Below are 68,909 nucleotides of genomic sequence, written 5' to 3' on the forward strand. Positions count from 1 at the left end.
GTGGCCCCGGAAGCCGGCTGGGCAGCAGCGCTGGGAGGCCAGAGAAGCAGAGGGAGGGTGTGGTGTTGGAGCTGACTCTGCTGTTGCAGGTGTTCGGAGGACTCAGGCCCACAGGGGCCAGGGCAGAGAGTCGGGAAGCAGAATACTCACAGAGCTACAAAGAAATGGATGCGCCTGTACTGCCAGGAGAAGAGGCCGGCTCTGCTGAGGTAGGCCACGACCATGGCCAGCAGGTACTGAGGGAGAGAGGGGAGCCCGACATGAGTCCTGAGTTGACGAGAATCAGGACCGGGTGTTGGGGATTGGGGCTGTGGGCTGTTGCCACCCAGTGTAGCCTTGCAACTGCCAGGGGTCTGAGTGAGGGCAGCTGGGGTTCCCACGGCTCTGGAGGAGCAGGAAGCAGGGGACGTGGACCCAGATCATCAGGGACGCCCACCAGAGTTGCAACATCCGGGCTGGCCTGACCTGGGGCCTGGCACAGAGGCAGCAGTCTCGGTGGGGAGCAGAGCTGCCACAGGCTCTGTCACACATGCAGGTCCCGTCAGGAAAGGGCAGGCACTGTGTGTGCGTGCTGGGTGGAGGCACGTGCAGGGGCAGATGACTGCAGGGGTGCTATGCCGTGTGTCCCCAACCCAATCTATCCGCGTGTGTTGGGCCCACTCACCTTGTCAGATAGTCTCAGCTGCTTGTCCCAGGCCAGGAACCGCTTGACCACGGGATCCTCTGGGAAAAAGGGCCAGTGTGTTAGGCTGAGAAGCAGGCGGGCCCTGGCCTCTTCTGGGGAAGTCTCAGGCAGGCACATGGCAGTGGCTGCCCATGTGCCATTGAGCCCTACTTGAGTCTCCATGGGGTGATCAGTGGGAGACACCCCGGCATAACAGTGACCCTGGCATCTCCCCAGCCCCACTGGTGGGCATGGGCAGCAAGAGCTGACGTGTGTCAGAGAGCATGGCAGACCCAAGGCTCTCCCTAGGCCCCAGAAAGGTGAGTCTCTCACCTACACACTCTCTCACTACACACTCAAGGCTCCTTCCTGGTCCTCCAGGACCCACCCAAAGACCCCCACCCACCACCCCATCTCATCCCCTACCGAGCAGCCTGTTGAAGACCTTGTGGTGCTCAGGCAGCACCGTGGACACACGCTGCTTCTTCAGCCTCATCTTCGACCCGATGAGCCACTCCACAGCCCAGCTCTCCATGGGGCTTGTGCGCTTGTTTATCAGCACCTTTGGGTTGGGCTCCATACCCAGCTCGCCCTGCAGCCCTGAGGCCAGGTGCCCTTGCAGCACAGGTGTCACCTCCGTCTCTGAGTCCGACCCTGTTGACACATGCTGCTTCTTCAGCCTCATCTTCAGCCCGAGAAGCCACTCCACAGCCCAGCTCTTCATGGGCTCTGTGCTTTGTCTGCGCCTCTGGCTGGAGTTCTGGGGCGAGCTCGCCCTGCAACCCTGAGGGCAGGGGCCCTGCATCTCAGTTGCCGCCTCCATCTCTGAGTCCGACCCCGAGTTTGGGAAGGCTGTGGACCAAGGCCTCTTTCTGCTGCAGGCAGAACTCTGGGGTTCGGAGCTGGTGTCCATGCGTGGGGCTGTGGGAAGGAATTGGCTGTGTTGTGATGGGCCATCTCTAGTTTTGGTCCCCACAGAGTAACTGAAGCCGGCCATGCTCCCCAGCCCCAGCCTGGGGCCTGCTCCTGAGGCCGCCTGCTCCTTGACACATGGCACACTTGCCACCTCCCCCAACACCCAACAACGCCCAGCCTGTCTCCTACTCTTCCTCAGGAAGCCAGGACCACCACTGGTTTCTCGGTCCCCGCACTGCCATGCCTAGCTCCCTGGGGTTGTGTCCTGGTGGGCATCCTGGTCCCCTCCTCCAGGCCTCTCCTCCAATCCCGGACCCCGAGGCCTGCTTTGCCATCACACTTGTCCTCAGCTCCCTAGGACTGCTGCCACCCTCCTCCTCCCCATCAACCTTCTCAGTTCCCACTCCCTCGGGGCCCCTCACCTGATGGTCCTGGGACTTCATCAGCCACCAGCGCCTCTTGGGGACAGTCCTCGATCTGGGAGTCCGCTTCGCAGCTGGCCATGGTCTTCCTCAAAGCCCTGGCTCCCTGTCGCGGACCCACACCCTGATCTCTCACAGTCCTTCCCGATCAAGCCTGTCTGGCTCAAGCGCACACCGTGTCTTCCTCAGCCTGGGAGTCAACACTGAAGCCCAGCTCAGAGAAGATGCAGTTAGCCAGTGCTGGCAGGTGCCACCGAGTGTGGCTCCTCCAATCAGGAGGGGCAGAATCCTCTGATGTCATCTGTTATTCCAACCTGGCAACCAGCTCTAATCATCGCAAGAGCAACTGCCATACCTGCCTGACACTTGACCCTGTGTGGACCATTCGTTTGGTTGACCCAGGACCCCATCTCTGACCACACTGTCCACAACCACACTCCAGGCCTCTGGCCTCCCTGCTCATTTGCAATGATTTTTATAAAATGATTTTATTTTGATGTTGATTGTGTAGTTGAGATGGATCCATGTCCATGTGTACCACTCTATCCCATGGGAAGGGTCGAGGAATAGGCTCACATGCATGACACCATCGTTTCTGATGTTCATTTTCTTCTCTGTGTTCTTGGGGAAAGGGAAGAAGAAGAGGTGAAGCCATACCCAGCATCCTAAGCGCATGAGTGGCTGGGGATGGAGGACAGCCACCCCACATGATCCCAGGTCCCAAATGTGGATGAGAGTCTGAGGGGACTGCTTAAGTGGTTTTGATAGTTCTGAAATGGTGTTGGTTTTGTTGCTGCAAGAATGAGGAAATTCTTCTTCTAAGGTCCACTGACTGACATTGTCCACCTTAGAGTGTCTGTTTGCCCAGATGCTTGATGCTAAATCCTGGTTTGTAGAGTTGTCCGAGTTGTTCTGTCTCCCATCGTCTACATGGTACTAAATGTCGTCTGCAGACCTCGGTGAGCTGCCCTATGGCCCAAGTGCATCTGGGCATGCTGTCCACTGCTCAGGCTTAGCAAGTGAGGAGACCCAGTTCTCCAAAATCCATGAGGTAGAGTTTCCGCTGGTTATATTCATATGGTTTGTTGGTGAGGTGTGTTTCCTGTTGGCAAGAGACAGATGTGTGTTTCAGTTTTTATTTGTTTGTTTTCGTTTTCTTTTCTTTAGTTCTAGTCTGCTAATCTGTGATGTTTGCTTGATGAGTTTCAGCCATTTGTATTGAGGGTTACTAGGAATGGGTGGTATTTTGGTTGTGTCCTTTTAGCAACGGGTTGTTCATTGATTTAGTCTTGTGTTGTTCTTTTCCTGGGATGTTGTTGGTTTTGGTGGGTGCTATTCCTTTACTCTGTCAAGAGATGCTTATAAACAGACAGGAAACGGTCAGTGGGGATGCACTTATAACTCACTGGTGGGACACAAAGTTTAGTTACTCCTCACTGGGGTATGGAAGATTTCTCTGCACACCCCTCCTATACATGCTCACCTAAACTGTTGACATATATCCTGTTAGAATTATAGAGTTAGACCACCTGAAAAACAGCCAGGTTCAGCGAAAACGTGCTTCAATGCTATAAACTGCTAAATACTAAAATTAAAATAGGCATGAGACAGCTGAATAGCAATCTAAGCCATTTTAAGGTGTATAGAACATGGTTGAATATAAAGTAAAATTGAAATTCTATGAAGAAGTCACAGGTTGTGGTTGAGAACCTGCATTTTCCTATTAACATATTGGTTAATCAATACCATGTCAATTAATACCACAATGTTGTAAATGGTTGGAAATATTATGTCGGGGCTTTTAATTGATTGGGATGATACTCTGCCGGCTCTACCTTCAGACTAGAGATGGTCTCACCAAGAAACCATTGAACTTACGAGGACAATAAGATGCTGGCCTTTATGCTTGGTAAATACCTCCAATGAAAGAATGTCAACTGAATTTGAACTTTGGAAATGTAACAAGGTGGAGCAATCCACCGTGGAGGGAGGATTTTGGGAAGGGAGGGGGGAATCCCAATGCATAAAAAATGTATCACATAATGCAATGTAATTAATTAAAAAAATGAAATGCAATAAAAAAAAGAGAACATCTTGAAGTATCCTGTGTTGTGCAGGATACACAAGAGGCAAATTCTTTTAACTTTTGTTAACTGTGGAAGAATTTTATGTCATTTTCTAAGACAAAGGGAAATTTTGCTGGGTACGACATTGTGGGCAGACAATGTTTTGGTTTGGGACTCTGGGACTGTGTTGCTGCATTGTCTTCTGGCCTGTGGAGTTTCCTGTGTGAGGTCTCCTGTGAGTTTAATTGGCATTGTTTTATTTGTCCATTCATTTTTTTCACGTAGAATTTAAGGATGTTTTATTGATGTTCAATTGAGGAGAGCTTGCTTATCATGTGTCTTGGTGATGACCACTCTTGGTTAAGTCTGTTGGGAGTTGTGTGCTCTTCCTGGATGTTGTTTCCTAGTTCTTTCACTGGATTAGGGAAACTTTGCCTATGATTTCACTGAAGACACCTTGAATCCCAGCTTCCCTTTCTGCTCCTCCTGGGACACCCATGACTTTTGTTTTCTGTATTTTTGATAATCTTCACTTGGTTGATTAGGGCACAAAGTGTCAAGGGCTACAGGACAGCGGATAAGGCTATTATTTGCACAAATGTTTTACGCATAATTCGTTTTTTTAATTAATTTTGTTGCATTTTGTGAGACAGTTTCATAGGCTCTGGGATTCCCCCAACTCCTACCCGTGTCCTCCCCCCATGGTGAATTCCTCCACCTTGGTGCAGTATTACAGTTCAAATTCAGTCAAGATTCTTTCATCGCAAGCATATAGCAAGCCTAGAGTGCAGCATCTTTTTGTCCAGATAAATTCAGCAGTTTCTTGGGGAGACCATCTGTGGTCTGAAGGTAGAGCTGGCAGAATATCATCCCGATCAATTGAAAGCCCCAGCACAACATCAACAACAATTTCCAACATGATGGAATTGATTGACATGGTATTGAGTAATCAATATGCTAAAACAATGCAAGTCCTTAACCACATCCTGTGACTACTTCATTGACATTTCCATTTGTGTTTATGCACAGAACCGGTTGCTATACACCTTTAAGTGGCCATCGGGTACTATTCAGCTGTCTCGTGTCTATTTTCATTTGAGTATTTAGCAGTTTATAGTGTTGAAGCATAATTTTGCTGAAGTTGGCAGATTTTAGGATAGTGTAAACGGGCTTATAACTCTAACAAGGCCTCTGTCAACAGTTGAGGTGCAGAACAGTTTTAGGAGGGGTGTGCTGAGAAATCTGCAATACCCTAGTGAGGAGTAACTAATCATTTGTGTCCTACCTAGTAAGGTCCATGTGTATCCACGGTGACCGTTTCCTGTCTGGTTCTAAGCTTTCCTTGTACTTCTGTGTCTATCTATTCTAGTTTTCTTTTGTGGGGGTGGTGGTGGGATATCTGGAGCGACCCTGATGGTCCTTGCAAGAGAGGGTGGGGATCCAAGCTGGAACTAAGTAAGGACCAGAAAACACTCCTCTGCCTAGTCCCGAAGGCAGTTTAGTGTTCTTCTGTTTCTGCAGACCACTCAGGGGTCCTGGCTGTTGTTGCGAGGACCTTGGATCCTGCAAGGAAGGAAGGATTTGTGCATCTTCGATCCCATGTAGTAGATCCCAACGGGGCTGGGTGACCTCGGAGTTCTCAGCCTCCAAAGGCACTCCAATTCCCCGTGTTCTCCTTGGCTGTTGGGATGAGGGCCACATGTACCTATTTTAACGCGTGCAATGCCAAAGTCGGTATTCTTTCCCTGTGGGACCAGTGCAATGCACTGAGCTCAGTGAGTTCACCCCAGTTCAGCACATGCACAGCTCACTCTTGTCCCTACAGTCTTAAAGTCTTTCCACACTGGACAAAGTAGCACCTGATGTGCCACGTTCTTGATCTGCTGGCTATCAGGTTGAGGATTACCTGTACCTATCTTTTGATGGCACTTTGTTACAGTTCACTCAACAAATGAGCCAGAAATGAGTTCACTCCCAGCTCAGTGCATGCACAGTCCTGTCCCATAGCCTTTGCCTCCCTATATAAAATGACACCTGACTCGGCTTTATGGGGCAAACTGGGCTGTTAAATCCACCCTGTTCCCTCACTGTCCATCTGGACGTACTGCTCTGTCTCTGCTCCTGGTCAAACGAAAGAGGCCAAACAGGCCAGCAGAACGGGCAGTTGTTTGTGTGGGTTCACCTTCTGAGCTCCTGGTGAAAGTCCCTCCCACCTTGTTGCTGATGGGGTCTGCCAGTGGTGTTCTGAAAGCAGCTGGGATATCGGTCTCTGCAACACCACACCGTTGTGTCTGCTGCTTTCCTGTGTGTGACAGTCTCTGGGTGCCCCTCTGCTGTGATTCAGTCCTCTCCCATTTGCTGGAATGTGCCCTCTCTGCTTCACACTGGCTAATGTTTCTCCATCTGTTTCAACGTGTCCTTATCCTATTGCACCATCATTCCCCCCTTTAATGTAAATATAGCATCTGCCTTTTATGTTTGCTTCGCTTAACAGTATGACCTAGAGATTCTTCTACAGATGTTTGTTTTTCATTGCTTTTTTGTGAGCTTTGAGTTTTCCACTGTATGCATGTACCATGATCCATTGATAGGTTACATGGCAATGTCACGTGTAAGAAAGAGAGCTTTTGAGAGTCACGTGGCACACAGACTCCCTTGAATTGTGTGAATGGCTATATATTCACTCTTCAGTGACCACACAGCCAGAGCCAAGCCAATCAGAAGCCAGGAGCTAGAAGCTTTGTCCAGGTCACCCACAGAGGTGCAGGGTCCCCAGGCTTTCGGCCATTCTCTTTGTCCTCCAAGGCCACAAGTAGAGAGCTAGTTGGGAAATGGAGAAGCAGAAGACAAAGCAGCACCCATATAGAATCTTGGTGCTTGCAAGGTTAGGATTATCCAATTGAGCCATCACACCAGGAGCAGCATTGATTGATTATTATTATTAGTATTAGTATTAGTATTAAAAATGTATTTTTATTGCACAGCCAGATATTCAGAGAGTAGGAGAGTCAGTGAGGAAAATGTTACATCCAATGATTCACTCCCCAAGTGAGCGCAATGGCCGGTGCTGTGCCAATCCGAAGCTAGGAGAGAGGAATTTCCATGAGGTCTCCCATGCAGGTCGGGGTCCCCAGGCTTTGGGCCATCCTTGACTGCTTTCCCAGGCCACAAACAGGGAGGTGGATGGGAAGAGGAGCTGCCGGGATTAGAACAAGCGCCCATATGGGATCCCAGCACATTCAAGGCGAGATCTTTAGCCACTAGGCCAAATCGCTGTGCCTACATTGATATATATTAAGCAAAAGGAATCATAAAACAAGCTAGGCAACTGCTTTGTGGGGAAATGCTTTGTTCTGAAAGATATTTCATATATGCATGTATTTCTCTTCATCACAGGATCATTGACGTCACAGGATTCATTGATCTGATGAACCGTACTCTTGGTGTCTATGTGGTTTATTTCCTCCCTCGTTTTGATGATTTCTTTTCGTGTAGTGATCTTGGGATTGCTTGCTGTTGTTGGTCTAGTTTCTCACCTGTAAGGATAGTGGATTTACTTGATGCTTTTCTAGTTTCTGAATGTAAGCATGGATTGAGATGAGTTTTCCTCTTCACACTGGCTTGATTGTGTCTCCTAAGTTTTGATCTGTTGTGTGGATGCCTTCATTGGTTTCAAGCAATGTTTAAATCTCCCCTTTGATTTCCTCTCTAATCCAGTGCTCATGTAGTAATGGATTATTCAGAATGCATGTGTTTGCAAGTCTTCTTGGCTGTTTTGATTGCTTGGTCTCTAGCTCACTCCATGATGCATGGTACAATTTTGATTTTTGAACATTTTTGCTGAGGCTTGTTTTGTGGCCTAAACATGGTCAGTGTCTGAGAACGTTCCATTCACTGATGAAAACCAAAAGTGTATTCTGTATCTGTAGGATGAAAAGTTGGGTAGTGAACCAGTACACATCACCCACTTGCGAATCTGAGCAGCAGAACAGAGTGTGGATCAGGCCAGGTTCGGTCACAACACATAGCAGTTCTCCTCCTAGGCTTCTGGTGAACGCCCCTTGCCACCTTGTTGCTGGTGGGGTTCTGACTGCCAGTGCCATGCAGATCGCCACTTGCTGAATGCCGCTGGGGTACTGGTCCCTGCAGCACCACAGCGTTTTGTCTGCTGCTTTCCTGTGTCTGTCAGTCTCCAGGTGCCCCTCTGCTGTCATTCTGTCCTCTCCTAGTTCCTGGAATGTGGCCTTGGTGCTTCACATGGGCTAACATTCTTCTGTGTGCTGAAATGTGTCCCTCAAGGAGTTATTCCACCAGATCTTATTTCTCCCAAGGCTTCCACTTTCTGAAGCTAAGTGCTACACCCGCCCCCATCGGGAGATGCCACCAGTGATTCTGTTCATCACACAGGGACTGTGGAGTTGTTGCCACAGTTTAGCTCAAAGTACAGGTTGTCCTGCACCCAGTGTGTGCTTTGAACTGACCTAGAATGTCCTGCTCCCAGAGAGAGCTCTTGTGTGTTTCAGCGAGTGCAGAGACCTAAGTCAGTGTGTCATATGCCTACCCTGGTTGTTTTTTTTTTAATTTTGATACATTTTCTTAGTTGTTTAGGGCACATACGGTCAGGGGCTACAAGAAATTGGGTAAGACCATTGTTTCCGTATTTTTTTTTTCTGTATCTGTTTTAAGAAGGGAAATAAAGGGAGAAGCCCCACCCAGCCTCCCACCCCATCCCAAGTCCCCGACTCGGGGCATGCTCTGAGGCTCCTGTTCAAGACGTTCTGGTAGCTCAACTGTTTAGAATTCCTGCCACTCTCAGCATTACAAGCATGATGGAATCTCTCCAGAATCCACTGGTTGACTTAGTCCACCTTAGAGTCTCCATTTGCCTAGGTTTTCATTGGCAACACATGGTGGGATTGTTGAATGCTTTGTTCTGTCTTCTGTCCTCTGTTGTGGTACCAAGTGTCCTCTGCAGTTTCTGATGGACTGCCATATCTTCCACGTGCACCTGGAAATGCTGTCCACTGCTCCGTCTGAGCCTCTGAGGAGGCTCAGCTTTGACACTTTGACTCCTTGAACAGAGCTTGGAACCTACACTTCTCTTCATGGTTGGGCTTTTGAGATCAGCAGTTCAGTTGGAGGGATCCCCAGTGGAACTTCATGTGAAGTGATCCCAGAACAGATTCTTGTGTGTGCGTGCCAGTGCAGGGTCTGGCACAGTTCGTCACCCCAGTCAGCTTGAGCATATGCTGGTGGTTGCAATTGCTGGGTCAGTTCTATTTGCATTTCCAGCCCTGTCTTCCACATGAACCAAAGGGTGTTGCAGTGCATCCTGATTCTGCCCACCACACACTCGGCCCTCAGGCAAAAAAACCATTGGGAGCTGCATCCTAGTCATAGCAACCCGCAGTAACCCCCACCAGGCCCATCCCCTGCCCTGGTGCCCATGCTTGCCTGTATGTACAGCAAACTGGTCCAGCCTGTCCCACATCCCATTCAACTCTCATGCATGTTGGTGGGCATTGAAGCGTCGTTCAAGCCAACCAGCCCCACTGTCCAGCCCACACCCATCCTGGGAGGTGATGTTCTGTCCCGCCAGGTCTGCCCCAGTCCTGGTTTTCAGGACTGGTTTTCTAGTGGGAGTGGTAACCCAAGAGGGAGGTGCCCACTATTTCCCTCCTGGGCCCACTCCTGGATCATGCACTTTCCAGGTGGTTCTGCAGTTGAGCCTGACAGAATTAGCCCCCAGTGCCAGCATCTGCCATCTGAAGCTGTGGCAAAGCCCAAGCAACCCTGAGCCATTCTGCTTCATGCGTGCACCAGTAGGGACAGTCAGCCCAGCCTGGCTCTTCCCTGATCTGGCTTCCATGAGGCGCACAGGTGTTGTAGCCTTGCCTGGTTTGGTGTGCCTCCATCCTAACTCATGCTCTTCCAATGGGAAATGGCCGTCCAGCAGGGGAGCCATCCACTTTCCCTGACACAGCTTTGCCCCCACCTCCCCCGGTTCTCACGTGTGCTGATTGGGTATTGCAGTCTAGTGTGGCATAGCCCACCTTGCCTTGGCATTTCCAGTGTGTGCTGTAGCCGGGCCCAGCCGGGCCCAGCCGGGCCCAGCTCCCATTCCAGCTGGTGAGGGAGGGTTCCAGTCTAGCCCAGCCAGGTAGGCACCCAATCCCAGCAGTAATGTGTACTGGTATGTGTTGTGACCAAATCTGGCCTGACCCACACTCTGTCCTGGTACTCAGATTCACCAGTGGGTGATGTGTACTGGTTCAGTACACTAATCTGCCACCAACCTGTGGCAAATAGATGTTGCTGGGTACCTTTGCCTGGTCTGGTCTGGAATGCAACTTATTGTGGTTCTTGCGCTCACCTGCCCGGACTGTGTCCTGACAGACTAGTATCCCAAACTCCTCCATCAGAATCTCTCCCAAAGCAAATTTCTCGCATACTGGTGGGTCAGTGGGCTAACACTACTTAGTCCACCTCCTTAGTCCTGCCAGGAGCAGTGGCCTTTCCTGGCTGCCCTACAAACCATTCCAGCTGTTCTTATATTTTCAAAAGATGTCTTTGTTTTTATTTCAAAGTCAGATGTACAGAGAGGAGGAGAGACAGAGGGAAATATCTTCCATCCGATGATTCACTCCCCAAGTGACCACAACGGCCAGAGCTGCGCTGATCCCAATCAGGAGCCCAGATCCTCTTCCAGGTCTACCATGTGAGTGCAGGTCCCAAGGCTTTGTGCTGTCCTTGACTGCTTTACCAGACCATAAACAGGGAGCTGGATGAGAAGCAGGGCTGTCTGAATCAGACCCTTCGCACTATGGGATCCTGGCACGTTCAAGGCGAGGGTTTTAGCTGTTAGGCCATGGTGCTGGGCCCTCCAGTTTTTATTGCTGCATGTTTCAGCACAGCCAAGACTCATTCATACCCAGACTCGGCTCACAGAAGACCCAGTTGGGGCTACTCCATGCGACATCTACCCTGGTCCTGCAGAGTACCAGTTCCTACCCTGGCTCTTGAGGGCGCTAGTTGGTGTTAAAGCCCAACCTAGTTTGGCATACTCCAGACCTGTCGACAGGCATGCTGAGGGAGACTGCAGTCCTGTCCAGTGCAGTTTGCCACCCCCATTCTGACTCTTGCACTCACCAGTGGGAACCATACCCTACCCGGGGCATCCTCTTAGCTTCCTGAGAAGACCTGCTCTCAGCCACAGAGCTTGCATGTGCCAGTGCATGCTCTGACACAGCCTGGCATAGCCCATCACCCATCTTGGCCTTTACCATCAGCTGCTGCAGCCTAGCCCAATTTGCCAGCCCAAGGCTTAGTCCTCAAGTAGAGTGGGGTTTAGGTGCCACCTAGAATTGCCAAATTTTCTGCCATCCCCGCCTTTCATGCTAGCAGATGCTATGATGGGCAACCCTAATGGCACACATTCCATCTGGGATCCTGCATAAGCTAGTGTGCCCAGATTTTCTCAGGCCCTGCCACATCCATCAGCTGCTTCTCCACCAGAAATACTTGACAACAAGGGGATCAGTCATGCCCGGACTGACCACTAGCCAGGCTAGTTCCCCTCATTCCCCCAACAGGCCCACTCTCACACCCAGATCTCACTTCTTCCAGAGGTTTCTAGCTCCTAACCCTGCAGTCTGCACCCTCTGTCTAGTCTTTCGTGTGAGCTGATGCATGTTGTTGCCCTTGCCACTACATATCATTTTGTGTGTGTGTTCCTACAGGGGCTGCATCCTGGATGAGCTGGGTCTGTTCGCAACCCGAGTTTCCATGAGTGCCAGCAGGTTCCTTGGTCATGCTCAGCTCAACCCATGGACACCATAACTCTTGAGCAATCCAGTGAGTATTGCAATTGCACGGGGGTGAGTCCACATATGCCCCACACAATCTTCCTCAGACATGGTTCTCTAGCGTAGTATTGCGTAGTGTCATAACACAGCCAAACATCACCAGTCCCTCTTCCTATCCTCAGAGGCAGCGGTGCCAGGTTGGGGCCATGGTATTTGTGCCTCAGCTAGTGGCTAGGACGCAGAATGGATGGCCACGCTGCTGGGAGCTGAATCGAGGCTCTTGTGCCATCTGGTCCTCCTCAGGCTGCATCCCACCACTCCCGATTAGGGCAGCATGCAAAAAACCAACCTACACCCAAAACAGTGCATCCAAAGGCTGCCGTGCGGGAAATGGAAAGCAATGGCTCTCTGCCTGCTGAGCCTGCGCCTCTAAGCCAGCCCCTCCTCAGCCCATTCACCAGGAACAGAGAGAAGACCTCAGAGAGATGTCAGTTCGTGTCCCGGCTGCTCTGTGAATACAAGCTGGGAAGCTGCAGCAGGAGATAACGGAATAGTCACCTGATGAAGTCCTGGAATGTGGGCTTCTACCTGGGACAGTCCTGGCTGTTGCAGCCCTCAGGGAAGGAAGGAAGGCAGCAGATGGAAGCTTTCTGTCTCTCCCTCTCTGTCTCTGTAGCTCTGTCTCTCTGATAAAGAAGTGCATGTTTGGAAGCTCTGGAGTTGGCAGGAGCTCCCCTTTGTCCTTCACCACAGTCTGGCAGGCTCCCTGGCCCTGTCGCCTTAGAGAGTGTCTGGTGCATGCTATCAAACACTGTGGCTTCGACATATGTGCACCCGTACCCTGACTGGGTCAACAGAGAGAGGAAGTCTGCTGAGCCTAGGGGACAGGTGGGGACTGTCACCAAAGAGACTGCAGGCTGCCTGGCCTCCAGCAGGAAGTCTTGAGTGCTGGAGAGACCAGACCTAGCAGGCAAGGAGCAGAACCAACCAGCCAGGGTGTCACGGCCCCTCGGAGTGGCCAGCAGAGTCTTCCTCCAGTTCCCTGCTGATAGGAGGGGAGAGCGCATTGGCCTCAGGAGCCCAGGAGGAAGAGGTGCAGCCCCAGGTGTGGGAGCCTGTCCCTGAGGGAGGGGTGGCCGTGTCTTCCCTGAGCACAGGTGAGTGTCCCCACTGCCCGGTGCTGCCTACAGAGGTGTCAGCCTCCCGCATGTGCCTGTGGCCCAGCCCTGGTGCCTGTGGAGCTTTGGGCACTAAACCAGGTGCTGACTTTTCTTGTCCCTATCATGTAACCTACAGGCACCTGCCAGGTTTGCATCCTGGGTCTTTCTGCACTCCAGTGCAGGCCACACCTCCCGCTCCAAGGCCCTTTACAGGTGAAGACTCAGTCACCATTAGTGCTCAGAGTCCAGCAAGGGAGTCAAGGGACCACCACCCCATGGTGCACCAAGACCACGTGACAGCACGCCAGATGGGACAGAAAATCCAGCATGTATGGTGGAGGTAAGAAGACTGTTTTATTACATGTCCCCAAGAGGTATAATTCACATTCTCCCTTCACATAGAGACAGACCACGGTCCTCATGCAAATTCAAGGTGTCAAGGCCAGATGAACCTGACAATGGAATCTTGGCAAAAGTCACTAACAAGCACCCATATCTCCACAAACACTCAATCAGGAAATTGCAGGATTTACTATCTCGTAGATTATATAAGCATTAGAGTTTTTAAAAATTTCTAAACTGGAACAAAATTATATGTATGTATCATGTATGTAAGAATTAAAATGCTGGGCCCAGCGGCTGTGTGGCCTAGTGGCTAAAGTCCTCGCCTTGAACACGCCCCAGGATCCCATATGGGCGCTGGTTCTAATCCCAGCAGCTCCACTTCCCATCCAGCTCCCTGCTTGTGGCCTGGGAAAGCAGTCGAGGATGGCCCAATGCTTTGGGACACTGCACCCACGTGGGAGACCCGGAAGAGGTTCCAGGTTCCCGGCTTCAGATCGGTGCGCATCTGCCCGTTGTGGCTCACATGGGGAGTGAAACATTGGACAGATGATCTTCCTCTCTGTCTCTCCTCCTCTGTGTATATCTGGCTGTAATAAAATGAATAAATCTTTAAAAATTATTTAAAAGAATTAAAATGCTAACAGAAAGCTATAGAAAAAACATTTTTAACAACAGTGGCTATTTTTTTTTTTTGCTAGTAACACTTTTATTACATCATCAAGAAGACAGAAACACAAAACACTTAATCTAAGGAACTAAGAAAACATGAGGCAATTGCTAGAGCACTACTACAAATACAACCTTGAGCTACAGTCAAAATGAGGCCATTCAATCATTTTGGTCATCATCCCAGTCTTTCTTCCCCCCAGGAGGCTTGGGTCCACCGGCTGGTTTTGCCATGATGATCTGATGCACTCTAAGCACAGTGAGTGCAGCATTTGTGGCCAGTTTGATAGCCCAGTACTTTCCTAGGTAAGTATCTAGAACACCAGCTTCCAACATGTCCTTTACAGCAGGAACTGCTGCCTCAATGTCCAATCCAACATTCTTATTTCCTTCTTGATGTACTGCATAAAGTTTAGAGATTACTTCATTGGCCTTAACACCGGTGTTTTCTGCCAGTGCCCGGGGAATAGCTTCGAATGCCTCAGCAAACTTCTTCATAGCATACTGTTCCAGGCCAGGACATGTCTCTCCATACGATGTGATCTGTTTGGCCAATTCAATTTCTGTTGCTCCACCTCCAGGTACAAGACGTTTATCCCTTGTCAGAACTTTGAAAGTATTAACACCACCATCTACTGCTCTTTCTATATCGTCCATCAAGTTGTCCGTGGAGCCTCGAAGTACTATGGTGGAAATAGCAACATCTTCCTTTTCATGACACACAACCACCACTTGTGTGTCTCCAACTGCTGAGAGGTAAACACTATCACACTGCCCCATTTCTTCAAGGCCAGGAGGAGTCAATCTGGGAAGAGCCGTAGCACCAATGTTTTACAAAGTCTTCTGAAATCCCATTTAGAGTTCAGCCTTACCAACATAATATTGTATTTCTTTGCATAATGAAGAGCCATGTCTGCCACTTTGCCACCAGTCACTATTACATTTGCACCAGCAGCAGCAATAGCTTTGACTTGTGTATCCGAGAGATTTTCTTCTCCCTTACTGAAATGCATCAATTCCTCAGCAGTCTTTATCAATACAGTTCCCTTGGTTTCTGTTATCAGGCCATCAAAAGGACAAGAGTATACTGCTATTTTTGAGTCTTGGACAGATGTTACATCACCTTCGGTTTCTTTCTTAAAAACCATGCCATGTAAAACTGAGGAGGAATAGATCCCAGGGCCCGGGGTTTTACAAACTCTGATGTTATCCACATTGAAATGGCCAGAATCAGGATAAAAGCACATGCCTGAGCAATGAGCTTGGCCAGAAACCCTTCATTGCCGTACTGTTTACTCATGATGGAGGTACGAAGTAAAGATGACACTTCATCGACATTGCGAAGGTTTTTAGCACAACAACACACCAAATCAGGAAGGATCTCATGAGCTTTTTTGCAAGCTATCTCGTAACCTTCTATGACCTCTGAAACCGATAGCCCGTTCCTCAGAAGCTCTTCAGCTAGCTCCAGAAGAGCTCCAGCAAATATAAGAACGAAGTTTGTGCCATCTCCCACCTCTTGCTCTTGCATGTGAGAGGCCATCACAGTCATTTTTGCAGCAGGATGCTGTACTTCTAGTTCTTTTAAAATAGTTGCCGCATCATTTGTCACAAACAATTTCTCTAGATGGTTGATAACCATTTTGTTCTTTCCATCCGGTCCATATGTAGTGCGTGGAGTGTGGGCAAGCTCTTTGCAAGCTTGTATGTTGCTGTACACAACCTCTTCTAATCCTGAGAAATGTTTGGCTCCTTCCTTGAGCATCTGGGCAAAGCGCAGAGCTGTGGGGACGTGATGCGCCATGACCAGGCTGCAGCAAACTGTTCAGGCACTCGGTCAACAGTGGCTATTTCAAGACTCTGTGCAATAAACTTAATTATCTCTAAAAATAGATTTTATAAATATTTTCTTCATAAAATAGATCATAAATGTATACATTATATAAGAGCTAACTACAGAATATGCACTCCATTAGAAATGCAATTGGAGTGCAATTCATCCCCATGATGAGTTCAAATGCTGGTCCCTTCTGATGGTTTTCGACCGTGGGGACCAGACAGATGAAAACGAACTCATGAAATAAATAAATGGGTAGGGCTGCAGCTGCTGTCTCAGGGGAGGAGATCAATTGTGCCAATTTGTTGGAGTCTCAGGCCAGATGGAACTGGATAGGATGCCTGTCCCACCGCACAGCCCTGGGAGTGCCCACAGCTACCAGGAGTTCATGGTGGGGATGCTGATGTAAAAGAGTCTGGGTTGTCACCCAGCAGGCCTCTCCGCCATCTCGCAGTGGCCCTTGGTGTCTTGGCTGTTGCTGCTGCTGCTGCTGCTGCTGAAGAACGTGTCCCCTGGGCTCACCGACCTGGAAGCAGGAGAGACCCAGTCAGACGTGACTCGCAGCCAGTTGTGTCCCCATGCACGGGTGGGCTGGGGGACAGGCTCCCTGGTGCCCTGGCCCTTGGTCCTGAACTCTGGTCCTCAGCCATCCTGGGCCTGTCCGTGGGAGTCCCTGGCTCTGGGCCTGAGGTGGGGCCACTCGCCAGCAGGAGAGTCCATGCCCAATCCCGGACCCTCACCACTCAGCTCACGGCTCAAGGTGCGTCCTTGCCCAGCCCACATCCCTGACGTGGTGGGATGTTCCAGTGCTTACCCTTCCAGCGTTCTGGCAAATTCCATGAGCATAGCAACACTTGGAAAGTAGATAGAGATGTTTAGCTGGTGCCCTCCCCACCCACAAGGAGACTCATGCATGCATGTCCCACATGTGCACTTGCCACAAAAGTGTGCAGATCCAGTGGCCATGCTGGAGGTGTTGCTGGGGTGGAACCTTGCAGGAGGGGCCAAGGCGGCAGAGGTGGGAGTGAGGGGGCAGTGTTGATGCTGGTGTGGCCAACCTGGTGAGGGGTGTTGGAAAGTGACTGTGGGTGACTGCAGAGCACGGCAGAATTGAGTGGCAGGTTTGGACGTGCACACAGTCCCATGTAATGATCTCGCAGTGTGGATGTGGACAAGGTTTTAGAAAGGTGGGGATGACCAAAGGGAGTGCAGCTCAAGGGGCCCCCAGATCTCGCAGACTGGACACAGCCCTCTGCCAGCCCACCTCAAGGACCTGCACGTACCTGCCCTCTGGCCGGTGCCCACTGGTCTCAGTGCAGCCGCTTAGCAAAGGAGGGCCCGGTCTCGCCCCCACACCCAGAGCTCTGGGTCATAGGCTTGGATCTGGAAAGACAAACGCTCCCTCAGAGGCTCCTCCCTGGCCCTTCTGATCTGTCCCCACATCCCAAGCCCGGGCCCTGCAGCCCGGCTCCTGGGCCCTGCTCAAGCCGCCACAGCCTCACCCACCTACCTCCTCACACTCCTCCAGGGTGACCCTGGCCTTCCAGCCCATGCAGCGCATGAACTGCAGGCGCAGTTTGTGGAAGAAGGGCCGCTGGGCGTAGTTCCTGCCATAGAGGAAGGAGAAGATGGCCTGCTTGGGTGGCTCGTCGTCCTCTTCGTCCTCCTCCATGTCGTTGGCGAGGTAGCTGTGGAAGAAAGCCCATCTCTCAGCACGGGCCCTGCAGAAAGGCCTGTGGCCAAGCTCAGCTTCTGGAGGAGAGCCTGAGGGAACACTGTGGGGGGGTGCTCTGCCTGCACCTTTAGCTGGACATGAACTGGCAGAGAATGCCTCCCACCTGCGCCCTGGGCATTGCATCCCTGTCCTCCCCACCCCTTCACCGTGATGTAGGTGCACACACCTCCCCAACTGCGCAGACATGCACCCTAGTGCAGACACACCGTGTCCATGCACTCCCATGCACTCCTTCAACATGCAGCTTGTAGCTCCACATTCCCTGTCACACTCTCTGGCCCATGGCATGTAGCAGCCAAGGCCTTGTACTGAGTGAACGATGTGCCAAAAAAGGCAGAAGCTGAGCTGTCATCTTACACTCAGTGCCACATGGATGCCTAGAGATGTGCAAAGTAGGGCCAAGCCTGTAAGAGCCTGTGGGCACTGTGACATGACCCTGCCCCACGGGCCTGGGCCCAGCAGGTCAGGGATAAGAAAGTGTGGCCCCGGAAGCCGGCTGGGCAGCAGCGCTGGGAGGCCAGAGAAGCAGAGATAGGGTGTGGTGTTGGAGCTGACTCTGCTGTTGCAGGTGTTCGGAGGACTCAGGCCCACAGGGGCCAGGGCAGAGAGTCGGGAAGCAGAATACTCACAGAGCTATGAAGAAATGGATGCGCCTGTACTGCCAGGAGAAGAGGCCGGCTCTGCTGAGGTAGGCGACGACCATGGCCAGCAGGTACTGAGGGAGAGAGGGGAGCCCGACATGAGTCCTGAGTTGACAAGAATCAGGACAGGGTGTTGGGGATTGGGGCTGTGGGCTTTTGCCACCCAGTGCAGCCTTCCAACTTCCAGGGGTCTGTGTGAGGGCAGCTGGGGTTCCCAGGGCTCTGGAGGAGCAGGAAGCAGGGGACGTGGACCCAGATCATCAGGGACGCCCACCAGAGTTGCAACATCCGGGCTGGCCTGACTTGGGGCCTGGCACAGAGGCAGCAGTCTCGGTGGGGAGCAGAGCTGCCACAGGCTCTGTCACACATGCAGGGCCCGTCAGGAAAGGGCAGGCACTGTGTGTGCGTGCTGGGTGGAGGCACGTGCAGGGGCAGATGACTGCAGGGGTGCTATGCCGTGTGTCCCTAACCCAATCTGTCCGCATGTGTTGGGCCCACTCACCTTGTCAGATACACTCAGCTGCTTGTCCCAGGCCAGGAACCGCTTGACCACGGGATCCTCTGGGAAAAAGGGCCAGTGTGTTAGGCTGAGAAGCAGGCGGGCCCTGGCCTCTTCTGGGGAAGTCTCAGGTCAGAGCCAAGGCTCCAGCAGCCATGCAGAGGCTGGGCCCATGTGGGTGACAGGGAAGGGGCTGTGGCTGCCACAGAGGAAGGGCTTGGTCCAGCATGGATGTGTGTGCTGGGCCTGGGCACATGCCAGTGGCTGCCCATGTGCCATTGAGCCCTACTTAAGTCTCATGGGGTGATCAGTGGGAGACACCCCGGCATAACAGTGACCCTGGCATCCCCCCAGCCCCACTGGTGGGCATGGGCAGCAAGAGCCGACGTGTGTCAGAGAGCATGGCAGATCCAGGGCTATCCCTAGGCCCCCAGTCTCTCTCACTATACACTGAAGGCTCCATCCTGGTCCTCCAGGACCTCTCCCTACCCACCCAATGACCCCACCCATCACCCCATCTCATCCCCTACCGAGCAACCTGTTGAAGACCTTGTGGTGCTCAGGCAGCACCGTGGACACACGCTGCTTCTTCAGCGTCATCTTCAGCCCGAGAAGCCACTCCACAGCCCAGCTCTTCATGGGCTCTGTGCTTTGTCTGCGCCTCTGGCTGGAGCTACGGGGCCAGCTCGCCCTGCAGCCCCGAGGCCAGGTGCCCTGCATCTCAGATAAAACCTCCATGTCTGAGTCCGACCCCGAGTTTGAGAAGGCTGAGGACCAAGGCCTCTTTCTGCTGCAGGCAGAACTCTGGGGTTCGGAGCTGGTGTCCATGCGTGGGGCTGTGGGAAGGAATTGGCTGTGTCGTGATGGGCCGTCTGTAGTTTGGTCCCCACAGAGTAACTGAAGCCGGCCATGCTCCCCAGCCCCAGCCTGGGGCCTGCTCCTGAGGCCGCCTGCTCCTTGACACATGGCACACTTGCCACCACCCCCAACACCCAACATCGCCCAGCCTGTCTACTCCTCTTCCTCAGAAAGCCAGGACTACCACTGGTTTCTCGGTCCCCGCACTGCCATGCCTAGCTCCCTGGGGTTGTGTCCTAGTGGGCATCCTGGTCCCCTCCTCCAGGCCTCTCCTCCAATCCCGGACCCCGAGGCCTTCTTTGCCATCACACTTGTCCTCAGCTCCCTAGGACTGCTGCCACCCTCCTCCTCCCCATCAATCTTCTTAGTTCCCACTCCCTCGGGGCCCCTCACCTGATGGTCCTGGGACTTCATCAGCCACCAGCGCCTCTTGGGGACAGTCCTCGATCTGGGAGTCCGCTTCACAGCTGGCCATGGTCTTTCTCAAAGCCCTGGCTCCCTGTCGCGGACCCACACCCTGATCTCTCACAGTCCTTCCCGATCAAGCCTGTCTGGCTCAAGCGCACACCGTGTCTTCCTCAGCCTGGGAGTCAACACTGAAGCCCAGCTCAGAGAAGATGCAGTTAGCCAGTGCTGGCAGGTGCCACCGAGTGTGGCTCCTTCAATCAGGAGGGGCAGAATCCTCTGATGTCATCTGTTATTCCAACCTGGCAACCAGCTCTAATCATCGCAAGAGCAACTGCCATACCTGCCTGACACTTGACCCTGTGTGGACCATTCGTTTGGTTGACCCAGGACCCCATCTCTGACCACACTGTCCACAACCACACTCCAGGCCTCTGGCCTCCCTGCTCATTTGCAATGATTTTTATAAAATGATTTAATTTTGATGTTGATTGTGTAGTTGAGATGGATCCATGTCCATGTGTACCACTCTATCCCATGGGAAGGGTCGAGGAATAGGCTCACATGCATGACACCATCGTTTCTGATGTTCATTTTCTTCTCTGTGTTCTTGGGGAAAGGGAAGAAGAAGAGGTGAAGCCATACCCAGCATCCTAAGCGCATGAGTGGCTGGGGATGGAGGACAGCCACCCCATATGATCCCAGGTCCCAGATGTGGATCAGGCTCTGAGGGTACTGCTTAAGTGGTTTTGATAGTTCTGAAATGGTGTTGGTTTTGTTTCTGCAAGAATGAGGAAATTCTTCTTCCAAGGTCCTCTGACTGACATTGTCCACCTTAGAGTGTCTGTTTGCCCAGAGGCTTGATGCTAAATCCTGGTTTGTAGAGTTGTCCAAGTTGTTCCGTCTCCCATCGTCTACATGGTACTAAATGTCTGCAGACCTCGGTGAGCTGCCCTATGGCCCAAGTGCATCTGGGCATGCTGTCCACTGCTCAGGCTTAGCAAGTGAGGAGACCCACTTCTCCAAAATCCATGAGGTAGAGTTTCCGCTGGTTATATTCATATAGTTTGTTGGTGAGATATGTCTCCTGTTGGCAAGAGACAGATGTGTGTTTCAGTTTTTGTTTTCTTTTCTTTAGTTCTAGTCTGCTAATCTGTGATGTTTGCTTGATGAGTTTCAGCCATTTGTATTGAGGGTTACTAGGAATGGGTGGTATTTTGGTCGTGTCGTTTTAGCAACGGGTTGTTCATTGATTTAGTCTTGTTTTGTTCTTTTCCTGGGATGTTGTTGGTTTTGGTGGGTGCTATTCCTTTACTCTGTCAAGAGATGCTTATAAACAGACAGGAAACGGTCAGTGGGGATGCACTTATAACTCACTGGTGGGACACAAAGTTTAGTTACTCCTCACTGGGGTATGGAAGATTTCTCTGCACACCCCTCCTATACATGCTCACCTAAACTGTTGACATATATCCTGTTAGAATTATAGAGTTAGACCACCTGAAAAACAGCCAGGTTCAGCGAAAACGTGCTTCAATGCTATAAACTGCTAAATACTAAAATTAAAATAGGCATGAGACAGCTGAATAGCAATCTAAGCCATTTTAAGGTGTATAGAACATGGTTGAATATAAAGTAAAATTGAAATTCTATGAAGAAGTCACAGGTTGTGGTTGAGAACCTGCATTTTCCTATTAACATATTGGTTAATCAATACCATGTCAATTAATACCACAATGTTGTAAATGGTTGGAAATATTATGTCAGGGCTTTTAATTGATTGGGATGATACTCTGCCGGCTCTACCTTCAGACTAGAGATGGTCCCACCAAGAAACCATTGAACTTACGAGGACAATAAGATGCTGGCCTTTATGCTTGGTAAATACCTCCAATGAAAGAATGTCAACTGAATTTGAACTTTGGAAATGCAACAAGGTGGAGCAATCCACCGTTCGTACTAATTCTCTGTGTGTCTGAGGTATCAGTTGTTATGTTTCCTTTCTGATGTCTGAGGCTATTGATGTGTATCTTCTCCCTCCTTGGTTTGACTCGTTGTGCTAGTGGGGAGTGTATGTTGTTGATTTTCTCAGAGAACCAGCTCTTTGATTCATTGATCTGATGAACCGTGCTCTTGGTGTCTATTTGGTTTATTTCCTCCCTCGTTTTGATGATTTCTTTTTGCGTAGTGATCTTGGGATTGCTTGCTGATGTTGGTCTAGTTTCTCACCTGTGAGGATAGTGGATTTACTTGATGCTTTTCGAGTTTCTGAATGTAAGCATGGATTGAGATGAGTTTTCCTCTTCACACTGGCTTGATTGTGTCTCCTAAGTTTTGATCTGTTGTGTGGATGCCTTCTTTGGTTTCAAGCAATGTTTAAATCTCCCCTTTGATTTCCTCTCTAATCCAGTGCTCATGTAGTAATGGATTATTCAGAATGCATGTGTTTGCAAGTCTTCTTGGCTGTTTTGATTGCTTGGTCTCTAGCTCACTCCATGATGCATGGTACAATTTTGATTTTTGAACATTTTTGCTGAGGCTTGATTTGTGGCCTAAACATGGTCAGTGTCTGAGAACGTTCCATTCACTGATGAAAACCAAAAGTGTATTCTGTATCTGTAGGATGAAAAGTTGGGTAGTGAACCAGTACACATCACCCACTTGCGAATCTGAGCAGCAGAACAGAGTGTGGATCAGGCCAGGTTTGGTCACAACACATAGCCGTTCTCCTCCTAGGCTTCTGGTGAACGCCCCTTGCCACCTTGTTGCTGGTGGGGTTCTGACTGCCAGTGCCATGCAGATCGCCACTTGCTGAATGCCGCTGGGGTACTGGTCCCTGCAACACCACAGCGTTTTGTCTGCTGCTTTCCTGTGTCTGTCAGTCTCCAGGTGCCCCTCTGCTGTCATTCTGTCCTCTCCTAGTTCCTGGAATGTGGCCTTGGTGCTTCACACAGGCTAACATTTTTCTGTGTGCTGAAATGTGTCCTGCAAGGCCTTATTCCACCAGATCTTATTTCTCCCAAGGCTTCCACTTTCTGAAGCTAAGTGCTACACCCGCCCCCATCGGGAGATGCCACCAGTAATTCTGTTCATCACACAGGGACTGTGGAGTTGTTGCCACAGTTTAGCTCCAAGTGCAATGCAGGTTGTCCTGCTCCCAGTGTGTGCTATGCACTGACCTAGAATGTCCTGCTCCCAGAGAGAGCTCTTGTGTGTTTCAGCGAGTGCAGAGACCTAACTCAGTGTGTCATACGCCTACCCTGGTTGTTTTGTTTGTTTGTTTGTGTTTTACATTTTATTATTATTATTTTCTTCTTATGATACAATTCCATAGGCTCCTGGCATTTCCCTTGTCCCCTCCCCAATTTCCCCCCGCCACCTAGTTCCTCTATATCTTTACTAAAATATAGTTCTTCATACACAGTCATATGTCCATCATTGCCGGCATGGATAATGGCGGAGAGTCCAGCATCCTCTTGTCAAGATATAGTGAACAGTTTCTTTGTAAGTCCATCTTTGTCTGGAGGTAGAAATGCATACTACATTGTATCCTCACATCTGGATGTTAGTCTCCATTTCACAACTACTGTACATCCCCTGAAAGTCACAATACAAAATCATCAACAGGAATGAAAAATAGAAATTTACAATGCCTTGAAGTTAAATGACATGTTACTAGATATGACAGTCTCCATTACACAGCTACTATATATCCCCTTCAATGAAAAACCACAAAACAAAATCAACATCCAGGAGAAAAAAGAAATTAACAACACCATGAAGTTAAATAACATGCTACTAAATGACTAACGTGTAGCTGAAGAAATGAAAATCAAGAACCTTCTTGCAGAAAATGATGCTACTGTCAGATCTACGAGTCACTGAATGATTTAATCAGAAGAAAGTGTTTTGAAGAGATGAAACTAACAGAAAACAACAAAACCCGTGCAATATAGTTTCCGCTGATTTCTGTTGATGAAACGTGTCTCTTCTAGACAATAAATAGATGGGTTTTGTTTTTGAATCCAGTGTACTAATCTATGAGTCAGTTTGATTAAGCTTAAGCCATTTACATTCAGGGTTAATATGTATGGATGGTACTTTGGTCCTGTCATTTTAGGAATGGGTTGTTCATTGGTTTAGTCTTCTGTTGTCATTTTACTGGGATGTGCTTCACATTTGCCTTTGGTTTTGTTGGGTGCTATTCCTCTTCTCTGAAGAGAAGATCTTGAAGGGCAGGTTTGGAAGAGGCAAATTCTTTTAACTTTTCTTTACTGTGGAAGAATTTTATTTCATTTTCCAAGACAAAAGAAAGCTTTGCTGGATATGCTATCCTGGGCCGGCAATTTTTTTCTTTTAGAATCTGGAACATGTCACTCCATTCTCTTCTGGCCTGTACGGTTTCCTGTGAGTTTAATTGGCATTCCTTTATATGTTAATTGATTTTTTTCATGTGCACATTTAAGGATCTTTTCCTTATGTTCAGTTGAAGAGAACTTGAAGATCATGTGTCTTCGTGAAGATCGCTTTTGATCAAGCCTGTTGGGAGTTCTGTGCCCCTCCTGGATGTTGTTTCCCAATTCTTTCCCCAGATTAGGGAAATTTTCCTTTATGATTTCATTAAATACATTTGCAAACTCAACTTCTCTTTCTGCACCTTCTGGGACTCCCATAACTCTTCTATTTGGCCTCTTAATAGTGTCTTTCAATTCTTGAATACATTTTTTGGCCTGATCCAGCTCTGCTTCCAGCTTTTTGTTTGCTTTCCCCTGACGACAGTAAATATCTTCCAGTTCTGAGATTCTTTCTTCTGCTTGCTTGATTCTATTTTGGAGACTCTCCACTGTACTTTTAATGTGCTCTACTGTGTTCTTAATTTCTGATATATCAGCCTTGATTTGCTTTATTGCTTCCGGAAATTCTTTGAACTCTTGTATGTGCTTCTCATTGTTGATCAGAAGCTTTCAAATGAGTTTTATGAATTGTGTGTGCCCCATTTTCTCGATGTCTTCCTCAGTTAACTCTGAGATTGGCATAGGATTTTGCTCCTTTGCAGGGGAGTTTTCGGTAATATTCATTGTGCCTTTGTCTCTTATTTTGCTTAGTCATTGTACTTCTGGTTAGCAGAGTCTTCTGCTTGGGGCAGGTTTCTAAGCTGTGTCACCCACAGGTCTACAATGCAATTTCACTTATTGCCGTTGGTCCACCACTCTTTGCTTGCAGCCAATTGTGCCACTCCCTCCAGCAAGTTCCAGGTCTGGGTCCTTCTGTTAGATTTCCACCGTGGTCTCCATAGTCCGGCTCCTGGCTCACCACTCTCCACCTCCTGTGATACCGTGCTGAGGCTGCACCGTGTCTCTGAAAACTTTCTCCCACTTCCGGTTGAAGCAAGTATCAGGATTAGCGAGACACCAGGTATCCTATCTAGTTAGGTTGTTGGTGGCACTGATCTTGTTGGAACAAGTTGGACATTAGGTCTGGGTGCCAGACGGACCTATTTTGACCCGTACGGTGCCACAGTCGGTATTATTTTCCTGTGGGACCAGTGCTATCCACAGACCTCAGTGAGTTCTCGCAAGCTCAGCACATGAGCAGTTCACTGTTGTCCCTGCAGTCTTAAAGCTATTGCCACAGTGTACAAAATGGCACCTGACGTACCACTACTAGAGTTCTTGATCTGCTGGCCGTCAGATCTGAGTGCTACCCAGACCTGTCTTGGGTGGAACCTGTAGAATGCCATGTTGCTGCAGTTCACGGAGTCAGAAATGAGTTCGCTCCCAGCTCAGTTTATTCTCAGTCCTTTCCCTTACCTTTGCCTAATTACGCAAAATGGCTCCCAGTTAGGCTCTAGGGGTCTGACTGGCCTGTGAAATCCACCCTGTTCTCGCACTGTCCATCTGGGATCTGCTGCTCTGTCTCTGCTCCTGGTCAAATCAAACGGTCCCGCAGGATGGACAGTTCTTTGTCTGGATTACCTCCCAATCTCCCAGTCAAAGTCCCTTCCCACCTGGTTGCTGGTGGAGTTCTGGCTGCTGGTGGAGTTCAGATCGCTGTTAGCTGAAAGCCACAGCCGAGGAACTTGACTGGACTGCAAGATGCTGGACTCTGTGTTTAGTATATGCTTGCAAAGAGGGAATCTCAACTGTACTTGAACGGTGGTTATGCAACAAGGTGGAGTAATCCACGATGGGGGGGGAGGGTGTGGGGAGGGTGTGGGGAGAATCCCAGTACCGATGAAACTGTGTCACATAATACAATGTAATTAATGAATAAAAAAAAAAAAAAAAAAAAACAGAAAACAAAGAAAGCCACTAGAGTATCAGTCACTGCAACACCACTGCTTTCCTGTGTCTGTCAGTTTCCAGGTACCCCTCTGCTGCTGTTCTGTCCTTCCTATTTCCTGGAATATGTCCTCTCGGCTTCATCCTGATTAAATGTTTCTCCGTCTTTTTAAACATGTCCTTACCCTATTCCACCATCTTGATTCTCCCCGTTTTTGTTTTTGGTTTTGTTTTGTTTTGTTTTGTTTTTTTAAGTTTGATACATTTCCATAGTTGTTTAGGGCACATACGGTCAGGGGCTACAGGAAATTGGGTAAGACCATTGTTTCCATATTTTCTTTTTTCTGTACCTGTTTGAAGAAGGGAAATAAAGGGAGAAGCCCCACCCAGCCTCCCACCCCATCCCAAGTCCCCGACTCGGGGCATGCTCTGAGGTTCCTGCTCAAGACGTTCTGGTAGCTCAACTGTTTAGAATTCCTGCCACTCTCAGCATTACAAGCATGATGGAATCTCTCCAGAATCCACTGGTTGACTTAGTCCACCTTAGAGTCTCCATTTGGTTAGGTTTTCATTGGCAACACATGGTGGGATTGTTGAATGCTTTGTTCTGTCTTCTGTCCTCTGTTGTGGTACCAAGTGTCCTCTGCTGTTTCTGATGGACTGTCATATCTTCCACGTGCACCTGGAAATGCTGTCCACTGCTCCGTCTGAGCCTCTGAGGAGGCTCAGCTTTGACACTTTGACTCCTTGAACAGAGCTTGGAACCTACACTTCTCTTCATGGTTGGGCTTCTGAGATCAGCAGTTCAGTTGGAGGGATCCCCAGCGGAACTTCATGTGAGGTGATCCCAGAACAGATTCTTGTGTGTGCATGCCAGTGCAGGGTCTGGCACAGTTCGTCACCCCAGTCACCTTCTCTTCATGGTTGGGCTTCTGAGATCAGCAGTTCAGTTGGAGGGATCCCCAGCGGAACTTCATGTGAGGTGATCCCAGAACAGATTCTTGTGTGTGCATGCCAGTGCAGGGTCTGGCACAGTTCGTCACCCCAGTCAGCTTGAGCATATGCTGGTGGTTGCAATTGCTGGGTCAGTTCCATTTGCATTTCCAACACAAAAGGGTGTTGCAGTGCATCCTGATTCTGCCCACCACACACTCGGCCCTCAGGCAAAAAAACCATTGGGAGCTGCAGCCTAGTCATAGCAACCCACAATAACCCCCACCAGGCCCATCCCCTGCCCTGGTGCCCATGCTTGCCCGTATGTACAGCAAACTGGTCCAGCCTGTCCCACCTCCCATTCAACTCTCATGCATGTTGGTGGGCATTGAAGCATCGTTCAAGCCAACCAGCCCCACTGTCCAGCCCACACCCATCCTGGGAGGTGATGTTCTGTCCCGCCAGGTCTGCCCCAGTCCTGGTTTTCAGGACTGGTTTTCTAGTGGGAGTGGTAACCCAAGAGGGAGGTGCCCACTATTTCCCTCCTGGGCCCACTCCTGGATCATGCACTTTCCAGGTGGTTCTGCAGTTGAGCCTGACAGAATTAGCCCCCAGTGCCAGCATCTGCCATCTGAAGCTGTGGCAAAGCCCAAGCAACCCTCAGCCATTCTGCTTCATGTGTGCACCAGTAGGGACAGTCAGCCCAGCCTGGCTCTTCCCTGATCTGGCTTCCATGAGGCGCACAGGTGTTGTAGCCTTGCCTGATTTGGTGTGCCTCCATCCCAACTCACGCTCTTCCAGTGGGACATGGCGGTCCAGCAGGGGAGCCATCCACTTTCCCTGACACAGCTTTGCCCCCACCTCCCCCGGTTCTCACGTGTGCTGATTGGGTATTGCAGTCTAGTGTGGCATAGCCCACCTTGCCTTGGCATTTCCAGTGTGTGCTGTAGCCGGGCCCAGCCGGGCCCAGCCCCCATTCCAGCTGGTGAGGGAGGGTTCCAGTCTAGCCCAGCCAGGTAGGCACCCAATCCCAGCAGTAATGTGTACTGGTATGTGTTGTGACCAAATCTGGCCTGACCCACACTCTGTCCTGGTTCTCAGATTCAGCAGTGGGTGATGTGTACTGGTTCAGTACACTAATCTGCCACCAACCTGTGGCAAATAGATGTTGCTGGGTACCTTTGCCTGGTCTGGTCTGGAATGCAACTTATTGTGGTTCTTGCGCTCACCTGCCCGGACTGTGTCCTGACAGACTAGTATCCCAAACTCCTCCATCAGAATCTCTCCCAAAGCAAATTTCTCACATACTGGTGGGTCAGTGGGCTAACACTACTTAGTCCACCTCCTTAGTCCTGCCAGGAGCAGTGGCCTTTCCTGGCTGGCCTACAAACCATTCCAGCTGTTTTTGTATTTTCAAAAGATGTCTTTGTTTTTATTTCAAAGTCAGATGTACAGAGAGGAGGAGAGACAGAGGGAAATAGCTTCCATCCGATGATTCACTCCCCAAGTGACCACAACAGCTGGAACTGCGCTGATCCCAGTCAGGAGTCCAGATCCTCTTCCAGGTCTACCACGTGAGTGCAGGTCCCAAGGCTTTGTGCTGTCCTTGACTGCTTTCCCAGACCATAAACAGGGAGCTGGATGAGAAGCAGGGCTGTCGGAATTAGACCCTTCGCACTATGGGATCCTGGCACGTTCAAGGCGAGGATTTAAGCTGTTAGGCCATGGTGCTGGGCCCTCCAGTTTTTATTGCTGCATGTTTCAGCACAGCCAAGACTCATTCATACCCAGACTCGGCTCACACAAGACCCAGTTGGGGCTACTCCATGCGACATCTACCCTGGTCCTGCAGAGTACCAGTTCCTACCCTGGCTCTTGAGGGCACTAGTTGGTGTTAGAGCCCAACCTAGTTTGGCACACCCCAGACCAGTCCACAGGCATGCTGAGGGAGACTGCAGTCCTGTCCAGTGCAGTTTGCCACCCCCATTCTGACTCTTGCACTCACCAGTGGGAACCATACCCTACCCGGGGCATCTTCTTAGCTTCCTGAGAAGACCTGCTCTCAGCCACAGAGCTTGCATGTGCCAGTGGTTGCTGTGACACAGCCTGGCATAGCCCATCACCCATCTTGGCCTTTGCCATCAGTGCTGCAGCCTAGCCCAGTTTGCTAGCCCAAGGCTTAGTCCTCAAGTAGAGTGGGGGTTGGGTGCCACCTAGACTTGCCAAATTTTCTGCCATCCCCGCCTTTCACGCTAGCAGATGCTATGATGGGCAACCCTAATGGCACACATTCCATCTGGGATCCTGCGTATGCTAGTGTGCCAAGCTTTTCTCAGGCCCTGCCAATCCATCAGCTGCTTCTCCACCAGAAATACTTGACAACAAGGGGATCAGCCTTGCCCGGACTGACCACTAGCCAGGCTTGCCTCATGTGCTCAGCAGTGAGGGCTAGAGCCCAGCTGGGGAGTTCCCCACATCCCCCACTAGGCCCACTCCCACACCCAGATCTCACTTGTTCCAGAGGTTTCTAGCTCCTAACCCTGCAGTCTGCACCCTCTGTCTAGTCCTTCGTGTGAGCTGATGCATGTTGTTGCCCTTGCCACTACATATCATTTTGTGTGTGTGTTCCTACAGGGGCTGCATCCTGGATGAGCTGGGTCTGTTCGCAACCCGAGTTTCCATGAGTGCCAGCAGGTTCCTTGGTCATGCTCAGCTCAACCCCTGGACACCATAACTCTTGAGCAATCCAGTGAGTATTGCAATTGCACGGGGGTGAGTCCACATATGCCCCACACAATCTTCCTCAGACATGGTTCTCTAACGTAGTATTGCGTAGTGTCATAACACAGCCAAACATCACCAGTCCCTCTTCCTATCCTCAGAGGCAGCGGTGCCAGGTTGGGGCCATGGTATTTGTGCCTCAGCTAGTGGCTAGCACACAGAATGGATGGCCACGCTGCTGGGAGCTGAATCGAGGCTCTTGTGCCATCTGGTCCTCCTCAGGCTGTATCCTACCACTCCCGATTAGGGCAGCATGGAAAAAGCCAACCTACACCCAAAACAGTGCATCCAAAGGCTGCCGTGAGGAAAATGGAAAGCAATGGCTCCCTGCCTGCTGAGCCTGCGCCTCTAAGCCAGCCCCTCCTCAGCCCATTCACCAGGAACAGAGAGAAGACCTCAGAGAGATGTCAGTTCATGTCCCGGCTGCTCTGTGAATACAAGCTGGGAAGCTGCAGCAGGAGATAACGGAATAGTCACCTGATGAAGTCCTGGAATGTGGGCTTCTACCTGGGACAGTCCTGGCTGTTGCAGCCCTCAGGGAAGGAAGGAAGGCAGCAGATGGAAGCTTTCTCTCTGTCTCTCCCTCTCTGTCTCAATATCTCTCCTTCTCTCTGTGTAGCTCTGTCTCTCTGATAAAGCAGTGCATGTTTGGATGCTCTGGAGTTGGCAGGAGCTCCCCTTTGTCCTTCACCACAGTCTGGCAGGCTCCCTGGCCCTGTCGCCTTAGAGAGTGTCTGGTGCATCCTATCAAACACTGTGGCTTCGACATAGGTGCACCCGTACCCTGACTGGGTCAAGAGAGAGAGGAAGTCTGCTGAGCCTAGGGGACAGGTGGGGACTGTCACCAAAGAGACTGCAGGCTGCCTGGCCTCCAGCAGGAAGTCTTGAGTGCTGGAGAGACCAGACCTAGCAGGCAAGGAGCAGAACCCACCAGCCAGGGTGTCACGGCCCCTCGGAGTGGCCAGCAGAGTCTTCCTCCAGTTCCCTGCTGACAGAAGGGGAGAGCACATTGGCCTCAGGAGCCCAGGAGGAAGAGATGCAGCCCCAGGTGTGGGAGCCTGTCCCTGAGGGAGGGGTGGCCGTGTCTTCCCTGAGCACAGGTGAGTGTCCCCACTGCCCGGTGCTGCCTACAGAGGTGTCAGCCTCCCGCGTGTGCCTGTGGCCCAGCCCTGGTGGCTGTGGAGCTTTGGGCACTAAACCAGGTGCTGACTTTTCTTGTCCCTATCCTCTAACCTACAGGCACCTGCCAGGTTTGCATCCTGGGTCTCTCTGCACTCCAGTGCAGGCCACACCTCCTGCTCCAAGGCCCTTTACAGGTGAAGACTCAGTCACCATCAGTGCTCAGAGTCCAGCGAGGGAGTCAAGGGACCACCACCCCATGGTGCACCAAGACCACGTGACAGCACGCCAGATGGGACAGAAAAGCCAGCATGCATGGTGGAGGTAAGAAGACTGTTTTATTACATGTCCCCAAGAGGTATAATTCACATTCTCCCTTCACATAGAGACAGACCACGGTCCTCATGCAAATTCAAGGTGTCAAGGCCAGATGAACCTGACAATGGAATCTTGGCAAAAGTCACTAACAAACACCCATATCTCCACAAACACTCAATCAGGAAATTGCAGGATTTACTATCTCGTAGATTATATAAGCATTAGAGTTTTAAAAAATTTCTAAACTGGAACAAAATTATATGTATGTATCATGTATGTAAGAATTAAAATGCTGGGCCCAGCGGCGTGGCCTAGCGGCTAAAGTCCTTGCCTTGAAAGCCCCGGGATCCCATATGGGCGCCGGTTCTAATCCCAGCAGCTCCACTTCCCATCCAGCTCCCTGCTTGTGGCCTGGGAAAGCAGTTGAGGATGGCCCAATGCATTGGGACACTGCACCCACGTGGGAGACCCGGAAGAGGTTCCAGGTTCCCGGCTTCGGATTGGCTCAGCTTCAGCTTTTGCGGCCAATTGGAGAGTGAATCATCGGACAGAGGATCTTCCTCTCTGTCTCTCCTCCTCTCTGTATATCTGGCTGTAATAAAATGAGTAAATCTTAAAAAATATTTAAAAGAATTAAAATGCTAACAGAAAGCTATAGAAAAAACATTTTTAACAACAGTGGCTATTTTTTTTTTTTGCTAGTAACACTTTTATTACATCAAGATGTCAGAAACACAAAACACTTAATCTAAGGAACTAAGAAAACATCAGGCAATTGCTAGAGCACTACTACAAATGCAACCTTGAGCTACAGTCAAAATGAGGCCATTCAATCATTTTGGTCATCATCCCAGTCTTTCTTCCCCCCAGGAGGCTTGGGTCCACCGGCTGGTTTTGCCATGATGATCTGATGCCTCTAAGCACAGTGAGTGCAGCATTTGTGGCCAGTTTGATAGCCCAGTACTTTCCTAGGTAAGTATCTAGAACACCAGCTTCCAACATGTCCTTTACAGCAGGAACTGCTGCCTCAATGTCCAATCCAACATTCTTATTTCCTTCTTGATGTACTGCATAAAGTTTAGAGATTACTTCATTGGGCTTAACAGCGGTGTTTTCTGCCAGTGCCCGGGGAATAGCTTCGAATGCCTCAGCAAACTTCTTCATAGCATACTGTTCCAGGCCAGGACATGTCTCTCCATACGATGTGATCTGTTTGGCCAATTCAATTTCTGTTGCTCCACCTCCAGGTACAAGACGTTTATCCCTTGTCAGAACTTTGAAAGTATTAACACCATCATCTACTGCTCTTTCTATATCGTCCATCAAGTTGTCCGTGGAGCCTCGAAGTACTATGGTGGAAATAGCAACATCTTCCTTTTCATGCTGAAAAACCACCACTTGTGTGTCTCCAACTGCTGAGAGGTAAACACTATCACACTGCCCCATTTCTTCAAGGCCAGGAGGAGTCAATCTGGGAAGAGCCGTAGCACCAACGGTTTTATAAAGTCTTCTGAAATCCCATTTAGAGTTCAGCCTTACCAACATAATATTGCATTTCTTTGCATAATGAAGAGCCATGTCTGCCACTTTGCCACCAGTCACTATTACATTTGCACCAGCAGCAGCAATAGCTTTGACTTGTGTATCCGAGAGATTTTCTTCTCCCTTACTAAAATGCATCAATTCCTCAGCAGTCTTTATCAATACAGTTCCCTTGGTTTCTGTTATCAGGCCATCAAAAGGACAAGAGTATACTGCTATTTTTGAGTCTTGGACAGATGTTACATCACCTTCGGTTTCTTTCTTAAAAACCATGCCATGTAAAACTGGGGAGGAATAGATCCCAGGGCCCAGGATTTTACAAACTCTGATGTTATCAACATTGAAATGGCCAGAATCAGGAAAAAAGCACATGCCTGAGCAATGAGCTTGGCCAGAAACCCTTCATTGCCGTACTGTTTACTCATGATGGAGGTACAAACTAAAGATGACACTTCATCGACATTGCGAAGGTTTTTAGCAGAACAACACACCAAATCAGGAAGGATCTCATGAGCTTTTTTGCAAGCTATCTCGTAACCTTCTATGACCTCTGAAACCGATAGCCCGTTCCTCAGAAGCTCTTCAGCTAGCTCCAGGAGAGCTCCAGCAAATATAAGAACGAAGTTTGTGCCATCTCCCACCTCTTGCTCTTGCATGTGAGAGGCCATCACAGTCATTTTTGCAGCAGGATGCTGTACTTCTAGTTCTTTTAAAATAGTTGCCGCATCATTTGTCACAAACAATTTCTCTAGATGGTTGATAACCATTTTGTTCTTTCCATCCGGTCCATACGTAGTGCGTGGAGTGTGGACAAGCTCTTTGCAAGCTTGTATGTTGCTGTACACAGCCTCTTCTAATCCCGAGAAATGTTTGGCTCCTTCCTTGAGCATCTGGGCAAAGCCCGGAGCTGTGGGGACGTGATGCACCATGACCAGGCTGCAGCAAACTGTTCAGGCACTCGGTCAACAGTGGCTATTTCAAGACTCTGTGCAATAAACTTAATTATCTCTAAAAATAGATTTTATAAATATTTTCTTCATAAAATAGATCATAAATGTATACATTATATAAGAGCTAACTACAGAATATGCACTCCATTAGAAATGCAATTGGAGTGCAATTCATCCCAATGATGAGTCCAAATGCTGGTCCCTTCTGATGGTTTTCGACCGTGGGGACCAGACAGATGAAAACGAACTCATGAAATAAATAAATGGGTAGGGCTGCAGCTGCTGTCTCAGGGGAGGAGATCAATTGTGCCAATTTGTTGGAGTCTCGGGCCAGATGGAACTGGATAGGATGCCTGTCCCACCGCACAGCCCTGGGAGTGCCCACAGCTCCCAGGAGTTCATGGTGGGGATGCTGATGTAAAAGAGTCTGGGTTGTTCTAGACTGTCACCCAGCAGGCCTCTCCGCCATCTCGCAGTGGACCTTGGTGTCTTGGTTGTTGCTGCTGCTGCTGCTGCTGCTGCAGAACGTGTCCCCTGGGCTCACCGACCTGGAAGCAGGAGAGACCCAGTCAGACGTGACTCGCAGCCAGTTGTGTCCCCATGCACGGGTGGGCTGGGGGACAGGCTCCCTGGTGCCCTGGCCCTTGGTCCTGAACTCTGGTCCTCAGCCATCCTGGGCCTGTCCGTGGGAGTCCCTGGCTCTGGGCCTGAGGTGGGGCCACTCGCCAGCAGGAGAGTCCATGCCCAATCCCGGACCCTCACCACTCAGCTCACGGCTCAAGGTGCGTCCTTGCCCAGCCCACATCCCTGAGGTTTTAGGATGTTCCAGTGCTTACCCTTCCAGCGTTCTGGCAAATTCCATGAGCATAGGAACACTTGGAAAGTAGATAGAGATGTTTAGCTGGTGCCCTCCCCACCCACAAGGAGACTCATGCATGCATGTCCCACATGTGCACTTGCCACAAAAGTGTGCAGATCCAGTGGCCATGCTGGAGGTGTTGCTGGGGTGGAACCTTGCAGGAGGGGCCAAGGCGGCAGAGGTGGGAGTGAGGGGGCAGTGTTGATGCTGGTGTGGCCAACCTGGTGAGGGGTGTTGGAAAGTGACTGTGGGTGACTGCAGAGCACGGCAGAATTGAGTGGCAGGTTTGGACGTGCACACTGTCCCATGTAATGATCTCGCAGTGTGGATGTGGACAAGGTTTTAGAAAGGTGGGGATGACCAAAGGGAGTGCAGCTCAAGGGGCCCCCAGATCTCGCAGACTGGACACAGCCCTCTGCCAGCCCACCTCAAGGACCTGCACGTACCTGCCCTCTGGCCGGTGCCCACTGGTCTCAGTGCAGCCGCTTAGCAAAGGAGGGCCCGGTCTCGCCCCCACACCCAGAGCTCTGGGTCATAGGCTTGGATCTGGAAAGACAAACGCTCCCTCAGAGGCTCCTCCCTGGCCCTTCTGATCTGTCCCCACATCCCAAGCCCGGGCCCTGCAGCCCGGCTCCTGGGCCCTGCTCAAGCCGCCACAGCCTCACCCACCTACCTCCTCACACTCCTCCAGGGTGACCCTGGCCTTCCAGCCCATGCAGCGCATGAACTGCAGGCGCAGTTTGTGGAAGAAGGGCCGCTGGGCGTTGTCCTTGCCATAGAGGAAGGAGAAGATGGCCTGCTTGGGGGGCTCGTCGTCCTCTTCGTCCTCCTCCATGTCGTTGGCGAGGTAGCTGTGGAAGAAAGCCCATCTCTTGGCATGCTCCCAGCAGAAAGGCCTGTGGCCAAGCTCAGCTTCTGAGTGGGCGCCCTCACTGCCCCTGTAGCTGGACTTGAACTGGCAGAGAATGCCTCCCACTTGCGCCCTGGGCACTGCATCCATGCCATCCCTGTCCTCCCCACCCCTTCACCGTGATGTAGGTGCACACACCTCCCCAACTGCGCAGACATGCACCCTAGTGCAGACACACCGTGTCCATGCACTCCCATGCACTCCTTCAACATGCAGCTTGTAGCTCCACATTCCCTGTCACACTCTCTGGCCCATGGCATGTAGCAGCCAAGGCCTTGTACTGAGTGAACGATGTGCCAAAAAAAGGCAGAAGCTGAGCTGTCATCTTACACTCAGTGCCACATGGATGCCTAGAGATGTGCAAAGTAGGGCCAAGCCTGTAAGAGCCTGTGGGCACTGTGACATGACCCTGCCCCACGGGCCTGGGCCCAGCAGGTCAGGGATAAGAAAGTGTGGCCCCGGAAGCCGGCTGGGCAGCAGCGCTGGGAGGCCAGAGAAGCAGAGGGAGGGTGTGGTGTTGGAGCTGACTCTGCTGTTGCAGGTGTTCGGAGGACTCAGGCCCACAGGGGCCAGGGCAGAGAGTCGGGAAGCAGAATACTCACAGAGCTATGAAGAAATGGATGCGCCTGTACTGCCAGGAGAAGAGGCCGGCTCTGCTGAGGTAGGCGACGACCATGGCCAGCAGGTACTGAGGGAGAGAGGGGAGCCCGACATGAGTCCTGAGTTGATGAGAATCAGGACAGAGTGTTGGGGATTGGGGCTGTGGGCTGTTGCCACCCAGTGTAGCCTTGCAACTGCCAGGGGTCTGAGTGAGGGCAGCTGGGGTTCCCAGGGCTCTGGAGGAGCAGGAAGCAGGGGACGTGGACCCAGATCATCAGGGACGCCCACCAGAGTTGCAACATCCGGGCTGGCCTGACTTGGGGCCTGGCACAGAGGCAGCAGTCTCGGTGGGGAGCAGAGCTGCCACAGGCTCTGTCACACATGCAGGGCCCGTCAGGAAAGGGCAGGCACTGTGTGTGCGTGCTGGGTGGAGGCACGTGCAGGGGCAGATGAGTGTAGGGGTGCTATGCCGTGTGTCCCCAACCCAATCTATCCGTGTGTGTTGGGCCCACTCACCTTGTCAGATACACTCAGCTGCTTGTCCCAGGCCAGGAACCGCTTGACCACGGGATCCTCTGGGAAAAAGGGCCAGCGTGTTAGGCTGAGAAGCAGGCGGGCCCTGGCCTCTTCTGGGGAAGTCTCAGGCCAGAGCCAAGGCTCCAGCAGCCATGCAGAGGCTGGGCCCATATGGTTGACAGGGAAGGGGCTGTGGCTGCCACAGAGGAAGGTCTTGGTCCAGCATGGATGTGTGTGCTGGGCCTGGGCACATGCCAGTGGCTGCCCATGTGCCATTGAGCCCTGCTTGAGTCTCCATGGGGTGATCAGTGGGAGACACCCCGGCATAACAGTGACCCGGGCATCCCCCCAGCCCCACTGGTGGGCATGGGCAGCAAGAGCTGACGTGTGTCAGAGAGCATGGCAGATCGAGGGCTATCCCTAGGCCCCCAGTCTCTCTCACTATACACTGGAAGGCTCCATCCTGGTCCTCCAGGACCTCTCCCTACCCACCCAATGACCCCACCCATCACCCCATCTCATCCCCTACCGAGCAGCCTGTTGAAGACCTTGTGGTGCTCAGGCAGCACCGTGGACACACGCTGCTTCTTTAGCCTCATCTTCAGCCCGAGAAGCCACTCCACAGCCCAGCTCTTCATGGGCTCTGTGCTTTGTCTGCGCCTCTGGCTGGAGCTGCGGGGCCAGCTCGCCCTGCAGCCTCGAGGCCAGGTGCCCTGCATCTCAGATAAAACCTCCATGTCTGAGTCCGACCCCGAGTTTGAGAAGGCTGAGGACCAAGGCCTCTTTCTGCTGCAGGCAGAACTCTGGGGTTCGGAGCTGGTGTCCATGCGTGGGGCTGTGGGAAGGAATTGGCTGTGTTGTGATGGGCCATCTCTAGTTTTGGTCCCCACAGAGTAACTGAAGCCGGCCATGCTCCCCAGCCCCAGCCTGGGGCCTGCTCCTGAGGCCGCCTGCTCCTTGACACATGGCACACTTGCCACCACCCCCAACACCCAACATCGCCCAGCCTGTCTCCTACTCTTCCTCAGGAAGCCAGGACCACCACTGGCTTCTCTGTCTCAGCACTGCCATGCCTAGCTCCCTGGGGTTGTGTCCTGGTGGGCATCCTGGTCCCCTCCTCCAGGCCTCTCCTCCAATCCCGGACCCCGAGGCCTGCTTTGCCATCACACTTGTCCTCAGCTCCCTAGGACTGCTGCCACCCTCCTCCTCCCCATCAACCTTCTCAGTCCCCACTCCCTCGGGGCCCCTCACCTGATGGTCCTGGGACTTCATCAGCCACCAGCGCCTCTTGGGGACAGTCCTCGATCTGGGAGTCCGCTTCGCAGCTGGCCATGGTCTTCCTCAAAGCCCTGGCTCCCTGTCGCGGACCCACACCCTGATCTCTCACAGTCCTTCCCGATCAAGCCTGTCTGGCTCAAGCGCACACCGTGTCTTCCTCAGCCTGGGAGTCAACACTGAAGCCCAGCTCAGAGAAGATGCAGTTAGCCAGTGCTGGCAGGTGCCACCGAGTGTGGCTCCTCCAATCAGGAGGGGCAGAATCCTCTGATGTCATCTGTTATTCCAACCTGGCAACCAGCTCTAATCATCGCAAGAGCAACTGCCATACCTGCCTGACACTTGACCCTGTGTGGACCATTCGTTTGGTTGACCCAGGACCCCATCTCTGACCACACTGTCCACAACCACACTCCAGGCCTCTGGCCTCCCTACTCATCTGCAACAAGTTTTATAAAATGATTTTATTTTGATGTTGATTGTGTAGTTGAGATGGATCCATGTCCATGTGTACCACTCTATCCCATGGGAAGGGTCGAGGAATAGGCTCACATGCATGACACCATCGTTTCTGATGTTCATTTTCTTCTCTGTGTTCTTGGGGAAAGGGAAGAAGAAGAGGTGAAGCCATACCCAGCATCCTAAGCGCATGAGTGGCTGGGGATGGAGGACAGCCACCCCATATGATCCCAGGTCCCAGATGTGGATCAGGCTCTGAGGGGACTGCTTAAGTGGTTTTGATAGTTCTGAAATGGTGTTGGTTTTGTTTCTGCAAGAATGAGGAAATTCTTCTTCCAAGGTCCTCTGACTGACATCGTCCACCTTAGAGTGTCTGTTTGCCCAGATGCTTGATGCTAAATCCTGGTTTGTAGAGTTGTCCGAGTTGTTCTGTCTCCCATCGTCTACATGGTACTAAATGTCTGCAGACCTCGGTGAGCTGCCCTATGCCCCAAGTGCATCTGGGCATGCTGTCCACTGCTCAGGCTTAGCAAGTGAGGAGACCCAGTTCTCCAAAATCCATGAGGTAGAGTTTCCGCTGGTTATGTTCATATAGTTTGTTGGTGAGATATGTCTCCTGTTGGCAAGAGACAGATGTGTGTTTCAGTTTTTGTTTGTTTGTTTTTGTTTTCTTTTCTTTAGTTCTAGTCTGCTAATCTGTGATGTTTGCTTGATGAGTTTCAGCCATTTGTATTGAGGGTTACTAGGAATGGGTGGTAATTTGGTCGTGTCCTTTTAGCAATGGGTTGTTCATTGATTTAGTCTTGTGTTGTTCTTTTCCTGGGATGTTGTTGGTTTTGGTGGGTGCTATTTGTTTACTCCGTCAAGACAACATCTTGAAGTATGCTGTGTTGTGCAGTTTTGGAAGAGGCAAATTCTTTTAACTTTTGTTAACTGTGAAAGAATTTTATGTCATTTTCTAAGACAAAGGGAAATTTTGCTGGGTACGACATCGTGGGCCGACAATGTTTTGGTTTGGGACTCGGGAAGATGTTGCTGCATTCTCTTCTGGCTGTGGAGTTTCCTGTGAGAGGTCTCCTGTGAGTTTAACTGGCATTGTTTTATATGTCCGTTCATTTTGCAAACGTAGAATTTAAGGATGTTTTATTAATGTTCAATTGAGGAGAGCTTGCTTATCATGTGTCTTGGTGACGACCACTCTTGGTTAAGCCTGTTGGGAGTTGTATGCTCTTCCTGGATGTTATTTTCTAGTTCTTTCACTGGACTTTCCCAGCCAAGCATCACCATCTCTCTTCCTATCCTCAGAGGCAGGTACTGTGCTGTAGCGGTGCCAGGTTGGGGCCATGGTATTTGTGCCTCAGCTGCCGGCTAGGACGCAGAATGGATGGCCACGTTGCTGGGAGCTAAATTTAGCTTTTTGTGCCATCTGGTCCTCCTCAGCCTGCATCCCACCACCCCCAATTAGGGCAGCGTGCAAAAAACCAACCTACACCCAAAACAGTGCATCCAAAGGCTGCCGTGAGGGAAATGGAAAGCAATGGCTCTCTCCCTGCTGAGCCTGCGCCTCTAAGCCAGCCCCTCCTCAGCCCATTCACCAGGAACAGAGAGAAGACCTCAGAGAGATGTCAGTTCATGTCCCGGCTGCTCTGTGAATACAAGCTGGGAAGCTGCAGCAGGAGATAACGGAATAGTCACCTGATGAAGTCCTGGAATGTGGGCTTCTACCTGGGACAGTCCTGGCTGTTGCAGCCCTCAGGGAAGGAAGGAAGGCAGCAGATGTAAGCTTTCTCTCTGTCTCTCCCTCTCTGTCTCTGTAGCTCTGTCTCTCTGATAAAGAAGTGCATGTTTGGATGCTCTGGAGTTGGCAGGAGCTCCCCTTTGTCCTTCACCACACCCTGGCAGCCTCCCTGGCCCTGTCACCTTAGAGAGTGTCTGGTGCATCCTATCAAACACTGTGGCTTCGACATACGTGCACCCGTACCCTGACTGGGTCAAGAGAGAGAGGAAGTCTGCTGAGCCTAGGGGACAGGTGGGGACTGTCACCAAAGAGACTCCAGGCTGCCCGGCCTCCAGCAGGAAGTATTGAGTGCTGGAGAGACCAGACCTAGCAGGCAAGGAGAGAACCAACCAGCCAGGGTGTCACGGCCCCTCGGAGTGGCCAGCAGAGTCTTCCTCCAGTTCCCTGCTGACAGGAGGGGAGAGCGCATTGGCCTCAGGAGCCCAGGAGGAAGAGGTGCAGCCCCAGGTGTGGGAGCCTGTCCCTGAGGGAGGGGTGGCCGTGTCTTCCCTGAGCACAGGTGAGTGTCCCCACTGCCCGGTGCTGCCTACAGAGGTGTCAGCTTCCCGCATGTGCCGTGGCCCAGCCCTGGTGGCTGAGAAGCTTTGGGCACTAAACCAGGAGCTAACGTTTCTCGTCCCTATCATCTAACCTATAGGCACCTGCCAGGTTTGCATCCTGGGTCTCTCTGCACTCCAGTGCTGGCCATGCCTCCCGCTCCAAGGCCCTTTGCAGGTGAAGAGTCAATCACCATCAGTGCTCAGAGTCCAGCGAGGGAGTCAAGGGACCACCACCCCATGGCGCACCAAGACCACATGACAGCACGCAAGATGGGACAGAAAATCCAGCATGCATGGTGGAGGTAAGAAGACTGTTTTATTACATGTCCCCAAGAGGTATAATTCACATTCTCCCTTCACATAGAGACAACCACGGTCCTCATGCAAATTCAAGGTGTCAAGGCCAGATGAACCTGACAATGGAATCTTGACAAAAGTCACTACAAAATGCAAAATCTCCACAAACAATCAGGAAATTGCAGGATTCCCTATCTAGTAGACTGTATGATAATAAGAGGTAAAAATTTCTAAACTGGAACAAAATTATATTTATGTATCATGTATGTAAGTAGTGAAATGCTAATAGAAAACTATAGAAAAGCATTTTTAACAACAGTGGTTATTTCAAAACTCTGTGCAATAAACTTAATCATCTCTAAAAATAGATTTTATAAATACTTTCTTCACAAAAATAGATCATAAAATGTATACATTATAAAAGAGCTAAATCAGAATATGCACTCCATTAGAAATGTAATTGGAGTGCAATTCATCCCCATGATGAGTTCAAACGCTGGTCCCTTCTGATGGTTTTCGACCATGGGGACCAGATAGATGAAAACGAACTCATGAAATAAATAAATGGGTAGGGCTGCAGCTGCTGTCTCAGGGGAGGAGATCAATTGTGCCAATTTGTTGGAGTCTCGGGCCAGATGGAACTGGATAGGATGCTGTCCCACCACACAGCCCCGAGAGTACCCACAGCTCCCAGAAGTGCTTGGGGGGGACGCTGATCTAGAAGAGTCTGGGTTGTTCTAGACTGCCACCCAGCAGGTCTCTCCCCCATCTCGCAGTGGCCCTTGGTGTCTTGGCTGCTGCTGCTGCTGCTGCTGCTGCTGCTGCTGCTGCAGAACGTGTCCCCTGGGCTCACTGACCTGGAAGCAGGAGAGACCCAGTCAGACGTGACCAGCAGCCAGTTGTGTCCCCATGCACGGGTGGGCTGGGGGACAGACTCCCTGGTGCCCTGGCCCTTGGTTCTGAACTCTGGTCCTCAGCCATCCTGGGCCTGTCCGTGGGGGTCCCTGACTCTGGGCCTGAGGTGGGGCCACTCGCCAGCAGGAGAGCCCATGCCCAATCCCGGACCCTCACCACTCAGTTCACGGCTCAAGGTGCGTCCTTGCCCAGCCCGCATCCCTGACGGGAACAAATGAGTCAGTGGTGACCACCACGTGGGATGTTCCAGTGCTTACCCTTCCAGCGTTCTGGCAGCTCAGAGTAGTTCTTGCCATAGAGGAAGAAGATGGCTGCTTGGGGACCTCGTTGTGCTCTTCCATGTCGTTGGACAGGTAGCTGAGGAAGAAAGCCCATCTCTCGGCACGGGATGCATGGACAGTGGTAACGTGTGGACAGCGAGAACACGTGGACAGTGAACATGCGTGGGCCATGAGAACACATGGACAGTGGGACTATGCAGACGGTGAGAATGTGTGGACAGTGACCTTTCACAGCAACAACAGTCAGAAACCAAAAATGCACCATGGCACAGCAAGCTAAGCCTCCCAAGCTTCCCATATGGATACTGGTTCGAGTCCTGGATACTCCACTTCTGACTCAGATCCTGGCTAATGCACCTGGGAAAGCAGTAGAGGATGGCCCAGGTGCTTGGAACCCTGCCACCCACTGGGAGACTCAGAAGCAGCGCCTGGCTTCTGGCTTTGGAATGCCCTGCTCCAGCTTATGGGCAGTGAATTAGCACATGGAAACTCTCTCTGTTCTTCCTTCTCTCTGTAAATCCACCTTTCAAATAAAGCAAATCTTTACAAAACCAATTAGGGAGGAGGAGATTGCTGGCTCAAGTCCTCGGGCACTGTGGGCAGCACAGAGCAGCACACGCCCTGGCGCTGCCATGCTGCCAGGCCGGTCACCCAGGAGACAGTTCAGGTGCTGGGTCCACGGGGCAGTCAGTGCTACAGGTCATCTGTTGGCCGGGGGCAGGTGTTCATCCGGCCAGCACAGGCCATGACTGAGCTCTGAATGGGGAAGTGGAGTTGGGAACAGGAGAGAGGGCGGAGCTGCCATCCAGCAGGGAGGCAGTGCAAGACAGGAGGGGGGACACAAAAGTCTCATGGTGATTTTCCTGTAAGACTTTGGGGTGTCTGCAAACAAAGGTCGTTGCCAGTACCAGGTGGACGACCAAGAGGGGCCTCAGGGCTGTGAGAGCAAACTCCCTGGAGCCGGAGCCAGTGCCAGCAGAGGGCAGGGACCTGGGGCCACGTGCACACAGGTCCTGCTGTCACCTCGGCTGGGACAGTAAACACTCTTGTTGCTCACCTAGAGGACTCAGACAGGGAAGCTCTCTGTCCGCCAGCCATGGCTCCTCTCCCAGCTCCAACTTCACGATCACGCGTGGCTTGGAGACGTCACCGCCTGTTTGTGAGAAGCAGGGCCCTCAGGTCAGGGCTGGGCTGCCAGGTTGCCCAGCACTTATCTGTACCCTATGCACCACCCAGTGGGCATGAAGTGGCCTGACGGCGCCACCCAGAGGGCACTCAGGAGGGCACTCCTCACCCACGGCCACGAGGTGGCTGTAGTTCTCCAGCGTCACCTCCCGGTAAGTCCTCCTCTGCACCGGCTCCAGCTGCTGCCACTCCTCCTGTGTGAAGCCCACGGCCACGTCCTTGAACCACAAGGGCCCCTGCAACGGCAGTGAGACGCCAAGTGGGACATGAAGCAGAGTACCCTGGTGCCCGCTCTGCCTCGGGGCTCTGTCCTGTGCCACACACGACAGCCAGAGCCAGCCCAGCCCCCACAGTCAAGGGCGACAAACACCCACCACGATCTCCCACCAGACTCCTTGACCTCCACCCTTGTGCTCTTCACGGCCAGGGGCCACAGTGCACACGGCCAGCCCACCAGCTGCTGGACTTCCCCTGTCACCTCAGTTTTCTAGATTTTTTCAAATAAAAGTGGGAAGGCAGAGTTACAAAGAAGACAGACAACTAGATATAGAGATAGATATAGAGAATCACCTGCTGATTCTGTCCCTGAATGGCCACAACGGCCAGAGCTGGGCCATGCTCTGCTGCTCTCCCAGACCATAAGCAGGGAGCTGGATCAAATGTGGAGCAGCCGGGACTTGAACCAGCACACGTCTGGGATTCTGGCCAACAACAGGAATCTACTCCAGCAAAGGGGATCACACAAGCGGTCATTTAAAACAGAACCGTGATCGCTTCTTGGCCTTTTGGCTAAGATCAAGTGTAGTAAACAGAACCGTGGACTGCTCTGTGTGTACTGCGTGTGGAAATCAAAGGCAACAAGAGGGACCCAGGAAAGCAGCTCCTGCTGAGCTGGGACACACAGCAGCAGCACACCAGCAACCCCAAAGCAGCCACCACATCCCACAGCCGCGTTCCCACTGACAACCCAACGGGAACAAACCAGAAGCAGCACACTGGAGCCCAACCTCTCCCTCAGCACGGTGCAAGTGAATGGCCGAAAAAGCCCAAGTAACATGCAGAACTGTCAGACTGACTTAGGGGGAAAAAAGGCAAGAAAAAAGCAACAATGTGCTACCTACAAAAGCACACTTGTCAAAAGGAAGGTGCAGGGGTCAGTAGTGTAACAAGCTAACCCTCTGCCTACACACGGGCATCCCATATGGACACTGGTGGGAGTCCTGGCTGCCCCACTGCAGAACCATCTCCATGTTGCTGGCCCGGGCAGGTGGTGGAGAATGGCCCAAGTGCTTGGCCCCTGCACCCACGTGGGAGACCTGGAAGAAACGCCTGGCTTCTGGCTTCTGGCTTAGGGGCAGCTCAGCTGTAGCAGCTGCAGCCGTTTGTGGGGTTTAACCAGCAGATGGAAGAGCTCCCTGTCTGGACTCTCTCAAGTAACATAAATAGAAGTTTTTTAAGAAGAAGAGGGTTCAGGGGTGGGTGCTGTGGTGCTAGGGGTCAGGCTACTTCCTGGAACATGTGCATCCCATACAAACACAGGTTCAAGTCCCTGCTATTCAACTTTCAGTCTGGCTTCCTGCCAGTGCAAACTGGGGCATGACGGAGGAAGCTAGAGTCACACAGGCCCCCTTCCCCCTCGTGGGAGATTTGGTGGGCATCTTGGGCGTTGGGCTCCAGCTTGGGTCAGCTCTGGCATGTGGGAGTGAATCTGTAGATAGAAGGTATTCTCCTCCCTCTGTCAGTCCACCTTCCAAGTAGATGCAAAGAAATAATTAAGAAAGATGTGAGGGACCGGCACAGTAGCCTAGCGGCTGAAGTCCTCACCTTGCACACACTGAGATCCCAATTGGGCAGTGGTTCATGCCCCAGCCGACCTGCTTCCCATCCAGCTCCCTGCCTGTGGCCTGGGAAAGCAATCGAGGACGGCCCAAAGCCTTGGGACCCTGCACCCACACAGGAGACCCGGAAGAAGCGCCTGGCTCCTGGCTTCAGATTGGCTCAGCTCTGGCCATTGTGGCCACTTCGGGAGTGAATCATCGATGGAACTCCTCCTCTCTTTAAAGCTAACTTTCCAATAAAAAATAAACAAATCTTATAATAAAATACAAAAGATGTGAAGATGCAAAGAGGTAACAAGTGAAAGGAGACGGGCTGTGCCAGTCAGCCCGGACGTTCCATGCAGACGGCAGCCCTGGCCGGCCCAGGGCACAGCCTGGGGACGTCACCAACTACAGTGGTGGGTGAGCCAGTCAGGAGGACATTACTGAGAGGCAGCGATGGAGAGATCTTCCACCGTCCAGTTCACTCCACAAATGCCAGCAATGGCTGCAGTTGGACCAGGCTCAAGCCAGGAGCTGCTTCTGGATTTTCCATGTGGGCAACAGGGGCCAAGTGCTTGAGCCATCCTCTGCTGCTTTCCCAGGCCACTCGCAGAAAGCCGGGTCAGGGAGACAATCAAGATGGCGGAACAGGGTAAGGACATGTTTAAACGGACTGAGAAACAGTTCATCAGGATGAAGCAGAGAGGACACATTCCAGGAAATAGGAGAGGACAGAACAGCAGCAGGGGGGTACCTAGAGACTTGAGACACAGGAAAGCAGCAGACACAACGGTGTGGTGTTGCACTGACTGATACTCCAGCCGCATTCAGCAAACCGGGATCTGAACTCCACCAGCAGCCGGAACTCCACCAGCAACCAGGTGGGAAGGGACTCTGACTGGGAGCTCGGGAGGTGAGCCCAGACATAGAATTGTCCATCCTGCTGGTCTGTTTGATTTGAGCAGGAGCAGAGACCTAGCAGCAGATCCCAGATGGGCAATGCGAGAACAGGGTGGATTTCACAGCCCAGTCAGCCTCCTAGAGCTGAACTGGGCACCATTTTGCCTAAGGAGGCAAAGGGGAAGGATTGAGCATACACTGAGCTGGGAGTGAACTCTTTTTTGACTCAGTTAATTGCAGCAATGCAGCATTCCACAGGTTCCACCTAAAACACGTCTGGGTAGCAACAGACTTGACGGCCAGCAGACCAAGAACTCTATAGGGGCACATCAGGCACCATTTTGCACACTCTGGCAAAAGGTTTAGGACTGCAGGGACAACAGTGAACTGCGCATGTGCTGAGCTCGTGAGAACTCTCCAAGTTCAGTAGATTGCACTGGTCCCACAGGAAAATAATACCGTCTATGGCATCGTACGAGTCCAAATAAGTTCGTGTGGCACCCAGACCTAACATGCAACAGGTCTGGCAAGATCCTAGCTATATAGGATACCTGGTGTCTCCCTAATCCTGGGACCTGCTCCAACCAAAAGTGGTAGAAAGGTTGTACAGACAACAGTGCAGCCTCAGCACGATATCACAGGAGGTGGAGAGTGGGGAGCCAGGAGTTGGGGCTACAGAGACCACGGTGGAAATCTAAGATAAGAACCCAGACCTGGAACCTGCTGGAGGGAGTGGCACAATTGGCTATAAGCAAACAACTGTGTACCAACAGAAACAAGTAAAATCGAACTGTAGACTTGTGGGTGACACAGCTTAGAAACCTGCCCCAAGCAGAAGAATATGATAACCAGAAGTACAGTGACCAAGAGCAAAAGAAGAGACAAAGGCACAATGAATATTACTGAACTCCCTGCAAAGGAGCAAAACCCTATGCCAACCTCCGACTTAACTGAGGAAGACATCGAGAAAATAGGGGAGACACAGAATTCATAAAAATCATTTTAAAGCTTCTGATCAAGAGTTCAAAGAATTGGGCCTGGCGGCGAGCCTAGCAGCTAAAGTCCTCGCCTAGAACGCACCAGGATCGCATATGGGCGCCGGTTCTGGTCCCAGGAGCTCCACTTCCCATCTAACTCCCTGCTTGTGGCCTGGGAAAGCAGTCGAGGACGGCCCAATGCATTGGGACCCTGTACCCGTGTGGGAGACCTGGAAGAGGTTCCTGGTTCCTGACTTCGGATCAGCACAGCACCGGCCGTTACGCTCACTGGGGGAGTGAAACATCGGATGGAAGATCTTCCTCTCTGTCCTCCTCTCTGTATATCTGACTTTGTAATAAAATAAATAAATCTTTTAAAAAAAAGAGTTCAAGGAATTTAAGGAATATGTTACACAAGAAAAAGCAGCAATAAAGCAAATCAAGGCTGATATATCAGAAATCAAGAACACAGTAGAGCAAATTAAAAGCACAGTGGAGAGTCTCCAAAACAGAATCAAGAAAGCAGAAAACAGAATCTTAGAAGTGGAAGATATTTACTGTTGTCAGGGGGAAGCAAACAAAAACCTGGAAGCAGAGCTGGATCAGGCCAAAAATAGTATTCAAGAATCGAAAGACACTATTAGGAGGCCTAAAATAAGAGTTATGGGAATCCCAGAAGGTACAGAAAGGGAAACTGGTTTTACAGATATATCTAATGAAATAAAAAGCGAACATTTCCCTAATCTGGAGAAACAATTGGGAAATAACATCCAGGAGGGGCACAGAACTCCCAACAGGCTTGATCCAAAGCAATCTTCACCAAGACACATGATCATCAAGCTCTCTTCAATTGAACATAAGGAAAAGATCCTTAAATGTGCATGTGAAAAAAATCAATTCACATATAAAGGAATGCCAATTAAACTCACAGGACACCACTCACAAGAAACTCTACAGGCTAGAAGGGAATGGAGTAACATATTCCAGATTCTAAAAGAAAAACATTGTCGGCCCAGGATAACATGTCCAGAAAAGCTTTCTTTTGTCTTGGAAAATGAAATAAAATTCTTCCACAGTAAAGAACAGTTAAAAGAATATGCCTCTTCCAAACATGCCCTACAAAGAATACTTCAAGATGTTCTCTTGACAGACAAGAAGAATAGCACCCAACAAAACCAAAGGCAAACGAGAAGAACATCCCAGGAAAATGACAACAGAAGACTAAATCAATGAACAACCCATTGCTAAAAGGACAGGACCAAATTACCACCCATACATGTGAACCCTCAGAGTAACCGCCTTAAGCTTAATCAAACTGAGTCATAGATGAGTACACTGGATTCAAAAACAAAACCCATCTATTTGTTGTCTAGAAGAGACATATTTCACCAAGAAAAATCGGCAGGAGCTGTATCTCATGGATTTTGATGTTTTTGGTTTTGTTAGTTTCATCTCCTCATAACAGCTTCTTGTGATTAAATTATTCAGAGACTCCTAGATCATATAGTAGCATCACTTTCATCAAGAGGGTTCTTGATTTTCTTTATCATTTCTTCAGCAACACATTAATCCATCAGTAACATATTATTGAACTTCATGGTGTTGTTAAATTTTTTTATTCCTGATGTTGATCTTTTCTTGTGGCTTTTCATTTAAGGGGATTTATAATAGCTGTGCAATAAAGACTGTCATATCTAGTAACATGTTATTGAACTTCATGGCACTGTAAATCTCTAGTTTTCTTCCTATTGTTGATTTTCTATTGTGACTTTTCATTTAAGGGGATGTACAGTAGCTGTGAAATGGAGACTAACACATCCAGATGTGAGGATAGAATGCAGCATGCATTTCTACTTCCAGACAAGGATGGACTTACACTGAAACTGTTTACTATAGCTTGACAATAGGATGCTGGACTCTCTGCCATTGTCCATGCCCGCAATGATGGACATATGACTGTGTATGAAGAACTATACTTTGGGCCCGGCGGCGTGCCATAGCGGCTAAAGTCCTCGCCTTGAATGCACCAGGGTCCCAAATGGGCGCTGCTTCTGGTCCCGGCAGCTCCACTTCCCATCGAGCTCCCTGCTTGTGGCCTGGGAAAGTAGTCAAGGACGGCCCAAAGCCTGGGGACCCTGCACCGCGTGGGAGACCCGGAGGAGGTTGCTGGTTCTCAGCTTCAGATCGGCGCAGCACCAGCCGTTGCGGCTCAGTTGGGGAGTAAATCATCGGACGGAAGATCTTCCTCTCTGTCTCTCCTCCTCTCTGTGTGTCTGACTTTGTAATAAAATAAATAAATCTTCAAAAAAAAAAAAACCAAAAACACTTAAGAAATGATATAGAAGAACTAGGTGGGGGGAGGATCTGGGGAGGGGTCATGGGAAATCCCAGGAGCCTATGGAACTGCATCATAAAATGATAAATAATAAAACATTGTTCCGAAAAAAAAAAAAAGCAAGCAAGCAAGCTGGGTCCGAAGTGGAGCAGCCGGGACACGAGCTGGCGGCCTTCTGGGATGCTGGTGTTGCCGGCTGAGGCTTTACCTGCAGTGTCTGCTCCCCAAATGACTAACTGACGCATGCACACCCACAAGGAGTCCTGTGTCAGGGCGTCCGGCCAGAGCTGCCGGCCGAGGCCCAGGTCATGCGGGTGATGTGCACGTACAGCCTGTCCCGCCTCACGCCCACGGCAGGCGCCCTTGCAATCCTTTATCTCCACCTACAGGGCCCTCGCCTGGACAGACTGTCCCAACATATCCTCAGAAACGTCTTTTGAAAGGCAGAGTGATACAGCAGGAGAAACCAAGACCAGAAAAACCAGAGTGAGAGCTTCCATCCCTGGGTTCACTTCTGAAATGGTGTGACAGCTGGGGCCAGGGGCTCCACCTGAGTCCCCGACGTGAGTGCAGGGACCCCAGCACTTGGGCCACAATCCGCAGGTCCCCAGATGCATCAGCAGGGGAGCTAGGTCAGACACACAACGTGTGGGCCTGGACCCGGCACTCCCCCCGCCACCCCAGCCGTGTCCATGGAGTCCTCAGTGGGCTACTCCTCACAGACCTTGTCTCTGCACCTGTGTGTAAACCAGGCCTCTCCTGCGTGGGAAACCCACCCCACCCGCAGCTCTCCTGCTGGCCACGCCTGTGCATGCTCACTGCCACTGGAACCTGGGGAAAACACAGGGCGCTACTGGCCACTGCGCCCTGGGCACAGCACGCCTGCTAGGCTGCCCTCCATAACCCAGACCTCCACCTTTCCAATGGACTGATTTCCACAAAGAGTAAGATAAAACATGTCAACACAAGCCAAACTGGCAAATTAAGACACACAACCCGGATTCCTTAGAAAACTAGACGGGGGCAAGGACGCACAAGAGACCCGCCAGGGCAGCTCCTGTTGCAACTTGGTGACCAAGAGCAGCACGAGCTCTCTGTCCACGAGGACCACGTGACTGCAGAACACAGGAAGCTATACCTTAAGGAAAGACCCCCATGTTGTGGAAAGACAAACACGGGGGTGGGCGCTGGGCCTCACGCCCACATTCCGCACAGATGCCTGGCACCAGGGCCTGGCTCCTCCCCAAGCCCAGCTTCCTGTTAACATCACCCACCCTGGAAGGCCGCAGGTGATGGCTCACGCACTTGGGCCCAGGCACGTGGGAGACCCCCATGCAATTCCCACCTCCTGTCTTGGGCCTGCCTTGGCCCTTGCTTGCTGATTAATGTCTTTCCAAAGTCAAGGGAAATGGAGACTCTATGGGGAAGACACCAACGTAGAAACAGCAAATGTCAGAGGCTCGTCCGGCGAGGCACGGACAAACCGCCTAGGGCTGACCATGAAACAGATCCCCGGCTCAGCAAAGTGGCGAGAGGCCACACCAGGTGGGAAACGTGAGACGAGAGAAAACCTGCCTGGTCAGCTGTGGGGCCCACTCACCCCACGGACAGAGATCCTTGGCAGGTGAGGCACCGGCCACCCTCCCAGGGCTCACCCCTGGACCAGCAGGCAAAGCACGTGCACATCAGGTTCTCCCTGGGCAGCAGGCCCTGGGCTGCTGTGAGCCGCACGGAGGCGCCTGTGGCAAGGACGCCACGGCTCCTACTGCACAAAGTCACAGGCCACTTCACTGGCTCCCGCCCAGAAACACTTCCAGGAACGTGGCAACAGGGAAAACCCACCAACAACGAGAAGTCCCTCAGGCACCCCGTGACCCCTGCCTGCATGCAAAGGTGGCCCAGGGCTCTCAGCTCACCCACCCTCTGCAGGGAAGGTGTGTTTCACGTGATCAGGAGCTTCATCTTTCTTCAGAGTGGGAGCAAACACACAGCACACGGCGACTCACCTGCGATCGGCTCATTTTCGGAGGCTTCTGGATCAGCGTGAGGGGCCGGCTGACGGTGGAGCTAGGGGAGAGGAGGAGGCAGGCACTGAGCTCGGGGGCCTGGCGGCCTGTGCAGGCAGACATGCCCGGCACACGGAGGCCCGCTGTGGACGCTCGGCTGGGGCTCCCAGGGTGACTGTGGGCACACACACCTGCCCCTGCAGGCCCCCACACCATCAGGTGCTGACAAGCCGCACGAGCCTCTCTCTCTCTCTGGTCAGGACTGACCAGGGCACCTGTCACAAACAGATGTCCTCGTGCAGTACAAGAAGCAAATGGGAGGGGTCTGGGTCTGTGGCACCACAGCTCTGGCCCGCCACCTGCTGTGCCCACATCCCACCTGCTCACTGGCTGCAGTCCCAATGCCCCACTGCCAATGCAGCTCCCTATGCCTGGGAAAGCAGCGGGAAACGGACCAAGGAACTCAACCCCTGACCTCCATGTAGGAGACCCTGAGGGACCTCCAGACTCCTGCCTCCTGGCTCCAGCCTCGCCCAGCACCCCAGCTGGTCCTGGGGTCAGATGGGGTGGGCCTGGCAGCCTGCAACGTGGGCGTCCCACATCTGAGCTGCATGGAGTCCCAGATGCTATGGTTCAGAACCAGCTCCCAGCTGATGCGCCAGGGAAGACGGCCCGAGTCCCAGGGTCCTTGCCATCTACCGGGGAGACCGCAACGGAGTTTCCGGCTCGGGCTTGGACCAGCCCCAGCCGTGGCAGCCGCGTGCCAAGTGAAGCAGCACATGGAAGCTTCTCTCTGCCTCTTGTTGTCACTCTGCTTTTCAGGGAAATGGGGGTCGGGGAGGGGGAAGAGAACCAAGGGGGACATGGTGGGCAGGACGCTGGCGAGGTAAGACTCCGCAGTGGCACCATGAGCCAAGCCACACACACACACACAGTGACCTCTGCCAAGTCACCCCAATTCTCAGCACCCCTCACCTTCGTCCAGCAGGAGGCAGCCTGCCACTCCGCCCCGCACAATCACTTCCACAAGCTGACACAGGACACTGCCAAGGGTGCCTGTCGCCTTCTTCCCAACCTGCTTTGCCACTAAGCCATTAAAGCCGCTACCTGTTTCCCCTAATTCTAACGTGGAATGCCATCAAGGCGGACCCGAGGGGCACCCGGGCACGGAAGCACGTTTAGTGGCACCAAGGACCCAATGGTGAAGGGAGGAGTGGGAACGACCTTGCAGGGGCAGCTGGTCCAGAAGCGACCCCAACCCTGCCGTCCACTCCCAGCCGGTACCAAATACCCACCCTGCAGGGGGCTCCGGACAGTGCCCATCACCTGTTCTTCAGGAGGCTCCGGGCAGTGCCCATCACCTGTTCTTCAGGAGGTTCCGGGCAGTGCCCAGCAGAAAGCATCACAGCGAGCTCCGGGCCTCTCCGAGGGGCCGAGTCTGCACCTCCGGGGCTCAGCTGGCGCAGGCAGCGCTCCCGGGGCCCTGTCCGCCCGCAAGGGACTCACCGTCCACTCACCATCCCAAGCCATGCGCTCCTGGGGCTCGCGTTCCTGGTTCCCTGTCGGATCTAGGCTGGTGGAGGCCAGGCAGCCGGCCAATTAGCCACTCAACCCCGCAGGGGCTTTCGGTTCTCAACCACAGGAGGAAAGCCCGGGAGATGGAGCCTGCAACACCACAGGGACCGCACAGCAAGCCTGGGCAGTGCGGCTGTGCTGCGCAGGCGTGGACACCTCAAACGCTTTGGGGGGCCTGCACATGCGCCATAGAGCACCGGAAGCTGCCTCCAAGGGCCCATCCTTAGGGCCCAGGGCAAGTCCCAGGACTACATTTCCCAAAAGGCAACGCGCCACGCCTGGAGCAGCCACTGAACTGGTGTCCCTGACTTAACCGTTAACGATGCTCATGCTGCAAGTACTGGACTCCTCGAACTGTAAAGTCGAGTGTCTCGTTAATGGGGAGTATTCCCATCCAGACGCCTGCCATAATTTCTGGAAAGGTGGCCGAGGAAGGTAGAAGTGGTGGGACCCCAGGCACTCAATTCCCAAACAGAAAGACTGGCTTTTGCCTCTAAACAGACCAAGACATGGTGGCTGAGGAGCTTTGGGCACCAAAGGAGGAGCTGACTCTCCTTGTCCCAATCATCTAACCTACAGGCACCTGCCAGGTTTGCACCCTGGGTCTCTCTGCACTCCAGTGCAGGCCACGCCTCCCGCTCCAAGGCCCTTTGCAGGTGAAGAGTCAGTCACCATCAGTGCTCAGTGTCCAGCGAGGGAGTCAAGGGACCACCACCCCATGGCGCACCAAGACCACGTGACAGCACGCCAGACGGGACAGAAAATCCAGCATGCATGGTGGAGGAAAGAAGACTGTTTTATTACACGTCCCCAAGAGGTATAGTTCATGTTCTCCCTTCACAGACAGACCACGGTCCTCATTCAAGTTCAAGGTGTCAAGGCCAGATGAAACTGACAACAGAATCGTGGCGAAAGTCACTAACAAACACCCATATCTCCACAAACACTCATTCAGGAATTTGCAGAACTTGCTTTCTAGTGGAGTAGTTACGCCTGAAATTTAAAAAAATTCTTTACGTGGAACAAAATTGTATGTATATAACATGTAAGACTTACAATGTCAACACAAAACTATAGGAGCAACGTTTTCAGAACAGTGGCTATTTCAAAACTATTTGTAATACATTTAATATATTATCTATAAAAACAGCAGCTTTAAAATGTTTTCTAAAACACCTAACATAGGTCATAAAATGTATATAATATATCTGAGCTATATCCAGAGTATGCACTTCATTAGAAATGTGACTAAGATTGGAATGCAGTTCATCCCCATGATGAGTCCAAATGCTGGTCCCTTCTGATGGTATTCGACCGTGTTGACCAGTTAGATGACAACAAACTAATGAAATAAATAAATGGGTAGGGCTGCAGTTGCTGTCTCAGGGGAGGAGATCAATTGTGCCAATTTGTTGGAGTCTCGGGCCAGATGGAACTGGATAGGATGCCTGTCTCACTGCACAGCCCTGGGAGTGCCCACAGCTCCCAGGAGTCCTTGCAGGGACACTGATCTAGAAGAGTCTGGGTTGTTCTAGACTGCCACCCACCAGGCCTCTCCGCCATCTCGCAGTGGCCCTTGGTGTCTCGACTGTTGCTGCTGCTGCTGAAGAACGTGTCCCCTGGGCTCACCGACCTGGAAGCAGGAGAGACCCAGTCAGATGTGACCAGCCAGTTGTGTCCCCATGCACGGGTGGGCTGGGGGACAGACTCCCTGGTGCCCTGGCCCTTGGTCCTGAACTCTGGTCCTCAGCCATCCTGGGACTGTCCGTGGGAGTCCCTGACTCTGGGCCTGAGGTGGGGCCACTCGCCAGCAGGAGAGTCCATGCCCAATCCCGGACCCTCACCACTCAGCTCACGGCTCAAGGTGCGTCCTTGCCCAGCCCGCATCCCTGACGGGAACAAATGAGTCAGTGGTGACCACCATGTGGGATGTTCCAGTGCTTACCCTTCCAGCGTTCTGGCAGCTCAGCGTAGTTCTTGCCATAGAGGAAGAAGATGGCTGCTTGGGGACCTCGTTGTGCTCTTCCATGTCGTTGGAAAGGTAGCTGAGGAAGAAAGCCCATCTCTCGGCATGGGATGCATGGACAGTGGTAACGTGTGGACAGCGAGAACACGTGGACAGTGAACATGCGTGGGCCATGAGAACACATGGACAGTGGGACCATGCAGACGGTGAGAATGTGTGGACAGTGACCTTTCACAGCAACAACAGTCAGAAACCAAAAATGCACCATGGCACAGCAAGCTAAGCCTCCCAAGCTTCCCATATGGATACTGGTTCGAGTCCTGGATACTCCACTTCTGACTCAGATCCTGGCTAATGCACCTGGGAAAGCAGTAGAGGATGGCCCAGGTGCTTGGAACCCTGCCACCCACTGGGAGACTCAGAAGCAGCGCCTGGCTTCTGGCTTTGGAATGCCCTGCTCCAGCTTATGGGCAGTGAATTAGCACATGGAAACTCTCTCTGTTCTTCCTTCTCTCTGTAAATCCACCTTTCAAATAAAGCAAATCTTTACAAAACCAATTAGGGAGGAGGAGATTGGTGGCTCAAGTCCTCGGGCACTGTGGGCAGCACAGAGCAGCACATGCCCTGGCGCTGCCATGCTGCCAGGCCGGTCACCCAGGAGACAGTTCAGGTGCTGGGTCCACGGGGCAGTCAGTGCTACAGGTCATCTGTTGGCCGGGGGCAGGTGTTCATCCGGCCAGCACAGGCCATGACTGAGCTCTGAATGGGGAAGTGGAGTTGGGAACAGGAGAGAGGGCGGAGCTGCCATCCAGCAGGGAGGCAGTGCAAGACAGGAGGGGGGACACAAAAGTCTCATGGTGATTTTCCTGTAAGACTTTGGGGTGTCTGCAAACAAAGGTCGTTGCCAGTACCAGGTGGACGACCAAGAGGGGCCTCAGGGCTGTGAGAGCAAACTCCCTGGAGCCGGAGCCAGTGCCAGCAGAGGGCAGGGACCTGGGGCCACGTGCACACAGGTCCTGCTGTCACCTCGGCTGGGACAGTAAACACTCTTGTTGCTCACCTAGAGGACTCAGACAGGGAAGCTCTCTGTCCGCCAGCCATGGCTCCTCTCCCAGCTCCAACTTCACGATCACGCGTGGCTTGGAGACGTCACCGCCTGTTTGTGAGAAGCAGGGCCCTCAGGTCAGGGCTGGGCTGCCAGGTTGCCCAGCACTTATCTGTACCCTATGCACCACCCAGTGGGCATGAAGTGGCCTGACGGCGCCACCCAGAGGGCACTCAGGAGGGCACTCCTCACCCACGGCCACGAGGTGGCTGTAGTTCTCCAGCGTCACCTCCCGGTAAGTCCTCCTCTGCACCGGCTCCAGCTGCTGCCACTCCTCCTGTGTGAAGCCCACGGCCACGTCCTTGAACCACAAGGGCCCCTGCAACGGCAGTGAGACGCCAAGTGGGACATGAAGCAGAGTACCCTGGTGCCCGCTCTGCCTCGGGGCTCTGTCCTGTGCCACACACGACAGCCAGAGCCAGCCCAGCCCCCACAGCCCAAGGGCGACAAACACCCACCACGATCTCCCACCAGACTCCTTGACCTCCACCCTTGTGCTCTTCACGGCCAGGGGCCACAGTGCACACGGCCAGCCCACCAGCTGCTGGACTTCCCCTGTCACCTCAGTTTTCTAGATTTTTTTCAAATAAAAGTGGAAAGGCAGAGTTACAGAGCAGACAGACAACTAGATACAGAGATGGATATAGAGAATCACCTGCTGATTCTGTCCCTGAATGGCCACAACGGCCAGAGCTGGGCCGTGCTCTGCTGCTCTCCCAGACCATAAGCAGGGAGCTGGATCAAATGTGGAGCAGCCGGGACTTGAACCAGCACACGTCTGGGATTCTGGCCAACAACAGGAATCTACTCCAGCAAAGGGGAGCATACAAGCGGTCATTTAAAACAGAACCGTGATCGCTTCTCAGCCTTTTGGCTAAGATCAAGTGTAGTAAACAGAACCGTGGACTGCTCTGTGCGCACTGCGCGTGGAAATCAAAGGCAACAAGAGGGACCCAGGAAAGCAGCTCCTGCTGAGCTGGGACACACTGCAGCAGCACACCAGCAACCCCAAAGCAGCCACCACATCCCACAGCCGCGTTCCCACTGACACCCAACGCGGACAAACCGGAAGCAGCACACTGGAGCCCAACCTCTCCCTCAGCACAGTGCAAGTGAATGGCCGAAAAAGCCCAAGTAACATGCAGAACTGTCAGACTGACTTAGGGGGAAAAAAGGCAAGAAAAAAGCAACAATGTGCTACCTACAAAAGCACACTTGTCAAAAGGAAGGTGCAGGGGTCAGTAGTGTAACAAGCTAACCCTCTGCCTACACACGGGCATCCCATATGGACACTGGTGGGAGTCCTGGCTGCCCCACTGCAGACCCATCTCCATGTTGCTGGCCCGGGCAGGTGGTGGAGAATGGCCCAAGTGCTTGGCCCCTGCACCCACGTGGGAGACCTGCAAGAAATGCCTGGCTTCTGGCTTCTGGCTTAGGGGCAGCTCAGCTGTAGCAGCTGCAGCCATTTGTGGGGTTTAACCAGCAGGTGGAAGAGCTCCCTGTCTTGGGTCAGCTCTGGCATGTGGGAGTGAATCTGTAGATAGAAGGTATTCTCCTCCCTCTGTCAGTCCACCTTCCAAGTAGATGCAAAGAAATAATTAAGAAAGATGTGAGGGCCCGGCACGGTAGCCTAGTGGCTGAAGTCCTCGCCTTGCACACACTGAGATCCCAATTGGGCAGTGGTTCATGCCCCAGCCGACCTGCTTCCCATCCAGCTCCCTGCCTGTGGCCTGGGAAAGCAGTCGAGGACGGCCCAAAGCCTTGGGACCCTGCACCCACACAGGAGACCCGGAAGAAGCGCCTGGCTCCTGGCTTCAGATTGGCTCAGCTCTGGCCATTGTGGCCACTTCGGGAGTGAATCATCGATGGAACTCCTCCTCTCTTTAAAGCTAACTTTCCAATAAAAAATAAACAAATCTTACAATAAAATACAAAAGATGTGAAGATGCAAAAGGTAACAAGTGAAAGGTGAACGTGCTGTGCCAGTCAGCCCGGACGTTCCATGCAGACGGCAGCCTGGCCGGCCCAGGGCACAGCCTGGGGACGTCACCAACTACAGTGGTGGGTGAGCCAGTCAGGAGGACATTACTGAGAGGCAGCGATGGAGAGATCCTCCACCGTCCAGTTCACTCCACAAATGCCAGCAATGGCTGCAGTTGGACCAGGCTCAAGCCAGGAGCTGCTTCTGGATTTTCCATGTGGGCAACAGGGGCCAAGTGCTTGAGCCATCCTCTGCTGCTTTCCCAGGCCCCTCGCAGAAAGCCGGGTCAGGGAGACAATCAAGATGGCGGAACAGGGTAAGGACACGTTTAAACGGACTGAGAAACAGTTCATCAGGATGAAGCAGAGAGGACACATTCCAGGAAATAGGAGAGGACAGAACAGCAGCAGGGGGGTACCTAGAGACTTGAGACACAGGAAAGCAGCGGACACAACGGTGTGGTGTTGCAGTGACTGAAACTCCAGCCGCATTCAGCAAACCGGAATCTGAACTCCACCAGCAGCCGGAACTCCACCAGCAACCAGGTGGGACGGGACTCTGACTGGGAGCTCGGGAGGTGAGCCCAGACAAAGAATTGTCCGTCCTGCTGGTCTGTTTGATTTGAGCAGGAGCAGAGACCTAGCAGCAGATCCCAGATGGGCAGTGCGAGAACAGGGTGGATTTCACAGCCCAGTCAGCCTCCTAGAGCTGAACTGGGCACCATTTTGCCTAAGGAGGCAAAGGGGAAGGATTGAGCATACACTGAGCTGGGAGTGAACTCTTTTTTGACTCAGTTAATTGCAGCAATGCAGCATTCCACAGGTTCCACCTAAAACACGTCTGGGTAGCAACAGACTTGACGGCCAGCAGACCAAGAACTCTATAGGGGCACGTCAGGCACCATTTTGCACACTCTGGCAAAAGCTTTAGGACTGCAGGGACAACAGTGAACTGCGCATGTGCTGAGCTCGTGAGAACTCTCCAAGTTCAGTAGATTGCACTGGTCCCACAGGAAAATAATACCGTCTATGGCTTCGTACGGGTCCAAATAAGTTCATGTGGCACCCAGACCTAACATCCAACAGGTCTGGCAAGATCAGCGCCACCAACAACCTAACTATATAGGATACCTGGTGTCTCCCTAATCCCGGGACCTGCTCCAACCGAAAGTGGTAGAAAGGTTGTACAGACATCAGTGCAGCCTCAGCACGATATCACAGGAGGTGGAGAGTGGGGAGCCAGGAGTTGGGGCTACAGAGACCACGGTGGAAATCTAAGATAAGAACCCAGACCTGGAACCTGCTGGAGGGAGTGGCACAACTGGCTATAAGCAAAGAGCTGTGTACCAACAGAAACAAGTAAAATCGAACTGTAGACTTGTGGGTGACACAGCTTAGAAACCTGCCCCAAGCAGAAGAATATGATAACCAGAAGTACAGTGACCAAGAGCAAAATAAGAGACAAGGGCACAATAAATATTACTGAACTCCCTGCAAAGGAGCAAAACCCTATGCCAACCTCCAAGTTAACTGAGGAAGACATCGAGAAAATAGGGGAGACACAGAATTGAGAAAAATCATTTTAAAGCTTCTGATCAACAATGAGAAACACATACAAGACTTCAAAGAATTGGGTCTGGCGTGGCTTAGCAGCTAAAATCCTCACCTTGAACACACCGGGATCCCATATGGGCACCGGTTCTGGTCCCAGGAGGTCCACTTCCCATTCAGCTCCCTGCTTGTGGCCTGGGAGGTAATTGAGCACGGCCCAATGCATTGGGACCCTGTACCCGTGTGGGAGACCTGGAAGAGGTTCCTGGTTCCTGACTTCGGATCAGCACAGCACCGGCCGTTACGCTCACTTGGGGAGTGAATCATCAGATGGAAGATCTTCCTCTCTGTATATCTGACTTTGTAATAAAATAAATAAATCTTTAAAAAAAAAGAGTTCAAAGAATTTAAGGAATATGTTACACAAGAAAAAGCAGCAATAAAGCAAATCAAGGCTGATATATCAGAAATCAAGAACACAGTAGAGCAAATTAAAAGCACAGTGGAGAGTCTCCAAAACAGAATCAAGAAAGCAGAAAACAGAATCTTAGAAGTGGAAGATATTTACTGTTGTCAGGGGGAAGCAAACAAAAACCTGGAAGCAGAGCTGGATCAGGCCAAAAATAGTATTCAAGAATCGAAAGACACTATTAAGAGGCCTAAAATAAGAGTTATGGGAATCCCAGAAGGTACAGAAAGGGAAACTGGTTTTACAGATATATTTAATGAAATAAAAAGCGAACATTTCCCTAATCTAGAGAAGGAATTGGGAAATAACATCCAGGAGGGGCACAGAACTCCCAACAGGCTTGATCCAAAGCAATCTTCACCAAGACACATGATCATCAAGCTCCCTTCAATTGAACATAAGGAAAACATGCTTAAATGTGCATGTGAAAAAAATCAACTGACATATAAAGGAATGCCAATTAAACTCACAGGACACCTCTCACAAGAAACTCTACAGGCGGGCCCGGCAGCGTGGCCTAGCGGCTAAAGTCCTCGCCTTGAAAGCCCCGGGATCCCATATGGGCGCTGGTTCTAATCCCGGCAGCTCCACTTCCCGTCCAGCTCCCTGCTTGTGGCCTGGGAAAGCAGCTGAGCACGGCCCAATGCACTGGGACACTGCACCCGCATGGGAGACCGGGAAGAGGTTCCTTGTCCCGGCATTGGATGGGCGCGTACCGGCCCGTTGCAGCTCACTTGGGGAGTGAAACATCGGATGGAAGATCTTCCTCTGTCTCTCCTCCTCTCTGTATATCCGGCTTTCCAATAACAATAAAATTAAAAAAAAAAAAAAAAAGAAACTACAGGCTAGAAGGGAATGGAGTAACATATTCCAGATTCTAAAAGAAAAACATTGTCGGCCCAGGATAACATGTCCAGAAAAGCTTTCTTTTGTCTTAGAAAATGAAATAAAATTCTTCCACAGTAAAGAACAGTTAAAAGAATATGCCTCTTCCAAACATGCCCTACAAAGAATACTTCAAGATGTTCTCTTGACAGACAAGAAGAATAGCACCCAACAAAACCAAAGGCAAACGAGAAGAACATCCCAGGAAAATGACAACAGAAGACTAAATCAATGAACAACCCATTGCTAAAAGGACAGGACCAAATTACCACCCATACATGTGAACCCTCAGAGTAACCGCCTTAAGCTTAATCAAACTGAGTCATAGATGAGTACACTGGATTCAAAAACAAAACCCATCTATTTGTTGTCTAGAAGAGACATATTTCACCAAGAAAAATCAGCAGAAGCTGTATCTCATGGATTTTGATGTTTTTGGTTTTGTTAGTTTCATCTCCTCATAACAGCTTCTTGTGATTAAATTATTCAGACTCATAGATCATAAAGTAGCATCACTTTCATCAAGAGGGTTCTTGATTTTCTTTATCATTTCTTCAGCAACACATTAATCCATCAGTAACATATTATTGAACTTCATGGTGTTGTTAAATTTTTTTATTCCTGATGTTGATCTTTTCTTGTGGCTTTTCATTTAAGGGGATTTATAATAGCTGTGCAGTAAAGACTGTCATATCTAGTAACATGTTATTGAACTTCATGGCATTGTAAATCTCTAGTTTTCTTCCTATTGTTGATTTTCTATTGTGACTTTTCATTTAAGGGGATGTACAGTAGCTGTGAAATGGAGACTAACACATCCAGATGTGAGGATAGAATGCAGCATGCATTTCTACTTCCAGACAAGGATGGACTTACACTGAAACTGTTTACTATAGCTTGACAATAGGATGCTGGACTCTCTGCCATTGTCCATGCCCGCAATGATGGACATATGACTGTGTATGAAGAACTATACTTTGGGCCCGGCGGCGTGCCATAGCGGCTAAAGTCCTCGCCTTGAATGCACCAGGGTCCCAAATGGGCGCTGCTTCTGGTCCCGGCAGCTCCACTTCCCATCGAGCTCCCTGCTTGTGGCCTGGGAAAGTAGTCAAGGACGGCCCAAAGCCTGGGGACCCTGCACCGCGTGGGAGACCCGGAGGAGGTTGCTGGTTCTCAGCTTCAGATCGGCGCAGCACCAGCCGTTGCGGCTCAGTTGGGGAGTAAATCATCGGACGGAAGATCTTCCTCTCTGTCTCTCCTCCTCTCTGTGTGTCTGACTTTGTAATAAAATAAATAAATCTTCAAAAAAAAAAAAACAAAAACACTTAAGAAATGATATAGAAGAACTAGGTGGGGGGAGGAGCTGGGGAGGGGTCATGGGAAATCCCAGGAGCCTATGGAACTGCATCATAAAATGATAAATAATAAAACATTGTTCCGGAAAAAAAAAAAAAAAAAAAGAAAGCAAGCTGGGTCCGAAGTGGAGCAGCCGGGACACGAGCTGGCGGCCTTCTGGGATGCTGGTGTTGCCGGCTGAGGCTTTACCTGCAGTGTCTGCTCCCCAAATGACTAACTGACGCATGCACACCCACAAGGAGTCCTGTGTCAGGGCGTCCGGCCAGAGCTGCCGGCCGAGGCCCAGGTCATGCGGGTGATGTGCACGTACAGCCTGTCCCGCCTCACGCCCACGGCAGGCACCCTTGCAATCCTTTATCTCCACCTACAGGGCCCTCGCCTGGACAGACTGTCTCAACATATCCTCAGAAACGTCTTTTGAAAGGCAGAGTGATACAGCAGGAGAAACCAAGACCAGAAAAACCAGAGTGAGAGCTTCCATCCCTGGGTTCACTTCTGAAATGGTGTGACAGCTGGGGCCAGGGGCTCCACCTGAGTCCCCGACGTGAGTGCAGGGACCCCAGCACTTGGGCCACAATCCGCAGGTCCCCAGATGCATCAGCAGGGGAGCTAGGTCAGACACACAGCATGTGGGCCTGGACCCGGCACTCCCCCCGCCACCTCAGCCGTGTCCATGGAGTCCTCAGTGGGCTACTCCTCACAGACCTTGTCTCTGCACCTGTGTGTAAACCAGGCCTCTCCTGCGTGGGAAACCCACCCCACCCGCAGCTCTCCTGCTGGCCACGCCTGTGCATGCTCACTGCCACTGGAACCTGGGGAAAACAGGGTGCTACTGGCCACTGCCCCCTGGGCACAGCACACCTGCTAGGCTGCCCTCCATAACCGAGATTCCACCTTTTCAATTAACTGATTTCTCTCTCTGTCCTTTTTTTTTTGTTTTAATTTTTTTTGGGAAAGATTTTCTTATTTTTATTGGAAAGGCAGATGTACACAGAGCAGGAGAGAAGAGAGGAGAGGAAGATCTTCCGTCCAACCATTCACTCCCCAAGTGAACGCAACAGCCGGTTCTGCTCCAACAGAAGCCAGGAGCCAGGAACTTCCTTCCAGGTCTTCCATGTGGGTGCAGGGTGCCAAGTTTGGGCCGTCCTCCACCACTTTCCCAGGCAACAAACATGGAGCTGTATGTGAACTGGAGCTGCTGGGATTAGAACTGGCACCCATATGGGATCCCAGTGCATTCAAAGGGGGGGACCTTAACCATTACGCAATCTCGCCGGGTCCTCAATTAACTGATTTCCACAAAGAGTAAGATAAAAGATGTCAACACAATCCAAAATGGCCAACCAAGACACACAACCTGGATTCCTTAGAAAACTAGACGGGGGCAAGGACGCACAAGAGACCCGCCAGGGCAGCTCCTGTTGCAACTTGGTGACCAAGAGGAGCACGAGCTCTCTGTCCACGAGGACCACGTGACTTCAGAACACAGGACACTGTACCTTAAGGAAAGACCCCCATGTTGTGGAAAGACAAACACGGGGGTGGGCGCTGGGCCTCACGCCCACATTCCGCACAGATGCCTGGCACCAGGGCCTGGCTCCTCCCCAAGCCCAGCTTCCTGTTAACATCACCCACCCTGGAAGGCCGCAGGTGATGGCTCACGCACTTGGGCCCAGGCACATGGGAGACCCCAATGCAATTCCCACCTCCTGTCTTGGGCCTGCCTTGGCCCTTGCTTGCTGATTAATGTCTTTCCAAAGTCAAGGGAAATGGAGACTCTATGGGGAAGACACCAACGTAGAAACAGCAAACGTCAGAGGCTCGTCCGGCGAGGCACTGGACAAACCGCCTAGGGCTGAGCATGAAACAGATCCCCGGCTCAGCAAAGTGGCGAGAGGCCACACCAGGTGGGAAACGTGAGACGAGAGGAAACCTGCCTGGTCAGCTGTGGGGCCCACTCACCCCCACGGACAGAGATCCTTGGCAGGTGAGGCACCGGCCACCCTCCCAGGGCTCACCCCTGGACCAGCAGGCAAAGTACGTGCACATCAGGTTCTCCCTGGGCAGCAGGCCCTGGGCTGCTGTGAGCCGCACGGAGGCGCCTGTGGCAAGGACGCCACGGCTCCTACTGCACAAAGTCACAGGCCACTCCACTGGCTCCCGCCCAGAAACACTTCCAGGAACGTGGCAACAGGGAAAACCCACCAACAACGAGAAGTCCCTCAGGCACCCCATGACCCCTGCCTGCATGCAAAGGTGACCCAGGGCTCTCAGCTCACCCACCCTCTGCAGGGAAGGTGTGTTTCACGTGATCAGGAGCTTCATCTTTCTTCAGAGTGGGAGCAAACACACAGCACACGGCGACTCACCTGCGATCGGCTCATTTTCGGAGGCTTCTGGATCAGCGTGAGGGGCCAGCTGACGGTGGAGCTAGGGGAGAGGAGGAGGCAGGCACTGAGCTCGGGGGCCTGGCGGCCTGTGCAGGCAGACATGCCCGGCACACGGAGGCCCGCTGTGGACACTCGGCTGGGGCTCCCAGGGTGACTGTGGGCACACACACCTGCCCCTGCAGGCCCCCACACCATCAGGTGCTGACAAGCCGCACGAGCCTCTCTCTCTCTCTGGTCAGGACTGACCAGGGCACCTGTCACAAACAGATGTCCTCGTGCAGTACAAGAAGCAAATGGGAGGGGTCTGGGTCTGTGGCACCACAGCTCTGGCCCGCCACCTGCTGTGCCCACATCCCACCTGCTCACTGGCTGCAGTCCCAATGCCCCACTGCCAATGCAGCTCCCTATGCCTGGGAAAGCAGCGGGAAACGGACCAAGGAACTCAACCCCTGACCTCCATGTAGGAGACCCTGAGGGACCTCCAGACTCCTGCCTCCTGGCTCCAGCCTCGCCCAGCACCCCAGCTGGTCCTGGGGACAGATGGGGTGGGCCTGGCAGCCTGCAACGTGGGCGTCCCACATCTGAGCTGCATGGAGTCCCAGATGCTATGGTTCAGAACCAGCTCCCAGCTGATGCGCCAGGGAAGACGGCCCGAGTCCCAGGGTCCTTGCCATCTACCGGGGAGACCACAATGGAGTTTCCGGCTCGGGCTTGGACCAGCCCCAGCCGTGGCAGCCGCGTGCCAAGTGAAGCAGCACATGGAAGCTTCTCTCTGCCTCTTGTTGTCACTCTGCTTTTCAGGGAAATGGGGGTCGGGGAGGGGGAAGAGAACCAAGGGGGACATGGTGGGCAGGACGCTGGCGAGGTAAGACTCTGCAGTGGCACCATGAGCCAAGCCACACACACACACAGTGACCTCTGCCAAGTCACCCCAATTCTCAGCACCCCTCACCTTCGTCCAGCAGGAGGCAGCCTGCCACTCCGCCCCGCACAATCACTTCCACAAGCTGACACAGGACACTGCCAAGGGTGCCTGTCGCCTTCTTCCCAACCTGCTTTGCCACTAAGCCATTAAAGCCGCTACCTGTTTCCCCTAATTCTAACGTGGAATGCCATCAAGGCGGACCCGAGGGGCACCCGGGCACCGAAGCAAGTTTACGGACACCGAGGACCCGACAGTGAAGGGAGGAGTGGGAACGACCCCGCAGGGGCAGCTGGTCCAGAAGCGACCCCAACCCTACTGTGCACTCCCAGCCGGTGCCCAATACCTACCCCGTAGGGGGCTCCGGGCCCGAAGCACACCTACCTAACAGGGGGCTCCAGGCCATACCCACCACAGGGGGCTCCGGGCAGTGCCCACCGCTACCCTGCAGGGGCTCCTGGCAGTGCCCACCACTTACCCCGCAGGGGCTCTCGGGACTCACCCACGCAAGGAAAGCCCGGGAGATGGAGCCTGCAACACCACAGGGACAGCACAGGAAGCCTGGGCAGTGCGGCTGTGCTGCGCAGGAGTGGACACCTCGAACGCGTTGAGGGCGTGCACATGCGCGACGGGGCACCGGAAGCTGCCTCCCAGGGCTCATCCTGAGGGCCCAGGGCAAGTCCCAGGACTACATTTCCCAAAAGGCAACGCGCCACGCCTGAAGCAACCGCTGAACTGGCTGTCCCTGACTTAACCGTTAAGGATGTTCATGCTGCAAGTACTGGCCCCTCGAACTGTAAAGTCGAGTGTCTCGTTAGTGGGGAGTATTCCCATCCAGATGTCTGCTAGTGTTCCTGGAAAGGTGGCCGAGGAAGGTAGAAGTGGTGGACCCCAGCCGCTCAATCCCGAACAGAAAGACTGGCTTCTGGCTCTAAACAGGCCCAGACATGGCCTGGAGCTTTAGGGACCAAAAGAGGAGGTGACTTTTCTTGTCCCTATCATCTAACCTACAGGCACCTGCCAGGTTTGCACCCTGGGTCCCTGCACTCCATGCAGGCCAGGCCTCCTGCTCCAAGGCCCTTTGCAGGTGAAGAGTCAGTCACCATTAATGCTCCTGGTCCAGCGAGGGAGTCAAGGGACCACCACCCCATGGTGCACCAAGACCACGTGACAACACGCCAGATGGGACAGAAAATCCAGCATGCATGGTGGAGGTAAGAAGACTGTTTTATTACATGTCCCCAAGAGGTATAATTCACATTCTCCGTTCACATAGAGACAGACCACGGTCCTCATGCAAATTCAAGGTGTCAAGGCCAGATGAACCTGACAATGGAATCTTGGCAAAAGTCACTAACAAACACCCATATCTCCACAAACACTCAATCAGGAATTTGCAGGATTTGGTATCTAGTGGACTATATAATGATAAGACGTAAAAATTTCTTACATAAAACTAAATTATATGTATATACATATAAGCTAACAGTCAAAATGCCAACAAAACTATACAAGCAGTGTTTCCACAACAGTGGCTATTTCAGAACTCTGTGCAATAAATTCAATAACTTATCCCTAAAAATAGATTTTATAAATATTTTCCTAAAAAATACATCATAATATGTATACATGATGTGAGAGCTACATATAGAATATACACTCCATTAGAAATATGACTAAAATTGGAGTGCAATTCATCCCTATTATGAGTCCAAATGCTGGTCCCTTCTGATGGTTTTCGACCATGGGGACCAGATAGATGAAAACGAACTCATGAAATAAATAAATGGGTAGGGCTGCAGCTGCTGTCTCAGGGGAGGAGATCAATTGTGCCAATTTGTTGGAGTCTCGGGCCAGATGGAACTGGATAGGATGCCTGTCCCACCGCATAGCCCCAAGAGTGCCCACAGCTCCCAGGAGTTCATGGTGGGGATGCTGATGTAAAAGAGTCTGGGTTGTTCTTGACTGCTTCCCAGCAGGTCTCTCCCCATCTCACAGTGGCCCTTGGTGTGTCGACTGTTGCTGCTGTTGCTGCTGAAGAACGCGTCCCCTGGGCTCACCGACCTAGAAGCAGGAGAGACCCAGTCAGACGTGACTCTCTCCCAGTTCTGTCTGAACTCTGGTCCTCAGCCATCCTGGGCCTGTCAGTGGGAGTCCCTGACTCTGGGTCTGAGGTGGGGCCACTCTCCAGCCCGAGAGCCCATGCCCAATGCCGGATATTGGTCTGTAGTTCTCTTTTGGTCTGTAGTTCTATTGGTCTGTTGTTTCTCTATGCGATTTTGGAGTTAAGGTATTAGTGGTTTCATGGAAAGTGTTGGGAAGAATTGCTTCTCTGTCTATTGTTTGGAAAAGCTTGTGGAGGACTGGGGCTAGTTCCTCTTGAAATGTTTGGTAGAATCCAGCAGTCAATCCAAGTGGTCCAGGACTTTTCTTGTTTAGGAGTTCTTTAAGTACTGATTCAATCTCAGTACATGTTATAGGTCTATTTAGATTGTCAATTGCTTCTTGATTCAGTCTTGCTGGATTGCATGTATCCAAAACTCTATCCATGTCTTCTAGCTCTTGTGATTTGTTGCTGTATAGTTGCTTGTGATAGTTCGTACTAATTCTCTGTGTCTGTCTGAGGTATCAGTTGTTATGTTTCCAATCCCAAAAGGTCAGATACCACATGTTTGCGTTAATTTAAGAGGATATGATGTTATGTAAAACATGTTACTTTATGTATATATGTTATATGTTGTGTATAAAGTAAAACTGAATTGACAATGAGGTGATCACAGAAGATGGTTAAGAAATCGCAATTGTTTTTAACATAGTGGTTACTCAATACTAGAACTTAATTACACAACGAAGTTAATTGTTGCTGAGGATATGTAGGAGCCTTTAATTGATCGGGTTGATAATCTGATGGTTCTGCCCTCGGACCGGACAGGGTCTCCCCAAGAAGCTGAGGAACTAGACTGGACTTTAAGATGTTGGACTCTATGTTTAGTTTATGCTTGCAAAGAGGGAATTTCAGCAGTACTTGATCAGTGGATATGCAACAAGGTGGAATATTCCACATGGAGGGAGTGTGGGTGGAAGGGTGGGGTGATT

The 68,909-nt window shown here is 51.7% G+C and overlaps 6 protein-coding genes and 1 long non-coding RNA gene across 9 annotated transcripts in view; 1 reads left to right on the forward strand and 6 right to left on the reverse strand.

Annotated features, from left to right (window-relative positions):
• The window catches only part of LOC131483263 (speedy protein E4-like), a 3,002-nt gene extending 919 nt beyond the window's left edge, over positions 1-2,083 (reverse strand). The window contains exons 1-5 of the mRNA XM_058681016.1: positions 2,002-2,083; positions 1,329-1,516; positions 1,091-1,298; positions 665-723; positions 151-236 (exon numbers count right to left, since the gene is read on the reverse strand). Of these exons, the coding sequence (XP_058536999.1) occupies positions 151-236; positions 665-723; positions 1,091-1,298; positions 1,329-1,516; positions 2,002-2,083 (623 nt within the window). The remainder of the gene's footprint in view (positions 1-150; positions 237-664; positions 724-1,090; positions 1,299-1,328; positions 1,517-2,001) is intronic.
• A 12,069-nt stretch (positions 2,084-14,152) lies between these two features.
• LOC131483296 (T-complex protein 1 subunit theta-like) lies at positions 14,153-15,847 on the reverse strand. The gene is given in 3 exon segments (XM_058681164.1): positions 14,153-14,870; positions 14,873-15,286; positions 15,289-15,847. Coding segments are annotated over 3 exon segments (1,638 nt in total). The 3' UTR covers positions 14,153-14,205.
• Positions 15,848-16,364: 517 nt separating this feature from the next.
• Positions 16,365-19,047, reverse strand: LOC131483304 (speedy protein E4A-like). Of its 2 annotated transcripts, XM_058681186.1 has the most exons (5): positions 18,759-19,047; positions 18,245-18,330; positions 17,391-17,568; positions 17,164-17,263; positions 16,365-16,406 (listed from the first exon to the last, which is right to left on the reverse strand). In XM_058681186.1, the coding sequence occupies exons 2-4, from the start codon at positions 18,316-18,318 to the stop codon at positions 17,204-17,206; spliced, it is 312 nt and encodes a 103-aa protein (XP_058537169.1). In that variant the 5' UTR covers positions 18,319-18,330; positions 18,759-19,047; the 3' UTR covers positions 16,365-16,406; positions 17,164-17,203. The 2 variants fall into 2 exon arrangements, with proteins under 2 accessions (XP_058537169.1, XP_058537168.1); XM_058681185.1 differs by lacking the exon at positions 16,365-16,406 and having other exon boundaries at positions 17,117-17,263.
• LOC131483308 (uncharacterized) lies at positions 17,495-54,135 on the forward strand. Of its 2 annotated transcripts, none has more exons than XR_009247614.1 (4): positions 17,495-17,564; positions 18,184-18,327; positions 29,867-29,981; positions 53,769-54,135. It is a non-coding gene; the product is annotated as an uncharacterized LOC131483308 (long non-coding RNA). The 2 variants fall into 2 exon arrangements; XR_009247613.1 differs by having other exon boundaries at positions 18,184-18,303.
• Positions 32,259-33,921, reverse strand: LOC131483297 (T-complex protein 1 subunit theta-like). Its single transcript, XM_058681166.1, is given in 3 exon segments — positions 32,259-32,365; positions 32,368-33,360; positions 33,363-33,921. Coding segments are annotated over 3 exon segments (1,638 nt in total). The 3' UTR covers positions 32,259-32,279.
• LOC131483300 (speedy protein E4A-like) lies at positions 34,463-37,517 on the reverse strand. Its single transcript, XM_058681180.1, has 6 exons — positions 37,357-37,517; positions 36,828-36,886; positions 36,314-36,399; positions 35,475-35,652; positions 35,248-35,347; positions 34,463-34,490 (listed from the first exon to the last, which is right to left on the reverse strand). The coding sequence occupies exons 1-5, from the start codon at positions 37,463-37,465 to the stop codon at positions 35,288-35,290; spliced, it is 492 nt and encodes a 163-aa protein (XP_058537163.1). The 5' UTR covers positions 37,466-37,517; the 3' UTR covers positions 34,463-34,490; positions 35,248-35,287.
• Positions 54,136-56,155: 2,020 nt separating the features above from the next.
• Positions 56,156-64,904, reverse strand: LOC131483305 (KRAB domain-containing protein 4-like). The gene is made up of 3 exons (XM_058681187.1): positions 64,871-64,904; positions 56,453-56,579; positions 56,156-56,311 (listed from the first exon to the last, which is right to left on the reverse strand). The coding sequence occupies exons 1-3, from the start codon at positions 64,883-64,885 to the stop codon at positions 56,178-56,180; spliced, it is 276 nt and encodes a 91-aa protein (XP_058537170.1). The 5' UTR covers positions 64,886-64,904; the 3' UTR covers positions 56,156-56,177.
• Positions 64,905-68,909: the final 4,005 nt, after the last annotated feature.

This window comes from Ochotona princeps, chromosome 24 (genome assembly GCF_030435755.1).
Source record: "Ochotona princeps isolate mOchPri1 chromosome 24, mOchPri1.hap1, whole genome shotgun sequence".
In the NCBI taxonomy this organism is placed as follows: Eukaryota; Metazoa; Chordata; class Mammalia; order Lagomorpha; family Ochotonidae; genus Ochotona; species Ochotona princeps.

Bases quoted from the DNA above. Each gene is read 5' to 3' on its own strand.
- LOC131483300 (XM_058681180.1), bottom strand. From the start codon at position 37,465: ATGAAGAGCTGGGCTGTGGAGTGGCTTCTCGGGCTGAAGATGAGGCTA. The intron at 36,400-36,827 runs GTGAGTGGGCCC...TCTCTCCCTCAG, and splicing joins AGCTGAGTGTATCTGACAAG to TACCTGCTGGCCATGGTCGT. The intron at 35,348-35,474 runs GTAGGTGGGTGA...TTGTCTTTCCAG, and splicing joins CCCTGGAGGAGTGTGAGGAG to ATCCAAGCCTATGACCCAGA.
- LOC131483305 (XM_058681187.1), bottom strand. The intron at 56,312-56,452 runs GTGAGGAGTGCC...TCTCACAAACAG, and splicing joins CAGCCACCTCGTGGCCGTGG to GCGGTGACGTCTCCAAGCCA.
- LOC131483304 (XM_058681186.1), bottom strand. From the start codon at position 18,318: ATGGTCGTCGCCTACCTCAGCAGAGCCGGCCTCTTCTCCTGGCAGTAC. The intron at 17,569-18,244 runs GTGAGTATTCTG...TTTCTTCCACAG, and splicing joins ATCCATTTCTTCATAGCTCT to CTACCTCGCCAACGACATGG. The intron at 17,264-17,390 runs GTAGGTGGGTGA...TTGTCTTTCCAG, and splicing joins CCCTGGAGGAGTGTGAGGAG to ATCCAAGCCTATGACCCAGA.